Source organism: Apodemus sylvaticus, chromosome 19, assembly GCF_947179515.1.
Source record: "Apodemus sylvaticus chromosome 19, mApoSyl1.1, whole genome shotgun sequence".
Lineage (NCBI taxonomy): Eukaryota > Metazoa > Chordata > Mammalia > Rodentia > Muridae > Apodemus > Apodemus sylvaticus.
Window position 1 is genome coordinate 58,650,670 of NC_067490.1, and position 72,089 is coordinate 58,722,758.

Sequence of the window (72,089 nt, forward strand, 5' to 3'; positions counted from 1 at the left end):
AGAACTTGAAATAAAGCAAAAGAAATAAGACATACCTCCAAATTTGATACAAACACAAAAGATAGATGACTAATCTTGTCTAATATATAATATTTATAACCTAATAATTTCAGGGTGTTGTGATAGAGTTATCGGCCAATGGGAGCTGGAAAAAGCCTGAGTTTCAATGAGATGTCTTATACCACAATTTTTGTATCCATTCCTTAGTTGAGGGACACCTGGGCTCTTTCCAGCTTCTGGCTACTACAAATAGGGCTGCTATGAACATAGTGGAGCATGTGTTTTTATTGCATGCTGGGGAATCCTCTGGGTATATGCCCAGGAGTGGTACACCATGGGGATGGGCGGTGGCACTTCCACTTTCTAGAAAAGAAGGGGTGGATGGATTAGGAAAAGGGTAGTTGGAGCATGGGCCTGGAAAGAGAGTAGGGAGGGGGACTGCAATCAGGATGTAGAATGAATATATTAATTATAAAGGGGAAAAAACACAATGGCATCTTTGAGTTTGTATGTCTCATGTTTTGTCAGGGCATTTTTCTTAACCTTACAGGTCCTTTGCATATGTATTATGGCTTTTGGTTTTGATTTCTTTATGGAATGCCATGGTTCTGTTCTTAAGCATGTGTATGTCTGCATTTATTTGTGTTTCATGTGAGTTTTCTTTGTATTTTATCTGATTTACTGTGTGTGTGTGTGTGTGTGTGTGTGTGCGCGCGCGCGTGCGTGTCGCGCATGTGTTTGTGTCCTTTCCAAGTTTTTTGGTTTTATTTCATACTATATTTTATTATTGTTATTTAGATGTCTGTTGTTTTCTTCTAATGAGAGACAGATTGTGGAAATGGATTGGAAGCAAAATAAGGAACTTACAGGCTTTGGGAAAGGGGAAATCATAATATATTTGTCTTAGTCCATTTTTCTTTTATATATAGGCTACTAATCTTTATGTGTTAGTTTTGTTCCCTGCTTCTTTGCTGAAAATGTTTATCAGCTGTAAGAGTTCCCTGGTGATACTTTTAGGGTCACTTGTATATGCAATCATAATCATCTGAAAATAAAGAAATGCTGGGAAGTGGAGGGACATGCCTATAATCCTAGCATTAGGGAGGCAGAGGGTGGTAGATTTTTGAGTTTGGGGCCAGTCTGGTCTACAGAGTGAGTTCCAGGACAGCCAGGGCTATACAGAGAGACACTGTCTCAAAAATAAAAATAAATAAATAAATATAAAAGAGAGAAAGAAAGAAAAAAGAAACTTTGACTTCTTCCATCCCTATTTTCTCCCCTCTGTCTCCTATAGTTGTTTTACTGTTCTTGCTAAGACTGCCAATAGTATATCGAAAACCTCTGGAGAGAATGGTCAATTTTGTCTTTTAGTGAAACGTATTTGAGTTTCTCTCCATTTAAGTTGATCTGTACTGTGGGTATCCTGCAAATTGCAAGGGAAGAATCATGGGATATTTTTAATCCCTCAAATATCAAAACAAAGGACAATGAACTAAAAAATGACTTCTATGTGAAACATAAGTGACTTTAAATTTAAAGTCTCTTATTTGATATTGGCCATTTTTCCTCCACATCTTAAACCATAAGAAATCACCATCTGTCTTTGCAATTGTCTTTGCTTGTGGCAAGTGCTAATAACTATTTGATGGCTACCCCTGAAGTTAGTAGTATAAGCTGCAATGAATTAAAAACAGAATTCAAATAGAAACTATTTGACCTCTAAAATACTCTTTAAAATCTAATACAGTATGTAAATTGAGAGTGGGATGTATTTCCCTTACACCAGTGTTTTTGTTATTGATTTCAATAATACCTGCATTGCAAATTAAGAACTATAGAACTATCATTTTTACACTTGATTCTAAAATGACCAATAACCTCTTGCAGTAACAACAGTATTTTTCACTAAGAGAGAATAGCTGTTTCCAGTGGAAATGAACATACATTTTAATTCCTAGTATATTTCTTATGAATGCCTATTTCTTTTGCCACAATGGTATTTTTTTTCAGGCTTCCTGTTGCTTTATGAAAACAAGTATGGACTCCAGGCCTTTGACAATGTAATTTCTTTTTTTAAAATTAATATTTTTATTTTCTATATTCTTTGTTTACATTCCAAATGATTTCCCCTTTCCCGGATCCCCCCTCCCCATATGTCCCATAAACCTTCTTCTCTCCATCCATTCTCCAATCACCTCCCTCCTTTTTTTCTCTGTCCTTATATTCCCCTCCAATGCTAGATCAATCCTTTACAGGAACAGGACCCTCTCCATACTTCTTCATGGGAGTCATTTGTTATGCGATTTGTGCCTTGGGTATTCAGGGCTTCTGGGATAATTAATATCCACTTATCAGAGATTGCATTCCATGTGTATTCTTTTGTGATTGGGTTACCTGACCTAGAATGATATTTTCCAGACCAAACCATTTGCCTAAAAATTTTGTGAATTCATTGTTTCTAATTGCTGAGTAGTATTACATTATGTAAATATACCACATTTTCTGTATCCATTCCTCCTTTGAGGGGCATCTGGGTTCTTTCCAGCTTCTGCCTGTTATAAATAAGGCTGCTATGAACATAATGGAGCATGTTTCTTTATTGAATGCCAGGGAATCCTTCGGGTATATGCCCAGGAGATGTATAGCAGGGTCCTCCGGAAGTGTCATGTCCAGTTTTCTGAGGAACCACCAGACTGATATCCAAAGTGGTTGCACCATCTTACAGCCCCACCAGCAGTGGAGGAGTGTTCCTCTTTCTCCACATCCTCGCCAATACCTGCTGTCTCCTGAGTTTTTGACCTTAGCCATTCTGACTGGTGTAAGGTGAAATCTCAGGGTTGTTTTGATTTGCATTTCCCTAATGACTAATGATGTTGAGCACTTCTTAAGGTGTCTCTTGGCATTCCGAATTCCTTCAGGTGAAAATTCTTTGTTTAGATCTGTACCCCAATTTTAATAGGGTTATTTGGTTCCCCGCAGTCTAACTTCTTTAGTTCTTTGTATATATTGGATATTAGCCCTCTATCAGATGTAGGGTTGGTGACTATCCTTTCCCAATTTGATGGTTGCCATTTTGTCCTTTTAACAGTGTCCTTTGCCTTACAGAAACTTTGTAATTTTATGAGGTCCCATTTGTCAATTCTTGATCTTAGAACATAAGCTAATGGTGATCTGTTCAGGAACTTTTCCACTGTGCCCATGTCCTCAAGGGTCTTCCACAGTTTCTCTTCTATTAGTTTCAGTGTGTCTGGTTTTACATTGAGGTCCTTGATCCACTTGGAGTGAAGTTTAGTACATGGAGATAAGAATGGATCAATTTTGTGGAATAGTTTGAAGAGTATTGGTGTTAGGTCTTCTTTGAAGGTCTGATAGAATTCTGCACGGAAACCATCTGGTCCTGTGCGTTTTTTGGTTGGAAGACTTTCTATGACCCCTTCTATTTCTTTAGGGGTTATGGGACTCTTTAGATGATCTATTTGGTCCTGATTTAATTTTGGTATTTGGTATCTGTCTAGGAAATTGTCCATTTCCTCCAGATTCTCCAGTTGTGTTGAGTATAGGCTTTTGTAGTAGGATCTGATGATTTTTTTGATTTCCTCAGTTTCTGTTGTAATATCTCCCTTTTCATTTCTAATTTTGTTAATTTGGATACTTTCTCTGTGCCCTTTGATCAGTCTGGCTAAGGGTTTATCTATCTTGTTGATTTTCTCAAAGAACCAGCTCCTGGTTTTGTTGATTCTTTGTATGGTTCTCTTTATTTCCACTTGATTGATTTCAGCCCTGAGTTTGATGATTTCCTGTCTTCTATTCCTCCTGGGTGAAATAGCTTCTTTTTGTTCCAGGGCTTTCAGGTGTGTCATTAAGCTGCTAGTATATGCTCTCTCCATTTTCTTTTTGGAGGCACTCAGGGCTATGAGTTTTCCTCTTAGCACTGCTTTCATTGTGTCCCATAGATTTGGGTATGTTGTGCCTTCATTTTCATTAAATTCTAAAAAGTCTCTGATTTCTTTCTTTATTTCTTCATTGGCCAAGGTGTCATTGAGTAGAGTATTGTTCAGCCTCCATGTGTATGTGGGATTTCTGTTGTTTTTGTTGCTATTGAAAACCACTCTTACACCATAGTGATCTGATAGGAGGCATGGGATTAGTTCGATCTTCTTGTATTTGTTGAGGTCTGTCTTGTGACCAATTATATGGTCGATTTTGGAGAAGGTACCATGAGGTGCTGAGAAAAAGGTATATTCTTTTGCTTTAGGGTGAAATGTTCTATAAATATAAGTCAAATCCAATTGGTCCAAAGCTTCAATTAGTTTTACTGTGTTCCTGTTTAGTTTCTGTTTTCCTGATTGGTCCTTTGAGGAGAGTGGTGTGTTGAAGTCCCCCACAATTATTTTGTTAGGTGCAATGTGTGCTTTGAGCTTTAGTAAAGTTTCTTTTATGAATGAGAGTGCCCTTGCATTTGGAGCATAGATGTTCAGAATTGAAAGTTCTTCTTGTTGTATTTTTCCTTTGACCAGCAAGAAGTGTCCCTCATTGTCTCTTTTGATGACTTTCGGTTGAAAGTCAATTTTATCTGATATTAGAATGGCTACTCTGGCTCGTTTCCCGAGACCATTGGCTTGTAAAATTGTCTTCCAGCCTTTTACTCTAAGGTAGTCTTTGTCTTTGACATTTAGGTGTGTTTCCTGAATGCAGCAAAATGCAACCCTGAGATTTCACCTTACACCAGTCAGAATGGCTAAGATTAAAAATTCAGGAGACAGCAGGTGTTGGAGAGGATGTGGAGAAAGATGAACACTCCTCCACTGCTGATGGGGTTGCAAATTGGTACAACCACTCTGAAAATCAGTCTGGCGGTTCCTCCGAAAACTGGGTACCTCAGTTCCAGAAGATCCTGCTATACCACTCCTGCGCATATACCCAAAAGATTCCCCAGCATGTAATAAGGATACATGTTTCACTATGTTCATAGCAGCCCTATTTATAATTGCCAGAAGTTTGAAAGAACCCAGGTATCCCTCAACAGAAGAGTGGATGCAAAAAATGTGGTATATATACACAATGGAGTACTATTCAGCCATTAGAAACAATGAATTCATGAAATTCTTAGGCAAATGGATGGAGCTGGAGAACATCATACTAAGTGAGGTAACCCAGACTCAAAAGATGAATCATGGCATGCACTCACTAATAAGTGGATATTAACCTAGAAAACTGGAATACCCAAAACATAATCCACACATCAAATGAGGTACAAGAAGAACGGAGGAGTGGCCCCTTGTTCTGGAAAGACTCAGTGAAGCAGTATAGAACAAAATCCGAACAGGGAAGTGGGAAGGGTTGGGTGGGAAAACAGGGGGAGGGAAGGGGACTGATGGGACTTTTGGGGAGTGAGGGTCCAGAAAAGGGGAAATCATTTGAAATGTAAATAAATTTATCAATAAATTAAAAAAAAAAGAAGCAGGGGGAGGGAAAATGGGATAGGGGGGTTATGGAGGGGAAACCAGGAAAAGGGATAACATTTGAAATGTAAATAAATAAAATATCCAATAAAAAAGAAGAAAAAAATAAGAATTCAAAAAAAAAAAAAAAAGAATGGATCAATTCGCATTCTAATGCATGCTGACCTCCAATTGAACCAGCACCATTTGTTGAAAAGGCTATCTTTTTTTCACTGGATGTTTTTGGCTCCTTTGTCAAAGATCAAGTGACCATAGGTATGTGGATTCATTTCTAGATCTTCAATTCTATTCCATTGGTCCACTTGTCTGTCACTGTGCCAATACCATGCAGTTTTTAACACTATTGCTCTGTAGTATTGCTTGAAGTCAGGGATACTGATTCCCCCAGAATTTCTTTTGTTGTTGAGAATAGTTTTAGCTATCCTGTTTTTTTTTTGTTTTTTGTTTTTTTTTTTTTTTTGTTATTCCAGATGAATTTGAGAATTGCTTCTTCTAACTCTGTGAAGAACTGAGTTGGGATTTTGATGGGGATTGCATTGAATCTGTAGATCGCTTTTGGCAAGATGGCCATTTTAACTATATTAATCCTGCCGATCCACGAGCATGGCAGATTTTCCCATTTTCTGAGGTCTTCTTCGATTTCCTTCTTCAGAGACCTGAAGTTCTTGTCGTATAGATCTTTCACTTGTTTGGTTAGAGTCACACCAAGATACTTTATATTGTTTGTGGCTATTTTGAAGGGTGTCGTTTCCCTAACTTCTTTCTCAGCCTGCTTATCCTTTGAGTATAGGAAGGCATCTGATTTGCTTGAGTTGATTTTATAACCAGCCACTTTGCTGAAGTTGTTTATCAGCTGTATGAGTTCTCTGGTGGAGGTTTGTGGGTCACTTATGTAGACTATCATGTCATCTGCAAATAGTGATAATTTGACTTCTTCCTTTCCAATTTGTATCCCCTTGATCTCCTTATGTTGTCTAATTGCTCTAGCTAGAACCTCAAGTACTATATTGAAAAGATGGAGAGGACAGCCTTGTCTAGTCCCTGATTTTAGTGGGATTGCTTCAAGTTTCTTTCCATTTACTTTGATGTTGGCTAGCCACAATGGTATTTAATCCTAGGTTCAAACACTTCTCATCCATACTCTATCACTGCATGCTTTTTGATGACTCAGAGAAAATCAATGGATTTCAACTGTGGCAATGGAACAGTGCTTTTTCTTTCTTTTTTCTTTCTTTCTTTCTTTCTTTCTTTCTTTTTTCTTTCTTTCTTTCTTTCTTTCTTTCTTTCTTTTTTAATTTGATAAATTCTATATTTACATTTCAAATGATTTCCCCTTTCCTGGATCCCCCTCCTGGAATGTCCCATAAGCCCTCTCTCTTTTCCCTGTTCCCCAGTCCACTCCTTCCCACTTCCCAGTCCTGGTATTGCCCTACACTGCAGCACTATGCCTTTCCAGGACAAGGGACCACTCCTTCCTTCTTCTTGGGCATCATTTGATATGTGAATTGTGTGTTGGTTATTTCAAGCTTCTAGGCTAATATCTGCTTATCAGTGAGTGCATACCATGAGTGTTCTTTTGTGACTGTGTTACCTCACTTAGGGTAATATTCTCCAGTTCCATCTATTTGTCTAAGAATTTCATGAATTCATTGTTTTTAATTGCTGAATAGTACTCCATTGTGTATATATACCACATTTTCTGTGAGGGTCATTTGCATTCTTTCCAGCTTCTGTCTATTATAAATAGGGCTGCTATGAACATAGTGGATCATGTATCCTTATTAGATGGTGGGGAAATCCTCTGGGTATATGCCCAGGATTGGTATAGCAGGGTCCTCTGGAAGTATCATTCCCAGTTTTCTGAGGAACCACCAGACTGATTTCCAGAGTGGATGGACCAGCTTGCAACTCCACCAGCAGTGGAGGCGTGTTCCTCTTTCTATACATCCTCTCCAGCACCTGAGTTTTTGATCTTAGCCATTCTGACTGGTGTGAGGTGAAATCTCAGGGTTGTTTTGATTTGTATTTCCCTGATAACTAAGGATGTTGAACATTTCTTTAGGTGCTTCTCCATCGTTGGATATTCCTCAGGTGAAAATTCTTTGTTTAGCTCTGTACCCCATTTTTAATGGAGTTTTTGGCTTTCTGAAGTCTACCTTCTTGAGGTCTGTATATATCTTGGATATAAGCCCTCTGTCAGATGTAGGGTTGGTAAAGATCTTTTCCCATTTTGTTGGTTGCCATTTTGTCCTTTTGACAATGTCCTTTGCCTTACAGAAACTTAGTAATTTTATGAGGTCCCATTTGTCAATTCTTGATCTTAGGGCATAAGCTATTGGTGTTTCGAACAGTGCTTTTTCATGGAGCAAACACAACCACATTCCTTGAGAGAACCAGTGATGGACTGCATGTACATGCACCTGTAGCTACTGCTTTATAAGTGGATAGTGGATTTCGGCGGCGGCGACAGCAGCAGTGGCAGCAGTGGCTGCTCCAGCTGAAGGGCCATCAGCAGTGGAACCAAGGCGTCACAGGGACCAGTTAGGCCCTGCACCCACGACCACTGACCTTCGCTGACCAGCCGGGCAGCAAGCAGCTGCAGTTGTGCGGCGCCTTTCCTGCACGGAGGCCACTTCAGAACTCGGCCTCCCACCAGTCAGGAGAGATGCATCCATCTTGGTTCCGTACTCCAGGGATCGGACAGACTGAGGTACACAAACATAATCCGAGGCCAACACCGTGGTGGTCTGAGCCCAACGGGCGTTGGCCTGCACCCAGGCCCTGGGCGGGTCGGGGGGCCATCGGGGTGCCAACCCAGGCAGGAGGTATTTTTGCCCAGGCCTGCGAGCGCGCCGCCGCCATTTTGCCTGCAGGACGACAGAGAGCTCAGGTGGGCAGACCTGTAACAGGCATAGCCTAAGGCTAACAAAGCGGGGGTCCAGGCCCCAAAAGGCACAGGACTGACCCCAAGAACTGGGCGGCTTGGTGGGCCATCTGTGAGTCAACCCGCCCAGGTGATTGTTAGCAAAGCAGACTCTCCCAGCACTTTCAGGGAGCGCGGGCGCGCACGCCCGCCATCCTAGTCACCTGGCAGACCCAATTAACAGTCATAGCCCTAGGGGAACTTTGCTCGGACCTCGGCCTCCCAGGCTTTTGCCTGGACTCAGGGACTGGGCGGCCAGGCTAACCTTGTGTGCGACAGCCCGGTTGGCGGATCGGCTGCCCAGCGGAGTGAGCGGAACACAGGGGAGGTCACAGTAGCATACACCGTCGGCACTCCCTGGGAGTGCACACTGGCTCCATCTGCTCCACAGACACAATCTGGGGCAAGGCCTCAGGCAGAAGCCCTTAGCTCTACTCTCTCCGCTTCCGGATCCAGATCAGTCTGGGCGGCAGCATTACATCTCCAAGTCCTGCAAGTGGCTAGCTGGGCTTCCGGGCGGCCAGCTGGGAGAAGTCAGTGTGCTCCAGTGAATCCAGTGGGCCCCAGCGGGAGCCTTCGGGTGCCTGCTTTGGGATCAGAACAGCGTGGGCAGCAGCACACTGTCTACAAGCAGTGCAGGAGGTAAGCTGTGCACCAGAGGCCAACTGGGAAGGGGCAGCTTGCACTGGTGAGTCCAGCACTGACAAGATAAGCTAACACCAGTGAGAACTAGATGGCAAAAGGCAAACGCAGGAACGTCACTAACAGAAATCAAGGCAATATGGCAACATCTGAACCCAATTCTCCTCTACCAACATGTCCTGGATACCCCAGCACACCAGTAAAACAAGATTTGGATTTAAAATCACTGGTCATGATGCTGGTACAGGAACACATGAAGGTCATACATAAAGAAATTCAGGAGAAAATGGATCAAAAGTTAGAAGCCCTTGCAAGGGAAACACAAAAATCATTGAAAGAAATCCAGGAGAATACAAAAGCCAACAAGGAGGAAATGCAAAAAACACTTAAAGAAATACAGGAGAACTTTGGTCAACAGGCTGAGGTCATGAAAGACAAAACACAAAAATCTCTTAAAGAAATACAGGAGAACTTTGGTCAACAGGCTGAGGTCATGAAAGACGAAACACAAAAATCTCTTAAAGAATTACAGGAAAACACAAACATGCAAGTGAAGGAGCTAAGCAAAATCATCCAGGATCTAAAATCAGAAGTAGAAACAACTAAGAAAACTCAAAGGGAGACAACTTTGGAGATAGAAAGCCTTGGGAAGAAATCAGGGGACAGAGATGCAAATATCAACAACAGAATACAAGAGATAGAAGAAAGAATCTCAGATGCTGAAGATTCCATAGAAACCATGGACTCAACAGTTAAAGAAAATGCAAAATGCAAAAAGCTTGTAACCCAAAATATCCAGGAAATCCAGGACACAATGAGAAGACCAAACCTAAGGATTATAGGCATAGATGAGAGTGAAGATTTACAACTTAAAGGGCCAGCAAACATCTTCAATAAAATTATGGAAGAAAACTTCCCTAACCTAAAGAGAGAGATGCCCATGAATATACAAGAAGCCTACAGAACTCCAAACAGACTGGACCAGAGCAGAAATACTTCCCGTCACATAATAATCAAAACACCAAATGTTCTAAACAAAGAAAGAATACTAAAGGCAGTAAGAGAAAAAGGCCAAGTAACATATAAAGGAAGACCTATCAGAATCACAGCAGACTTTTCACCTGAGACTATGAAGGCTAGAAGGTCCTGGGCAGATCTCATGCAGACTCTAAGAGAACACAAATGCCAACCAAAACTACTATATCCAGCAAAACTCTCAATCACCATAGATGGAGAAACTAAGATATTTCATGACAAAACCAAGTTTACCCAATATCTATCCACAAACCCGGCCCTAAAAAGGATAATAGGAGGACAACACCAATACAAGGAGGGAAACTTCACCCTGGAAAAAGCAAGATAGTAACCTTTCATCAAACCCAAAAGAAGTTAAGCATTCAAATTTAAAAAATAACGTCAAAAATGATAGGAAGTAACAATCACTATTCCTTAATATCTCTTAACATCAATGGACTTAATGCCCCAATAAAAAAGCACAGACTAACTGAATGGATACGTAAACAGGACCCTACATTTTGCTGCTTACAGGAAACACACCTCAGGGTCAAAGACAAACACTACCTTAGAAAAAAGGCTGGAAGACAATTTTACAAGCAAATGGTCTCAGGAAACAAGCTGGAGTAGCCATTTTAATATCAGATAAAAATGACTTTCAACCCAAAGTCATCAAAAGAGACCCTGAGGGACACTTCTTGCTGGTCAATGGAAAAATACAAAAAGAAGAACTGTCAATCCTGAACATCTATGCCCCAAATGCAAGGGCACCCTCTTTCGTAAAAGAAACTTTATTAAAACTAAAAGCACACATTGCACCTAACACAATAATTGTGGGTGACTTCAACACTGCACTTTCCTCAATGGACCGATCAGGAAAACAGAAACTAAACAGGGACACAATGAAACTAATTGAAGCTTTGGACCAATTAGATTTAACAGATATATATAGAACATTCTATCCTAAAACAAAAGAATATACCTTTTACTCAGCACCTCATGGTACCTTCTCCAAAATCGACCATATAATTGGTCACAAGACAGACCTCAACAAATATAAGAAGATCTAACTAATCCCATGCCTCCTATCTGATCACTATGGAGTAAAAGTGGTCTTCAATAGCAACAGAAACAACAGAAAGCCCACATACACGTGGAAACTGAACAATACTCTACTCAATGATACCTTGGTCAAGGAAGAAATAAAGAAAGAAATTAAAGACTTTTTAGAACACAATGAAAATGAAAATACAACATACCCAAATCTATGGGACACAATGAAAGCAGTGCTAAAAGGAAAACTCATAGCCCTGAGTGCCTCCAAAAAGAAAATGGAGAGAGCATACATTACCAGCTTAATGACACACCTGAAAGCCCTAGAACAAAAAGAAGCTATTTCGCCCAGGAGGAGTAGAAGGCAGGAAATCATCAAACTCAGGGCCGAAATCAATCAAGTAGAAACAAAGAGAACCATACAAAAAATCAACAATACCAGGAGCTGGTTCTTTGAGAAAATCAACAAGATAGATAAACCCTTAGCCAGAATGACCAAAGGGCACAGAGAAAGTATCCAAATTAACAAACTTAGAAATGAAAAGGGAGATATAACAACGGAAACTGAGGAAATCCAAAAAATCATCAGATCCTACTACAAGAGCCTATACTCAACACAACTGGAGAATCTGGAGGAAATGGACAATTTCCTTGACAGATACCAAATACCAAAATTAAATCAGGACCAACTAGACCATCTAAACAGTCCCATAATGCCTAAAGAAATAGAAGGAGTCATAGAAAGTCTTCCAACCAAAAAAAGCACAGGACCAGATGGCTTCAGTGCAGAATTCTACCAGACCTTCAAAGAAGAGTTAACACCAATACTCTTCAAACTATTCCACAAAATAGAAACAGAAGGAACACTACCCAATTCCTTCTACGAAGCCACAATTACGCTGATACCAAAGCCACACAAAGATCCAACAAAGAAAGAACTTCAGACCAATTTCCCTTATGAACATCGTTGCAAAAATACTCAATAAAATTCTTGCCAACCGAATCCAAGAACACATCAAAACGATCATCCACCGTGATCAAGTAGGCTTTATCCCGGGAATGCAGGGTTGGTTTAATATACGGAAATCCATCAATGCAATCCACTACATAAACAAACTCAAAGAAAAAAACCACATGATCATTTCATTGGATGCTGAAAAAGCATTTGACAAAATCCAGCATCCTTTCATGCTTAAAGTCTTGGAAAGAACGGGAATTCAAGGCCCTTACCTAAACATAGTAAAAGCAATATACAGCAAACCGGTAGCCAGCATCAAAGTAAATGGAGAGAAACTTGAAGCAATCCCACTGAAATCAGGGACCAGACAAGGCTGCCCCCTTTCTCCTTATCTTTTCAATATTGTACTTGAGGTACTAGCTCGGGCAATTCGACAACATAAGGAGGTCAAAGGGATACAAATTGGAAAGGAAGAAGTCAAACTATCATTATTTGCAGACGACATGATCGTCTACCTAAGTGACCCAAAGAACTCCACTAGAGAGCTCCTACAGCTGATAAACAACTTCAGCAAAGTGGCAGGTTATAAAATCAACTCAAGCAAATCAGTGGCCTTCCTATACTCAAAGGATAAGCAGGCTGAGAAAGAAATTAGGGAAATGACCCCCTTCACAATAGCCACAAACAGTATAAAGTATCTTGGGGTGACTCTTACCAAACATGTGAAAGATCTGTATGACAAGAACTTCAAGACTCTGAAGAAGGAAATGGAAGAAGACCTCAAAAAATGGGAAAACCTCCCATGCTCATGGATCGGTAGAATCAATATAGTTAAAATGGCCATTTTGCCTAAAGCACTATACAGATTCAATGCAATACCCATCAAAATCCCAACTCAATTCTTCACAGAGTTAGAAAGAGCAATTATCAAATTCATCTGGAACAACAAAAAACCCAGGATAGCTAAAACTATTCTCAGCATCAAAAGAAAATCTGGGGGAATCAGTATCCCTGACCTCAAGCAATACTACAGAGCAATAGTGTTAAAAACTGCATGGTATATTGGTACAGTGACAGGCAGGAGGATCAATGGAACAGGATTGAAGATCCAGAAATGAACCCACACACCTATGGCCACTTGATCCTCGACAAAGAGGCTGAAAACATCCAATGGAAAAAAGATAGCCTTTTCAACAAATGGTGCTGGTTCAACTGGAGGTCAGCATGCAGAAGAATGCGAATTGATCCATCCTTGTCTCCTTGTACTAAGCTCAAATCCAAATGGATCAAGGACCTCCACATAAAGCCAGACACTCTGAAGCTAATAGAAAAGAAATTGGGGAAGACCCTTGAGGACATCGGTACAGGGAGAAAGTTTCTGAACAGAACACCAATAGCGTATGCTCTAAGAGCAAGAATTGACAAATGTGACCTCATAAAATTACAAAGTTTCTGTAAGGCAAAGGACACCATCAAGAGGACAAATCGGCAACCAACAAATTGGGAAAAGATCTTCACCAATCCTACATCAGATAGAGGGCTAATATCCAATATATATAAAGAACTCAAGAAGTTAGACTCCAGAAAACCAAACAACCCTATTAAAAAATGGGGTACAGAGTTAAACAAAGAATTCTCACATGAAGAACTTCGGATGGCGGAGAAACATCTTAAAAAATGCTCAACTTCATTAGTCATTAGGGAAATGCAAATCAAAACAACCCTATGATTTCATCTTACACCAGTCAGAATGGCTAAGATTAAAAATTCAGGAGACAGCAGGTGTTGGAGAGGGTGTGGAGAAAGAGGAACACTCCTCCACTGCTGGTGGGGTTGCAAATTGGTACAACCACTCTGGAAATCAGTCTGGCGGTTCCTCCGAAAACTGGGCACCTCACTTCCAGAAGATCCTGCTATACCACTCCTGGGCATATACCCAGAAGACTCCCCACCATGTAATAAGGATACATGTTCTACTATGTTCATAGCAGCCCTATTTGTAATTGCCAGATGCTGGAAAGAACCCAGGTATCCCTCAACAGAAGAGTGGATGCAAAAAATGTGGTATATCTACACAATGGAGTACTATTCAGCCATTAGAAACAATGAATTCATGAAATTCTTAGGCAAATGGATGGAGCTAGAGAATTTCATACTCAGTGAGGTAACCCACACTCAAAAGCCGAATCATGGTATGCACTCACTAATAAGTGGATATTAACCTAGAAAACTGGAATACCCAAAACATAATCCACACATCAAATGAGGTACAAGAAGAAAGGAGGAGTGGCCCCTGGTTCTGGAAAGACTCAGTGAAACAGTATTCAGCAAAACCAGAACGGGGAAGTGGGAAGGGGTGGGTGGGAGGACAGGGGAAGAGAAGGGGGTTTGCGGGACTTTCGGGGAGTGGGGGGGCTAGAAAAGGGGAAATCATTTGAAATGTAAATAAATTATATCGAATAAAAAAAAAGTTAAAAAAAAATAAGTGGATAGTGTGAGATCTATGGAGATGAGAAAAATGTGCTCTCACTTACATATATCAACAAGTAGAGTATAGGACAAACTATTCCACAAAAGAGAAACAGAAGGAACGCTACCCAATTCATTCTATGAAGGCACAGCTACACTGAGCATTCTCCCTTGGAGATGGAATGTTTTCTGTCTAATCAGGAACTTGTCACAATTTCCTTTCATAGATGACTTCATAAGAGTTTTTGTTTTTCTAATTCTATCATGTTTAATGTTCTAAATAGATTTTACTAAACCAATCTTTTTTTTGTTTTTGGTTTTTTGAGACAAGGTTTCTCTGTGTAGCCCTGGCTGTCCTGGAACATACTCTGTACACCAGGCTGGCATTGAACTCAGAAATCTGCCTGCCTCTGCCTCCCAAGTGCTGGGATTAAAGGTGTGCGCCACCACTGACCGTCTAAATAGATTTTAAAAACTGGTTGAGTGCATATTACTTTTAGCGTCACAAGATATCATGTATATTTAAGAGGCAATTATCTATTATAAATTATACTGATGACTTCAAAAATGTCAATACTGAGTTGTATATTTTCAAATAAATTTTATTAGTTTAATTAATTATAAAAATAAAAACAAGTGAAGTATAGATAGATAGTTGATATATCTAGATAGATAATAGATAGATAGATGATAGAGTATATAGTGTACTTATTGAAGTAAATATTGATAAAATAATGCCTGCTGTACCATTCTCCAACTCCTACCACAACTTCTGTTACCAAAATAATTAAGGGAAAATATAACTACAATGAATGGATTTCTCCTCAAGGGGTTCTCTGACAAGCATGAGCTGCAGGTCTTGTATGCTTTGTTCTTTTTGGTGACATACCTATTCGGCTCAGCAGAGAACTTTATCAATATCACCATCACAACACTGGACCCACAGCTCCAGTCTGCAATGTATTACTTTCTGAAGCATCTTTCCATTCTGGACCTCTCATCCCTCTCTGTCACAGTTCCCCAGTATGTTGACAGTTCAATGGCAGGAAGTGGCTACATTTCATATGGACAATGGATGCTGCAGATTTTTTTCCTCACAGGTTTTACTTGGGGTTAGGTGGCCATTCTCACAGTGATGTCATATGATCGTTATGTGACTGTTTGCCTTCCACTCCACTATGGGGTCATTATGTGTTCCATAAAGTGTAGATGGGCTGTGACAGGAGTATGGCTAAACACTGGCATTCCAGGAACTCTGTAGATAGCAACCATATTCTCTATCAGATTCTGTAGGGCCAAAATAATTCACCAATTATTCTGTGATGTCCCCCAGTTGCTCAAGATTTCCTGCTCTAATGATCAACTTGTAGCAATGGGAGTGGTCAATTTCCTGTCTGTAATGGCCTTTGTCTGCTTTATTGGGATAGTCATCTCCTATGTTCACATATTCTCCACAGTTCTCAGGAACCCCACAGTTCTCAGCCCTCTGCCAAAAGCAGGTCTAAGGTCTTCTGTACTTGCATGCCCATCTTTTTGTTATCTTATTATTTCTTCCTACAGGCTCCTGTGCATATCTAAACCCAACCTAAGACTCTCCTACTGCTTTAGAGTCCTTATTCTCTATCTTTTACACAGTACTACCTCAACCTCTTAACCCTGTTAATGACAGTCTGAGAAATGAGACACTAAATAAGTAAGTTACTATTGAGTACAAAATTCACTGTTAGAATCATTTTGCCCTGTTGCTACTGACTTGTTGGATTATACACAAGAATTGGATTCCTTTAAACTTTAATGTTAATGAAGGACAATATTTGGTTTTTTTTTTTTTTGTAGACAAACTACATTATATAACAATCATCCGTAAGGAAGTACAATGTCTTATTTCTTTGCATTTTAAGATAAAACTGTTATTCCTTCAAATTAATAAAAATATTAAAAGCTTTGTAATAGATATTCACTACTTAATAATATATATACACAAAAAACACACAGAAACACATACTGACAATCACAGTATATTTCATAATACTGTTGCAGAGAAAATATTACATAATAAAAAGAATGAAAGTAGTACTATTAGCTCCACTTTCACTCACTGACTCATAGTTTTTTTTTTTTTTTTGTTTGGAGGGCAGGAAAGGGAATAACATATGAAAGTAAACAAAGAAAATGTCCAAGAAAAAGAAAAAAAAGGGTATTTGGGTAGCTCAAATTTGTCTGTATGCTCTGTTTTGTTATTCTTTCTTAGTTTCTTGGTTTGGACACAAATTTTGATCAATAGGGAATGGAGAATTGATATGAACAGAACTGGGCTTATATGTTTTTTGATGAATTAAAGAAACCGACTTGTATCTTTCCCCAGACATGTTCAAAATGAAAGGCTGCAAAATTAAGTAAAGTAAGAAAAGATGCAAGAAAGAAATGGGCTCTTCACTAGAGATTTATAATTTTTTTATACCACATATTATTAATTGGCCCTGAATCTTAACAGATAAGTTATTATAAGGATAATTATCCACATTATTTTAGCTTAACTAAACAGTTTCTATCTATTAATCTTACAGAAAGTTTATTTTATAATATATGATTGATCTGACATTTTTATTATGCATTTAAATTAGCTAGAAGGCTTTTAGTTATCATTTTTGATCTCTAGATTTTAAGCTTATGCTAGAATATTTCATTTTAGTGTCTACATTATTAGTTATTCAATTATTTCATTTTTTTCAGATGAGATTGGTTACATAGATTAGTCTAGCCTTAAATGCACAATGTAGGCTATGCCCAATTCCTCCCAAAGAGCCTCTAGAATGTTGAGAATACAAGCAAGCATCAACATGCCCCACTAACCTAGGATATTTTAAATGACTAATTTTCAGACCACAGACTAGAACTTCCCAGGGGGTAATGTTCTGAATTTATTTTAACTGTGTTAGAGTCAACACACTTAAACTAATAAAAAATAACTTAATACCAGCCTAAAATGTGATTGATTTTAGAAGATATGAGATTTTCCTATGATTAGAAAGTAAAATTTTGGGGGTAGTTCCACATGCCTATGTGTGTAGTCCTGTGAATATAATTTTTTTCTTTTTTTTTTTATTCAATATATTTTTATAGTTTTAGCTATCCTGGGTTTTTTGTTATTCCAGATGAATTTGATAATTGCTCTTTCTAACTCTGTGAAGAATTGAGTTGGGATTTTGATGGGTATTGCATTGAATCTGTATATTGCTTTTGGCAAAATGGCCATTTTAACTATATTGATTCTACCAATCCATGAGCCCATTTTTTGAGGTCTTCTTCCATTTCCTTCTTCAGAGTCTTGAAGTTCTTGTCATACAGATCTTTCACATGTTTGGTAAGTCACCCCAAGATACTTTATACTGTTTGTGGCTATTGTGAAGGGGGTCATTTCCCTAATTTCTTTCTCAGCCTGCTTATCCTTTGAGTATAGGAAGGCCACTGATTTGCTTGAGTTTATTTTATAACCTGCCACTTTGTTGAAGTTGTTTATCAGCTGTAGGAGTTCTCTAGTGGAATTTTTTGGGTCACTTAGGTAGACTATCATGTCATCTGCAAATAATGATAGTTTGACTTCTTCCTTTTCAATTTGTATCCCTTTGACCTCCTTATGTTGTCGAATTGCCCGAGCTAGTACCTCAAGTACAATATTGAAAAGATAAGGAGAAAGGGGGCAGCCCTGTCTAGTCCCTGATTTTAGTGGGATTGCTTCAAGTTTCTCTCCATTTAGTTTGATGCTGGCTACCGGTTTGCTGTATATTGCTTTTACTATGTTTATGTATGGGCCTTGAATTCCTGTTCTTTCCACGACTTTAAGCATGAAGGGATGCTGAATTTTGTCAAATGCTTTTTCAGCACCCAATGAAATGACCATGTGATTTTTATCTTTGAGTTTGTTTATGTAGTGGATTGCATTGATGGATTTCCGTATATTGAACCAACCCTGCATTCCCAGGATAAAGCCTACTTGATCATGGTGGATGATCGTTTTGATGTGTTCTTGGATTCGGTTGGCAAGAATTTTATTGAGTATTTATGCACCGATGTTCATAAGGGAAATTGGTCTGAAGTTCTCTTTCTTTGTTGGATCTCTGTGTGGTTTTGGTATCAGCAGAATTGTGGCTTCGTAGAAGGAATTGGGTAGTTTTCCTTCTGTTTCTATTTTGTGGAATAGTTTGAAGAGTATTGGTGTTAACTCTTCTTTGAAGGTCTGATAGAATTCTGCACTGAAACCATCTGATCCTGTGCTTTTTTTGGTTGGAAGACTTTCTATGACTCCTTCTATTTCTTTAGGCATTATGGGACTATTTAGATGATCTATTTGGTTCTGATTTAATTTTGGTATTTCGTATCTATCAAGGATATTGTCCATTTCCTCCAGATTCTCCAGTTGTGTTGAGTATAGGCTCTTGTAGTAGGATCTGATGATTTTTTAGGTTTTCCCTGTTTCCGTTGTTATATCTCCCTTTTCATTTCTAAGTTTGTTAATTTGGATACTTTCTCTGTGCCCTTTGGTCAGTCTGGCTAAGGGTTTATCTATATTGTAGATTTTCTCAAAGAACCTGCTCCTGGTTTTCCAGGGCTTTCAGGTGTGTCATTAAGCTGGTAATGTATGCTCTCTCCATTTTCTTTTTGGAGGCACTCAGGGCTATGAGTTTTCCTCTTAGCACTGCTTTCATTGTGTCCCATAGGTTTGGGTATATTGTGTCTTCATTTTCATTGTGCTATAAAAAGTCTTAAATTTCTTTCTTTATTTCTTTCTTGACCAAGGTATCATTGAGTAGAATATTGTTCAGTTTCCACGAGTATGAGGGTTTTCTGTTGTTTTTGTTGCTATTGAAGACCACCTTTACTTCATAGTGATCTGATAGGAGGCATGGGATTAGTTCGATCTTCTTATATTTGTTGAGGTCTGTCTTGTGACCAATTATATGGTCGATTTTGGAGAAGGTACCATGAGGTGCTGAGAAAAAGGCATATTCTTTTGCTTTAGTATAGAATGTTCTATATATATCTGTTAAATCTAATTGGTCCAAAGCTTCAATTAGTTTCATTGTATCCCTGTTTAGTTTCTGTTTTCCTGATCGGTCCATTGAGGAAAGTGCAGTGTTGAAGTCCCCCACAAATATTGTGTTAGGTGCAATGTGTGCTTTGAGCTTTAATAAAGTTTCTTTTATGAAAGAGGCTGCCCTTGCATTTGGAGCATAGATGTTCAGGATTGAGAGTTCTTCTTGTTGTATTTTTCCTTTGACCAGCAAGAAGTGTCCCTCAGAGTCTCTTTTGATGACTTTGGGTTGAAAGTCAATTTTATCTGATATTAAAATGACTACTCCAGCTTGTTTCCTGAGACCATTTGCTTGTAAAATTGTCTTCCAACCTTTTACTCTAAGGTAGTGTTTGTCTTTGACCTTTAGGTGTGTTTCCTGTAAGCAGAAAAATGTTGGGTCCTGTTTACGTATCCAGTCAGTTAGTCTATGTCTTTTTATTGGGGCATTGAGTCCATTGATGTTAAGAGATATTAAGGAATAGTGATTGTTACTTCCTGTCATTTTTGACGTTATTTTTTAAATTTGATTGGTTAACTTCTTTTGGGTTTGATGAAAGGTTACTATCTTGCATTTTCCAGGGTGAAGTTTCCCTCCTTGTATTGGTGTTTTCCTCCTATTATCCTTTGTAGGGCTGGGTTTGTGCATAGATATTGAGTAAACTTGGTTTTGTCATGGAATATCTTAGTTTCTCCATCTACGGTGATTGAGAGTTTTGCTGGATATAGTAGTTTTGGTTGGCATTTGTGTTCTCTTAGAGTCTACATGGGATCAGCCCAGGATCTTCTAGCCTTCATAGTCTCAGGTGAAAAGTCTGCTGTGATTCTGATAGGTCTTCCTTTATATGTTACTTGGCCTTTTTCTCTTACTGCCTTTAATATTCTTTCTTTTTTTAGTTCATTTGGTGTTTTGATTATTATGTGACGGGAAGTATTTCTGTTCTGGCCCAGTCTGTTTGGAGTTCTGTAGGCTTCTTGTATATTCATGGGCATCTCTCTCTTTAGGTTAGGGAAGTTTTCTTCCATAATTTTATTGAAGATATTTGCTGGCCCTTTAAGTTGTAAATCTTCACTCTCATCTATGCCTATAATCCTTAGGTTTGGTCTTCTCATTGTGTCCTGGATTTCCTGGATATTTTGGGTTACAAGCTTTTTGCATTTTGCCTTTTCTTTAACTGTTGAGTCCATGGTTTCTATGGTATCTTCAGCATCTGAGATTCTTTCTTCTATCTCTTGTATTCTATTGTTGATATTTGCATCTATGTCCCCTGATTTCTTCCCAAGGCTTTCTATCTCCAAAGTTGTCTCCCTTTGAGTTTTCTTAGTTTCTACTTCTGTTTTTAGATCCTGGATGGTTTTGCTTAGCTCCTTCACTTGCTTGTTTGTGCTTTCCTGTAATTCTTTAAGAGATTTTTGTGTTTCCTCTTTCATGAACTCAGCCTTTTGACCAGAGTTCTCCTGTATTTCTTTCAGTGTTTTTTGTGTTTCCTCATTATTGGGTTTTGTATTCTCCTGGATTTCTTTCAATGATTTTTGTGTTTCCCTTGCAAGGGCTTCTAACTTTTGATCCATTTTCTCCTGATTTTCTTTAAGTATGTCCTTCATGTGTTCCTGTACCAGCATCATGACCAGTGATTTTAAATCCAAATCTTGTTTTACTGGTGTGATGGGGTATCCAGGACATGCTGGTAAAGGAGAATTGGGTTCAGATGTTGCCATGTTGTCTTGATTTCTGTTAGTGAAGTTCCTGCATTTGCCTTTTGCCATCTAGTTCTCACTGGTGTTAGTTGGTCTTGTCAATGTTGGACTTACCAGTGCAAGTTGCCCCTGCCCAGGTGGCCTCTGGTGCACAGCTTACCTCCTGCACTGCCTGGAGACAGGGTGCTGTTGCCCAGGCTGTTCAGATCCTGAACCAGACACCTGAAGGCTCCAGCTGGGGCCTGCTGGATTCACCGGAGCACACCGACTCCTCCCCGCTGGCCATCCGGAAGCCCCTCTTGCCTCTTGTAGGACCTGGAGATGTGGTGTTGCTGCCCAGGCTGATCTGGATCCGGAAGCGGAGAGGTCTGAGGGCTACCGCCAGAGGCCTCTGGACTGGACCCTAAGCTCTGTGTCACAGGAGCAAGCTGTGCTGTGAGCTCCCAGACTGCCTCTGGGTGCACACCAGGTCTCCTGCACTTCCTGGAGAGAGTGCTGTGGCCCAGGCTGTTCAGATCCCGAAGCAGGCACCTGAAGGCTCCTGCTGGGGCCAGCTGGATTCACTGGAGCACACCAACTTCTCCCCGCTGGCCGCCCGGAAGCCCCTCTTGCCTCTTGCAGGCAACCGACTCATAATTTTTAAATCAGCCATTTATTTTTAAATTTTTATTTTAAATTCATTTTTAACTATCAAGGTACATATTGATATAAATGTATATGATTTAACTAGGTAAACATGCATGATCTCACAGTTATACTTTTCCTAAAGTACAGGTTTCTATTCATATTAACATTTATCTGTATATAATCACTGTATTTTGCCTATATAAATATCTTCAGTATTATTACAAGTAATAATAAAAATTCAATTTTTGTCTTTATAACTTTAAAGAATAAGTCTATTGAAACAACGTGTGCCAGGAACCTCACAGCCTGTAGTGTGTTGAAAGGAGGTACAGAGGCAGACTCAAGTGTAGCTTTAAAGACCGATGGTCTCCAGATGTTCTAGCACACTAACTATACTAAATGTTTGTTGATAGCTTAAAAAAAAAAAACCCTAAAAACTTTCTAGCTCTCTCTGAGGGTTAAATGCTACTGGTTTAGGTGATTAACACCTGTTGCCTAACAATGGGGGATTAAGTAATGAATTAATTGTTAGAGCCTTTTCCCCTGTATCCAAATGCCTCTTGCTTGTCAGGCTAGGGGGGAAGTTTAGAGCAGTAAACTACTACTGAACCAGGAGAAAAGAACCATTCTTGCAGAATAAAAGAAATTTTTTTACACAAGCAAATATGGATTAAATGCACACATATTCATATACAGATTCATGCATACAAATTTCTTAAATCTGCGTTCTGGGTCCAGCTTACATGCATTCTCATAATTACATACTTACACACACACTTACATATGTATTTGGAGCAAAAGACCAAGCATCGATGCAGAAAGAACTCACCCATTCTGGAGAAAAATAATCTCCAATTCTTAATTGACTGGAGAAAGCAAAAGCTTCTACTCTTTTAATGCTAAGTGAATTAAACCCAAATGAGTAAGAAGAAAACTTTCTTCTCTTTAATATGAGTAAAGCTGCATTGCTATTAAGAAAGGACCTGTTCTGTCCCATGGTAAGAAGAAGCCTGCCTGTTCCTTCTGCTCTCTCTGCACCTGCTTTTTTCCTCTTTGCCTTTGCATTCTGTATGTTGCCTTCTTGGTTTTTAAAGCTGCCTTATAATTTCTAAGTTTATGGTTTTTGTGTTGCTCATTTCTTGCTTTGAGGATAACTTGTTCTCTTCCTAACTTTTTCCTACTTGAAGCTTTACTTTTGTGTGAAGTCAGAGAACACGAACATGCACAAGCACTGCCTTGTATCAACACGTGGGCATGGCCTTAACATGACAGTCGGAGCTCAAGAGAATTGGTGTGTACAGTACTTTTTCTGGATATTGAGTAATGATTTGGTCCTTTTTGTGTGATTACATAAATGTCACAAGCCTTAAGTTGTACACTTTTGCGAGAGATGAAATTTTATACAATCTCACTTCATCCTGGCCAGAATATTAATCATTAAACTGAATTTCAGTAATATGTAAAGGACCTTTACTTCAGTCATCTGGAGTCTTATTACACCCATTGTAACATTCCTGCTATACTTGTTTCAAGTACTCTTTATTTTATTTTTTTAAATAAAAATCATTTTATTTCTATGACAACTTAAGAAAATGATTATTACATAAAAGCTAACTGGTAAATGTAATTATTACATTAAAGTCCAGTATTAGAAAATATAGAGGGTCTATACACAATTGAAGAAATATATAGAAAACAGTGTTAAAATATGAGAATTTTATGGAAAATAATAAGGATAAATTGGTAAACATAGAAACTATATCTATACTAATTGACCAAGTACATAGAAAAATTTTCTGATAAAGTTGAAGATTTTTAATGAAGATAATTTTAATAAAAAGAAGAAATATATATAGAAAAGTTTGGAAATCTAAGATTTCATGGAAAATAATACAGATAAAATGGTAGACAGAAAACATTTCTAAACTAATTGAAGAGGTAAGTAGAAATATTTTCGGATAAATTTGAAGATTTACACGGAAAATATTTCTGATAAAATTGAATAAATACATAGAAAAAAGTGTTGAAATTGAAATATTCAATGGAAATTACTACAGATAAAAAGGTAGACATGGAAAACATTTCTAAACTAAATGACAAACCATGTTGAAAATTTTTCTGATCAAATTGAAGAAATTCATGAAAAATATCTGAGACAATTAAAGAAATAAAGGAAAAGAGTGTTATAATTGAAGAATTTGTTGGAAAATAATAATATTAAAAAATAGATAGTTTATCAGCACATAAAAAATTTCCTCATACATTTGAAGATTTTGATTAATATATTTATGAAAAAATTGAAGAAATATATATAAAATGTGTTAAAAATGAAGATTCTCATGAAAAACATTAGAGATTAAATGGTAGACAGAAAAAAATTTCTAAACTAATTAAAGAGTTAAGTAGAAACATTTTTTGATAAAATTGAAGTTTTTCATGGAAAATATTACAGATAAAATTGAAGAAATAGCTATTAAAAATGTGTGCAAATTGAACATTTTTATGGAAAAAATTAATGGTAAAATGGTGGACATAGAAAAATATCTAAACTTATTAAAGAGGTAGGTAGAAACATTTTCTGATAAAATTGTATATATACATGAAAAATATTTCTGAAAATATCGAAAAAATATATAGAAACATTGAAGATTTTCATGGAAAATTATAGATAAAATGGTAAGAAATGAGAACATTTCTAAACTAATTGAAGAGGAAAGTAGAAGCATTTTGTGAAAAAACTGAAAAGTTAATGTAAAATATTTCTGAAAATATTGAAGAAATATAAAGAAGTGCTAAAATTGAAGGTTTTCATATATTATAGCTAAAAACATGGTAATAGAGGACATTTCTCAGCAAATCGAAGATAGATGTATAAATATTTGGTGAAAAAAAACTAAAGAATTGCATGGAAAATATTTCTTTTTTATTAGATATATTCTAATAATATTTCAAATTATTGATATTTCAAATTATTTCCGCTTTCCTGGTCCCCCCCCAACTTGCCCCTGGAATTCCCATAAGCCATCCCCCCTCCTGTTCCCCAATCAACCCCTTCCTTATTCCCTGTGCTGGTTCCCCTACACTGCTCCATGGAGTCTTTCCAGGACCAGGGACTTCTTTGATGTTCAACAAGGCCATCCTCTGCAGCCTATGCATCTGGAGCCATGGGTAACACCATGTGTACTATCTGGTTGATGTCTTTGTCCCTGGGAGCTCTGGGAGTACTGGGTGGCTCATATCATTGTTCCTCCTATGGCACTGCAAAACCCTTAAGCTCCTTGGATCCTTTCTCTAGCTCCTCCATTGGAGACCCTGTGCTCAGTTTAAAGGCTGGCTGAGAGTGTCCCCTTCTATATTTGTCATATGCTAGCAGAGCCTCCCAGGTGACAGCTATATCTGCTTCCAGTCAGCATCTACTTGTGGGCATAATAGTGTCTGGGTTTTATAATTGTATATGGGATGGATCCCTAGGTGGGGTAATCTCTGGATGGTCTTTCCCTCAGTCTTTGCTCCAAATTTTGTCTCTGTATCTCCTTCTGTGGGTATTTTGTTCCCCCTTCTAAGAAGGACCAGAGTATCCATACTTTGCTCTTCCTTCTTCTTGGGCATCATTTGATATGTGAATTTTGTCTTGGGTATTTCAAGCTTCTGGGCTTGAAAGTGAGTGCATACCATGTCTGTTCTTTTGTGATTGGGTTACCTCACTTAGGATGATCTTTTCCAGTTCCACCCATTTGCCTAAGAATTTCATGAATTCATTGTTTTTAATAGCTGAGTAGTATTCCATCATGTAAATATACCACATTTTCTGTATCCATCCCTCCATTGAGGGACATTTGGTTTCTATCCAGCTTCTGGCTATTATAAATAGGGCTTCTATGAACATAATGGAGCATGTGTCCTTATTACATGCTGGGGAATCCTCTGGGTATATGCCCAGGAGTGGTATAACAGGGTCCTCCAGTAGTATCATGCCCAGTTTTCTGAGGAACTGCCAGACTGATTTCCAGAGTGACTGTACAAGCCTGAAATCCCACCAGCAGTTGAGGAGTGTTCTTCTTTCTCCACATCTTTGCCAGCACCTGCTCTCTCCTGAGTTTTTGATCTTAGCCATTCTTACTGGTGTGGGGTGAAATCTCAGTGTTATTTTGATTCACATTTCCCTGACAACTAGGGATGTTGAACATTTCTTTAGGTGCTTCTCAGCCATTCGATATTCCTCAGGTTAAATTTCTTTGTTTAGCTCTGTACCCCATTTTTAATAGGGTTATTTAGCTCTCTGGAATCAAACTTCTTGAGTTCCTTTTTTTTAAATATAATCTTCATTACATTTCAAATGCTAAAACCTTTCCCTGCTACCCCCTCCCTGAAAATCCCCTACCCTTCCCCCAACCCCCCTGCCTCCAAGAATATGCCCCTCCACCCGACCCTTTCCCACTTCTCCCCCCTCCCCCGCTCGATTTCCCTTTGTTGGGGCATCTATTGAGCCTTCACCTGAACAAGGACCACTCCTCCAACTGATGCCTGACAAGGCATTCCTCTGCCACATTTTTGGCTGGTGAAAATTCTTTGTTTAGCTCTGTACCCCATTTTTAATAGGGTTATTTGGCTCTCTGGAATCTAACTTCTTGAGTTCTTTGTATATATTGCATATTAGACCTCTGTCGGTTGTAGGGTTGGTAAAGATCTTTTCCCAATTTTTTGGTTGCTGTTTTGTACTCTTGACAGTGTACTTTGCCTTGCAGAAACTTTGTAATTTTATGAGGTCCCATGTGTCAATTCTTGATCTTAGAGCATAAACTATTGGTGTTCTGTTCAGGAAATTTTCCCCTGTGCCCATGTGTTCAACACTCTTCCCCTGTTACTTTTCTATTAGTTTCACTGTGTCTGGTTTTATATGGAGGTCCTTGAGCAACTTGGACTTGAGCTTAGTACAAGGAGATAAGAATGGATCAATTTGCATTCTTCTGCATGCTGACCTGCAATTGAATCAGCACCATTTGTTGAAAAGGTTGTATTTTTTTCTACTGGATGGTTTTAGCTCCTTTGTCAAAGATGAAGTGACAATAGGTGTGTGGGTTCATTTCTGGGTCTTCAATTCTATTCCATTGATCTACCTGCTTGTCACTGTACCAATACCATGCAATTTTTAACACTATTGCTCTATAGTATTATTTGAGTCCCCAGATAGTGATTCCCCAGAAGTTTTTACTGTTGAAAATAGTTTTAGTTATCCTGGGTTTTTTGTTATTCCAGATGAATTTGAGATTTGCGTTTTCTAACTCTATGAAGAATTGAGTTGGATTTTGATGAGGATTGCATTGAATCGGATTGCTTTTCCCAATATGTCCATTTTTACTATATTAATCCTGCCAATCCATGAGCATGGGAGATCTTTCCATCTTCTGAGGTCTTCTTCAGTTTCTTTCTTCATAGTATTGAAGTTCTTGTCAGATAGATCTTTCACTTGTTTGGTTAGAGTCACACTAAGATACTTTATATTGTTTGTGACTATTGTGAAGGGTGCCATTTCCCTAATTTCTTTTTTCAGTCTGTTTATCTTTTGAGTATAGGAAGGCTACTGATTTGTTTGAGTTAATTTTATATCCGGCCACTTTGCTGAAGTTGTTTATCAGTTGTAGGAGTCCTCTGGTGGTGTTCTTTGGGTCACTTAAGTATACTATCATATCATCTGCAAATCGTGATCATTTGACTTCTTCCTTTCCAATTTGTATCCTTTGACCTCCCTTTGTTGTCTAATTGCTCTAGCTAAAACTTCAAGTACTATATTGAATAAATATGCAGAGAAAGAGTGGGCAGCCTTGTCTAGTCCCTGATTTTTGTGGGATTGCTTCATGTTTCTCTCCATTTAGTTTGATGTTGGTTACTGAATTTTGTCAAATGCCTTTTCAGCATCTAATGAAATGACCTTGTGGGTTTTTTTGAGTTTATTTATATAGTGGATTACATTGATGGATTTCCATATATTGAATCATCCCTGCATCCCTGGGATGAAGCTTACTTGATCATGGTAGATGATCATTTTGATATTTTCTTGGATTCAGTTGGCAAGAATTTTATTGAGTATTTTTGCATCGATATTCATAAGGGAAATTGGTCTGAAGTTCTCTTTCTTTGTTTGATCTTCATGTGGTTTTGGTATCAGCATAACTGACTTTATAGAACAAGTTGAGTAGTGATCCTTCTGTTTCTATTTTGTGGAATAGTTTGAAGAGTATTGGTGTTAGGTCTTCTTTGAAGGTCTGACAGAATTCTGCACTAAAACCATCTGGTCCTGTGCTTTTCAGTTTATGAGACTTTCAATGACTGCTGCTATTTCTTTAGGGGTTATGGGACTCTTTAGATGGTCTATCTGATCCTGATTTAACTTTGGTATTTGATATCTGTCTAGGAAATTCTCCCTTTCCTGCAGATTTTCCAGTTTTGTTGAGTATAGGCTGCTGTAGCAGGATCCCATGATTTTTTAATTTTCTCAGTTTCTGTTGTCATATCTCATTTTTCCTGATTAACAAAATCCTGATTTGTTAATTTGGATACTTTCTCAATGCCCTCTGGTTAGTCTGGCTAAGGGTTTATCTATTTTGTTGATTTTCTCAAAGAACCAGCTCTTGGTTTTGTGGACAGTTTTTTTTTTTTATTCCATATATTCGTATTTCCATGTTAAATGATTTTCCTTCTCCTGGATCCCCGAAAGCCCCATAAGCCCTTTTCCCTCCCCCTATTCCCCAATCAACCCCTTCCTGCTTCCCTGTCCTGGTATTGCCCTACACTGCTGCATTGAGCCTTTTCAGGACCTGGGACCTCTCCTTCCTTCTTCTTGGGCATCATTTGATATGTATATATTTTTTTTAAGTATTCTGAACTTCTGGATTAATATCCGCTTATCAGTAAGTGCATTCCATGTGTGTTCTTTTGTGATTGGGTCATCTCACTCAGTATGACATTCTCCACTTGCCTAAGAATTTCATGAATTCATTTTTTTTAATAGCTGTGTAGTATTCCATAGTGTAAATATACCACATTTTCTGTATCCATTACTCCATTGAGGGACATCTGGGTCTTTTCCATCTTCTTGCTATTATAAATAGAGCTGCTTTGAACATAGTAGAGCATGTATCCCTTATTACATGCTGGAGAATCCTCTGGGTATATGCCCAGGAATGGTATATCTGGGTCCTCTGGTAGTATCATGCCCAGTTTTCTTTTCTTTTTTTCTTTTTTTTATTCGATATATTTTTATTTACATCAAATGATTTCCCCTTTTCTGGCCTCCCACTCCCTGAAAGTCCCATAAGCCACCTTCCCTCCACCTGTTCTCCCACCCACCCCTTCCCACTTCCCTGTTCTGGTTTTGCCCTATACTCATGCCCAGTTTTCTGAGGAACTGCCAGACTGATTTCCAGAGTGTTGTTGTTTCTCCCTTTTTTGTTTCTGATTTTGTTAATTTAGATACTGTCTCTTCATCCTCTGGTTAGTCTGGCTAAAGGTTTATCTATCTTGTTGATTTTCTCAAAGAACCAGCTCCTAGTTTTGTTAATTCTTTGTATAGTTCTTTTTGTTTCTACTTGATTGAGTTCAGCCCTGAGTTTGATGATTTCCTGCCTTCTACTCCTCTTGAATGTATTAATTTCTGTTCTAAAGCTTTCAGGTATGCTGTTAAGATGCTAGTGTATGCTCTTTTCAGCTTTTTTTTTGGGGGGGGGGAGGCATTCAGAGTTATGAGTTTTCCTCTTAGCACTGCTTTCATTGTGTTCCATGAATTTGGATATGTTGTGACTTCATTTTAATTAAATTCTAAAAAGGTTTTGATTTCTTTCCTTATTTATTCCTTGACCAAGGTATCATTGAATAGAGCATTGTTCAGCTGCCAATGTGTATGTGGGCTTTCTGTTGTTTTTGTTGCTATTTAAGGCCACCCTTACTCCATAGTGATCAGATAGGAGGCATTGAATTAGTGGATCTTCTTATATCTGTTGAGGTCTGTTTTATGACCAATTATATGGGTGATTTTGGAGAAGTTCAGGTGCTGAGAAAAAGGTATATTCTTTTGATTTAGGATGAAGTGGTCTATAGATATCTATTAAATCCATTTGGTCCAAAACTTCTGTTAGTTTCACTGTGTCTCTGTTTGTGTTTCCCTGATCTGTCCATTGAGGAGAATGGGGTGTTGAAGTCACCCACAATTATTGTGTGGGATGCAAAGTATGCTTTAAGCTTTAGTAAGGTTTCCTTTACGAATGAGGGTGCCCTTGTATTTGGAGCATACATGTTCAGAATTGAGAGTTCTTCCTGATAGGTTTTTCCTTTGATGAGTATAGATGACCTTCTGTGTCTTTTTTGATGACTTTTGATTGAAAGTCTATTTTATTGGATATTAGAATGGCTACTCCAGCTTGTTTCCTGGGAGTCTTTGCTTGGAAATCTGTTTTCCAGCCTGTTACTCTGAGGTAGTGTTTGTCTTTGAAACTGAGATGCATTTCCTGTATGCAGCAAATTGTTGGGTCTTGTTTACAAATCCAGTCTCTTAGTCTATGTCTTTTTTATTGGGGAATGAGTCCATTGATCTTAAGAAATACTAAGGAATAGTGATTGTTGCTTCCTGCTATTTTTTATTTAATTTTTACATTTGTGTGGTTATCTTCTTTTGGGTTTGTTGAAAGATTAGTATCTTGCTTTTTCTAGTGTGTAGTTTCCCTCCTTTTGTTGGTGTTTTCCATTCAGTATCCTTTGAAAGGCTGGATTTGTGGAAAGATACTGTGTAAATTTGTTTTTGTCATGAAATACCTTGGTTTCTCCATCTATGGTTATTGAGAGATTTGCTGGATATAGCAGTCTGGGTTGGCATTTGTGTTCCTTTAGTATCTGTATGACATCTGCCCAGGTTCTTATGGCTTTCATAGTCTCTGGTGAGAAGTCCAGTGTAATTCTGGACGTTTGTATGTTACTTAACCTTTTTCCCTTACTGCTTTTAATATTCTTTCTTTGTTTAGTGCATTTGGTGTTTTAATTATTATATGATGGGAGGAATTTCTTTTCTGGTCAAATCTATTTGGAGTTCTATAGGCTTCTTGTATGTTCATGGGCATCTCTTTCTCTAGGTTAGGGAAGTTTTCTTCTATAATTTTGTTGAAGATATTTACTGGCCCTTTAAGTTGGAAATCTTCACTCTCTCCTATACCTATAATCCTAAGGTTTGGTTGTCTCACTTTGTCCTTGATTTCCAGGATGTTTTTGGTCAGGAGCTTTTTGCATTTTTCATTTTCTTTGACTGTTGTATCAATGCTTTCTATGGTATCTTCTGCATCTGAGGTTCTCTCTTCTATCTCTTGTATTCTCTTTTTGATGCTTGGATCAATGACTCCTGACTTCTTTCCTAGGTTTTCTATATCCAGCGTTGTTTCCCTTTTTGATTTCATTATTGTTTCTACCTCCATCTTTAGATCCTGGATGGCTTTGTTCAATTCCTTCACCTGTTTTGTTGTGTTTTCCCTTAATTCTTCAAGGTCTTTTCCCTGTTTACTTGTGTTCTCCTGTATTTCTTTAAGGGGGTTGATTCTTGAAGCCCTCCATGAAGCCCTCCATCAACATCTTGAGCTGTTATTTTCAATCCAAATCTTGCATTCCTGGTTTGTTGGGGTATCCAAGACTTGCTATTGTGGGAGAATTGGGTTTGGATGGTGCCATATTGCCTTGATTTCTTAGCAACATTCCTACATTTGCTTTTTTGCCTTCTGGTTATCTCTAGTGTTATTTGGTCCTGCTGTCACTGGCTGATGCTTGCACCTCCTCTGTGACTGCAAGCCTATCTCAGCAACCCTGGGTGACCTGCTTTCCCCTGGAAAAGATTGCAGGTGGAGTCCTGGCAGGGTATGTCCCAAGTGATCCTCTTCTCTGGTGATCCCTGCCTCCCAGTCTGCCCCTCTACACAGTCACAGGGGCAAAGATTGCAGAGCCTCACCTTCAAACTCTGGACTCCTTTCAAGTGCCTCCCAAGTACTCCTCCACTCTGGTGATCCACCAGACTGATTTCCATAGTGTTATTATTTCTCCCTTTTCGTTTCTGATTTTGTAAGGTTGGATACTGTCTCTGTGCCCTCTGGTTAGTCTGGCTAAGGATTTATCTATCTTGTTGATTTTCTCAAAGGAAAAGCTCCTCGTTATGTAGATTCTTTGTATAGTTCTTTCTGTTTCTACTTGTTTGATTTCAGCTCTGAGTTTGATGGTTTCCTGCCTTCTAATCCTCTTGGGCTTATTAGTTTCTTTCTTTTCTAAAGCTTTAAGGTGTGCTGTTAAACTGCTAGTGCTGCCCAGCTCCTGGGTGCAGGTGGGGCCCTAGCCTACCGAGCCACAAGTCATCTTACATTTGGGTGTTCTCTGTGTCCCTGGCTGTAACAGCCTGCTCAGTCTCAGGAGTGAAGATGGTGGTCTCACTTCTAATGACTGGACTCTCTGCAGAGCAGATGTCCCCTAGCAGGATAGGTGCACAGAAGGCTGTTGCAGTGATGCCCAGCTCCTGGGTGCAGGTGGGGCCATGGCAGACCGAGTCCCGAGTGATCTTACACTAGGGTGTTCTCTGCATTCCTGGCTGTCAGTCTATGTCTTTTTATTGGGGATTTGAGTCCATTGATGTTGAGAGATATTAAGGCATAATGATTGTTGCTTCCTTTTATTTTTGATGTTATTTTTTCTGTTTGTGTGGTTACCTTCTTTTGGGTTTGTTGGGAGAAGATTTCTTTCTTGCTTTTTCTAGGGTGTAGTTTCCCTTCTTGTGTTGGCATTTTCCATCTATTACTCTTTTTAGGGCTGGATTTGTGGAAAGATATTGTGTAAATTTGTTATTATCGTGGAATATCTTGACTTCTCCATTTATTTTGATTGAGAGTTTTTCTGGGTATAGTAGTCTGGGCTGGCATTTGTGTTCTCTTAAGATATATATGAGATCTGCCCAGGATCTTCTAGCTTTCGTCTCTGGTAAGAAATCTGGTGTAATTCTGTGTAGGTCTGGCTTTATACATTACTTGAACTTTTTACCCTTACTGCTTTTAATATTCTTTCTTTGTTTAGTGCATTTGGTGTTTTGATTATTATGTTCCAGGAGGACTTTCTGTTCTGCTCCAGTCTGTTTGTAGTTCTACAGGCTTCTTGTATGGGCATCTCTTTCATTAGGTTAGGGAAATTTTCTTCTATGATTTTGTTGAAGATATTTCCTGTCCCATTAAATTGGAAATCTTCACTCTCTTCTATACCTGTAATCCTTAGGTTTGGTCTTCTCAATGTGTCCTGGATTTCATGGATGTTTTGGGTTAGGAGCTTTTTGCATTTTGCATTTTCTTTGATTGTTGAATCAATGTTTTCTATGGTACCTTCATTACCTGAGATTCTTTCTTCTATCTCTTGTATTCTGTTTCTGATGCTTGCATGTATGACTCCCGATTTCTTTTCAAGGTTTTCTATCTCCAGATTTGTCTCCTTTGTGATGTCTTAATTGTTTCTACTTCCATTTTTATATCCTGGATGGTTTTGTTCAGTTCCTTCACGTGTATGTTTGTGGTTTCCTGTATGTCTTTAGGGAATATTTGTGTTTCCTTTTTAAGGGCTTCTACTTGTTCACCCATGTTCTCCTGTATTTTTTAAAGGGATTTTTGTGTTTCCCTTTAAGGGCTTTTACTGTTGACACATGTTCTCCTGTATTTCTTTAAGTGAGTTATTTATGTCTTTCTTAAAGTCCTCTGTCAGCATTATGAAATGAGATTTTTAAATTCAACTCTTGCTTTTCTGGTTTGTTGGGAGTATCCGGGTCTTGTTGTAGTGGGAGAACTGGATTGTGATGTTGCCATGTAGCCTTGGTTTCTGTTGGTAGGGTTTTTGCACGTGCCTTTCACTATCTGGTTATCTCTGTTTTGAGTCAGTCTTGCTGTCTCTGGCTGGAGGTTGTCTCTCCTGTTGGCCTATAAGCCTGTGTCCATGCTCATGGAAGACCAACTCTCTTCTTACAGGGTCAGAACACAGAAGGTTGTGGATGCCCTTCAAGCTGACTGCTGCACAATGGAAATGAGATTGGAAAATTGGAAATGGTGGTCTGGAAGGACAGTGAAGATCACATAATTGGTTCACGTGTCCTTATAGAAATCTCAATATAAACAGCTGTAGAGATATAGCTTGGTAGCACAGCTGGACTTATTCTTTAGCAATTGAAAAAACAGTAATTGAAAAAGCAATATCATGATCTATTTTGTCCCTTAATTCCATTGTTTTCAGGAAAGTATTTGGGTATCATCCATCTACAACTAACTGATGCTTCAAATTAGGCAAAGCTCTACACAATGCAATCCATCCATTGCGTAGAAAGGTTTTGGAAAACCCTGTAATTGCATTTCTACTGATAATTTTCAAGAAATCATGAAATTTGATTTGTCGCCAAACAAAGTAATGCTTTGGGTTCTATAGAAAGGAATAATTAATTTTTAAGGAGTGAACCAATTTTTCTATAGCAGCACCTGTGCATTGGCTCAGCACTCATCTGTATCTGATGATTCCTTAACACATACTCAAAACTTCACATAGGAGAAATATTTCTGTATATAGATTTCTACCATTGTTCTTACTTATAAATTATAAATCCTTTGATATTAACTGTTAAAATAAACAATGATGAACAAATGTATAAATTCCTATGTTATTTTTCTATTGTAATTAATATATTATTTTTGGCCTGTCAGAAATGCACCATTTTGCTACACAGTAGCCCTCTACTCTGGAATTTATACTAGCTTCTGTGCTTCCTGCAATGGCTAAATCAGAAACACTCAGTATGGTGCCCAGGGTTCTGATCTCTGATCAGATCTCTGGGAGATTCACAGGTCTAATAAAGACTAAAAACATTGATATAGAACAACCAAACCTCAAGCTCACAAAATCCTTAACTAGCTGTGTGGAAATTGTAGTGACTCCATGTCACAGGTGACATGGGGTCAAAGTAAATGAAGTAACTTTGTCTAAGTTCAAATTTCCAATTCATAAGACAGTACACTTCTAAGTCATTCCCTTCTCTGCAAGAAGACAGCTTACCATAATTGTTCTGTAGGGACATATTATGATTTAAAAGTCTGCAAACATGCACAAGAAATACGAGAAATTGTTGATCAGGTTGGAGAGCCACATACACAAATCATCCTGGAGAGAGTTTCTGGAACTTGAATGAGGAAAGATAAGTATTTAATGGAAATTCTAATACAACCTTACGTTGGAAAAGCAAGGCTAACATTATAACAAGGATGCAAGGGAAACTTACTGAAAATAAACCAATTTAAAAATTCATATAAACATAATAAGAGACCATGTGAGAAGACTACTGAATGAGAAAAGTTAACATGTTATATTCACATGTTACACATCTGTAGACAGTTAAAGCACTTATTTAACAGCTCTCAGATATCAACATTACAGGCACCCCAAATAGCCATATTCAATGTGATTATTACCCTGTCCCTGTGTGGTTTTTTGGTATGTATAAGTAATTATAACTAGATGTCAATATTGTTACTTAAGCTACGAACACTTAAATTTTTTCTATTTAAATGCATAACTGCAAAAGGATGAAACTATTGGTGTGGATCAATGGGCACCTATTTTAGGAAGGACTCAAACATGGCTCTTATCTCATTACCATGAATGATCAATATTACTCAGATTTCTCAACTCACAGTTTACTGGTTGGATTTGTCAGATTAAAATATTGATATTAAATGAACAAGTTTGATATATCAGATAGAATTGTTAATTTAAATGAACCAATATAAAATTTATTATGAACAATAATTATAGGTATGTTTATCATTTTACCAACCTCAATGAAAAATACGATCAAAGCAAAGAATTTGAAAGGATGAAAACTGTGAGAAACATAAGGAGATCTTTGATATGCTCTGATTTCTATTCTGTATATGAAGTATTGAAGAAATCAAGCAGTTTGAAGATATTCTAGAATGATTCAAGTTATCATTGAGGTACACAGGACAGGAGACAAGAGGCTTTCAAATATAAAAGCTGAACAAGATGGTACAACTTCATCTAGTTTATTTAACAGTGTTTTATTTTCCCATAGGTGGTGGATCTTTCTGTGGAGCACACACTGGTTTGAATTCAGCCTCATGCTGCCACAGGTCTATAGACTTAGTTTCTGATATCATGGTTGCTTGTAAGATCACTTTAATTACAATCAAATTGCAACATCCTGTCAGGTGTTTGGATGTAGGTTCATTCTTTGAGAAAGAGGTGTGAGTATGCTGGACTGAGTTTTTCTTGTCACAAGAGATGCCATTAAATAAAAAATGTCTCAAGTTTGAAATTGGTGACCTCAAATTTTATTCTGCAATTGCTTCTGTAAGTACACAAATTTTAAATAAACTTGAAACAATGTAATGAAATTTCACTTTATTCTGTTGCCTAGAACTCACTAATGAAACAAAAAATAAAACCATGCAGAAAGTTGACAATTCGTTTTATGCTCATCATCCCCCAAACACCAACATGCCACTTGCAAGGGGAGAATGATGAGTTATTTTCAATCCCTCAAATATCAAAAGGACGAGTTCTATTGGGAATCACAAATGACATTAAATTTGCAGTCTCTTATTGAATATTGTCCATTTTCCTCGCATCTTAAACCATCTCAAGAAATCACCATCTGTCTTTGCAATTATCTCAGCTTTTGGTAAGAGCTAATAACTCTTTGGTAGCTACATCTGAAGGTTAGTGATAGCAGTTAAATTCAGATGGAAGCTGCTTGTCTCCAAAACACTCAATAAATGAAATAGGATGTCTAAACTGAGAGTGTCATGTGAGCATTCCCTTTACATAAACATTTCTCTTTTTGATTTCAATAATTCCTGAATAGTATTCAAAAGAATTTTTACACTTGATTCAACAATAATCAATATCCTCTTTCTATAATGACAGTATTGTCTTCTAAGAGAGAATAGCCTTTTCCAGTGGACAAGCAAACCATATTTTAATTCCTGGTATATTTTCTAAAAATAACTATTTCAACTATTGCTAACGTGGTACCCTGCCTGAGCTATACATAACAAATCTTATCTATATTCAAAAACTCAATCCCCAGTCCATCCAATACTGACTCACTATTGAAGATTTAAAGAAAAGCAATGGGTTTCAATTGTGGTATTGGAACAGTGCTTATACATGGGCCAAACAAAAGCACATTCCTTGAGAGGACCTGTGATGGACCACATGTACACCTGTAGCTACTGCTTTATGAGTGGATAGTGTGAAATCTGTGGAGATGAGAAAAATGTGCTCTCACTTAAATTTTCAACAAGTATAGATTGATGATAGAGATAGGTAAATAGAAAAAATATATAACTATAGATAGTAGATGATAGAAGATAGATAGATAGTATGTAGAGGCTAATTATTGAAATAAATATTGATGAACACATAAATGTTGCCTAAAAATCTTTCTGCTAAATTTAACAATGTTTTATTTTCCAGCTGCCATGACAATTTTTGTTTTCACAATGATTATGAAAAATATAACTACAGTGAGTGGATTTCTCCTCATGGGTTTCTCTGACAACTATGAGCTTCAGATCTTGCATTCTTTCTCTTCTTGGTGACATACCTATTTGGCTCAGCAGGGAACTTCATCATTATCACCATCACAATACTGGACCCACAGCTCCAGTCTCCAATGTATTACTTTCTGAAGCACATTTCCATTCTGGACCTCTCATCACTTTCCATTACAGTTCCCCAGTATGTTGACAGTTCCCTGGCAGGAAGTGGCTACATTTCATATGGACAGTGTATGATTCAGGTTTTTTTTTTTTTCTTCACAGCTTTGGCCTGGAGTGAGACAGCCATTCTCACAGTGATGTCTTATGACCGCTATGTGGCCATCTGCCTCCCACTGCACTATGAAGTCATCATGAGTCCCAGAAAGTGTACTTGGGCTGTGGCAGTTGTGTGGCTAAGTGGAAGCATGTCTGGAACGTTATACACAACAGGTATACTCTCAATCAGATTTTGTGGTGAGAAAATAATTCACCAATTCTTTTGTGATGTTCCCCAGTTGCTCAAGCTCTCCTGTTCTAATAATTACCTTGTAATAATGGGAGTGGTCAATTTCCTGTCTGCAATTGCCTTTGTCTGCTTTATTGGGATTGTCATCTCCTATGTCCACATATTCTCCACAGTTCTCTGCCCTCTGCTGAAAGCAGATCTAAGGTCTTCTCTACTTGCCTTCCCCATCTCTTTGTTATCTCATTTTGTCTTTCTTCAGGAACCTTTGCATATCTCAACCCAGCCTCAGACTCTCCCACTGCTTTAGAGTTTTTATTCTCTATCTTTTACACAGTACTGCCTCCAACTCTCAACCCTGTTATTTACAGTCTGAGAAATAAGATCCTAAAGAGTGTTGCAAGGATGTTTCTGTTTAGTACAAAATTCGCTGGTTGGAATCATTTGACCCATTGTTTATGATTGTTTAATTATATATGTGAATGATTTTATTCATTGGGTTTTGTTTAAACTCTAATGAAGTATAATGTTTTGTTTTGCTTTCCTGTACATAAACTATGTTATAAAATCATTTACTTATGGAAGTATATTGTCTTATTTCTCTTCATTTTAGTATTAAAAGTGTTGTTCCTTCAAATTAATAAAAAATTTAATAGCCTTGTAACATAGATTCACTAGCTTTTAGTACCTAACACATACACATGAAGACATACTGACAATCTCATTATATTTCTAACAGTTTTGCAGAGGCAAAATTACAAATATTTAAACACAACTGTAAGCATAATAGCCCTAGGTCCACCACCAAGTTATAAATTTAAGTCAATAATTTATTTTTAAATTTTTAGTTTAAAATTATTTTTCTCAAGCAATATACATTTGGTTTAAACGTATATGATATCAGTAGATAAATTTGCATAGTCTTACAGTTAATATTTTCCTAAACTATAGATTTCAATTTATATTAAAATTTGTCTGTATGTATTCCCTCATTTTTCTTATATAAAATATCTACAATACTTAATTATTAAGTTATTGATACATGCATTTGTAATTATCAAGCTTTCTATAATTGCAAAGAATAGGTTTATTGGATCAAAGTATACAAAAATATCCAACTCTCTTAAATGATTTAACTATATGGCTTTCTACAAATAAACCACTTATGGTCAATTAAAAATGTAGGTCTAAAGCACTTCTAATAATCTCTTGATTTTACTTGTTTATGAAGAACTATGGATACAGTCAGAAACTCAGAGGTGTATGAAATCCTGCCAGATGTCTGAAACATGGTGATAAACAGTAGTGGAATCTGATGAGATGTGTATTTCAGTAATAATACTAATCCTTTGCAAAATTTCTTCAAATGTGTGTTATCTCAACAGATCAAACACAATGATACTTGTTAGTATTCATATTATTAAAATTGTATATATTTCTTTTCTTTTTGCAAGAAGCTTCATAAAAATGATAATCCCTCATTTTAAATTAGTAAAACAATTCTTCAGTCTCTATTTCTGTTATCCAGGCCATTTTTTTCTATCTACATTTTGTGTACACTATATTTAGTCTTAGATTTTGACACCTCTAAGAACAAAAGTTGGTCAGTCTAGATTTTCAAGATACAATCACAAATGACTGATCATCAGGCCTTTTACCTCTTCAGACATTGGCCTGTTCTATCCATCTACAGAGGCATGTAAATTACATGTAATTCTTTTTGAGTTGCATATTTTCTGAAATACTTGTGCTAACCTGTTATTTTAGTAGTTGACTAAATTACAACATAAGCAAATCAATTCCATTTCCTAACTTTATGTTTTAGATTTATTTATATGAGCATTCATTTATAAATTTTGGGTGACAGCAAAGTGGCTTATTATTACCAAATGACTTGGTTAAGTAGATAATATTTGGTTTATAAGTATTTTCTTGTCTTCTGTCCTAGATATGTTGAATGTCTCCATTTTAGTAATAAAGTTATTTTCTTTGAGATTATTGATCTTTCAAATATATACAACAACTCTGTGAATGTTGTGTTCTTTGGTATTAAATGCTTTGCCTTTTTTTTAACAAGTATCAAAAGCTTTGTTGTAGACCCCAAACAAAAAACATTTGCAATTCTTTTTAAAATAACACATTTCTCAATGCTTGTTATGTATTTGCATTTGTGTGGTTCATTTACATATAATTTACTTTCTATTAATAGTAACTCTGCAATGAACAAGCAATTATCTGTGAATTCCATAAACTTTAGACATTTCTACCCCTTTCTTCCAAGTTGCAAAACACTTTCTCTTCTGGTTTTCCTACATCTAGAATATAGATTGAAGACCTAGGTTATTACATTGGGTGCTCCAGCTGGAGGCACCAGCTTAGAGAAAAACTGAAAGAAGAAGCTAAGCAGGAGTCATTTCTACCAAAGTTGGAGGGTTAGGTGTTCAGTTTTAGAAAACAGTCCCAGAGTTCAGAATCCAATCTGCAAATCAGTAAATCAGTAGTATGGCAATCATTATCTGAGTCCAGTTGTCTGCCCTGTGGTCTGTGCTGGGCCATTTGTAACCCCTGCCTTATCTGTTCTAAACTTGGTTACCTCTTTCCAAAGAGATCCCGTTATATACCCAGTATGCTTTTAAAATCCTATTTAATTAAATGAGAAAAAGAAAAATAGGATATGTAGAAGTTAAATAATCAGGCCATCAGCATTTTAAATCTCATATCATTTTTGCTTTCCAAAGAAAGCTCATATTAAATAATAACTTGATTGTACTTATGAATAACTTTTGTATTTATATGAATAAATGCCTTGAACAACATGAAAAAAGCAAAGAAAAATAAGAGGTATCTCCACATTTGATACAAACACAGAAGATTGATGACTAATGTTGTCTAATATATAGTATTTATATCCTAATAATCCCAGGGTTTGTTGATAGTTATCAGCGAAAGGGATCTGGAAAAAGCCTGAGTTTCAATGGGATGTTTTACATTCATTTTTCCACATGCTACATTACAGCTTCTCAGACTCATACTTAGAAAAAGAAGTGAAATGTTTCTTCAATTTATTTTAAATAAATTTATTTCCCTTAGTTCCCTCTGTATCCTGCCTTGCTTCTTCATTGAAACATATTTGTCATGTCACTTACACAATCTTAAAATATTACTATTTTGATTATCCACTTCTTGTGTAAAGTGAGATGAAAGCACTACATTTTCTCCAGACTGGAATGTTCTCATACACAGACGCTAGTCTGAGTATAAACAAGTGAGGCAGAAGGCAACCCTGCCTCTCACCTGGTTTCACTTTTTCTCACTTTTTAAAAATTATTTATTTAAAATTTGATATTAAAATATTATCTCATTTTTTCTATATTTCCTTTCCTCCATTCAAATCAGTCCATGTACCCTACATTGGACCAAAAATGAAGAAGCAGACATTACATGAATCAGCAATTCATATGTGGTTATTTTTGTTGTTCATTGTTTTTTGAGGCTACCTTATTATCTTCTTAATTTTTTTCCTACTTAAAGATTGGTTAGGTTCGAGTGAAGGTTTTCCTTCAGAGAACATGAACATGTACAAACACTGCCTTGGACCAACACATATAGTGATATAGATAAAATCTCAGTACTGCTAAGGGGATGCAGCAATAAATTTATTCCTTGGCACATTTTGCAATATTTGTAGACCAGTGCCTTGCTCAACATCTTCAAAGAAGCTTCTGCATGCAGTATATGCAGAGAGGAGGGAGGGAGACTGCGATTAGGGTAGAAAGTGAGTATATTAATTATAAAGTAGAAAAAAACCCACAATGGCATCTTTGACGTTGTATGTCTCATATTTTTTCAGGGCATTTTTCTTACCATTATAGGCCCTTTGCATATGTATTGTGTCTTCTGGTTTTGATTTCTTTATGGAATCCCTGGGTGCTGTTCTTGAACATGTGTATGCCTGCATTTGTGTTTCACATGATTTTTCTTTGACTGTATTTCTTCTGCTTTACCGTGTGTGTGTGTGTGTGTGTGTGTGTGTGTGTGTTCTGTTCCAATTTTTTTGGTTTTATTTTATATTATAGTTTATTATAGTTTTTTACATATCTGGCGTTCTGTTCTAATGAGAGAGAGATTTTGGAACTGGATTGGAAGGGAAGTAAAATGGAACATGGAGGCATTGGAAAATGGAAATCATAATCATAATATATTTTTCTTAGTCAATTTTTTTATATAGGCTACTAATCATTATGTGTTAGTTTTGTACCCTGCTACTTTGCTGAAAATGTTTATCATCTGTAACATTTCCCTGGTGATACTTTTAGGGTGACTTGTATATGCAATCATATCATCTGAAAATAAAGAAATGCTGGGCAGTGGTGGCACATCCCTTTAATCCCAGCACTTGGGAGGGAGAGGCAGGTGGATTTCTAAGTTTGAGGTCAGCCTGGTCTACAGAGTGAGTTCCAGGACAGCCAGGGCTAATACAGAGATACCCTGTCTCAAAAAAAAAAAAAAAAAAAAAAAACCCAAAAAAACAAAAAAAAACAAAAAAAAAAAACAAAACAAAAACAAAAAAACAAAAAAACAACAAAAAACCAAAAACAAAAACAAACAACAACAACAAATCAAAAATAAAGAAACTTTGACTTTTTCCCTTCCTGTGTTCTCCGCGTGGTCTTCTATAGTTGTCTTACTGTTCTTGCTAAGACTGCCAATACTATATTTAAAACATCTGGATAGTTGTCAGTTTTGTCTTTTTAGTGAAATTTCTTTGAGTTTCTCTCCATTTAAGTTGATTGTGATTGTGGGTGTCCTGTAAATTGCCTTTATTATGTTTTAACTATATTCCATTTCTCAGGACCTAGGGTGGCTGGGCTCTGGCGAAAACATGTTATACAGGTTGTTTGATCATGGTTTCATTCTGGCCTCTAAGCAACTAGATTTGGGGTAATTGTGATTCTAGGTGTTTATATCTTGTCTTGTCTTTGTAGGATGAGTTTTCTATTCCTTAGATTCTGTTACCTTCACTGGATTTTAGGAGCATGCGCCTGTGGATTGTGTGATACAGAGTCTTTCTTTGTCCCAGGTGGGGACACTGGATTTTCAGAGAGAATATTTTTCTACTTGTTAACAACTGACAAAGTGAATGGGGATAGGTTGGGAGAGTGGGGGAGAGAAAATCTGTAGATGGGAAGGAGGAAGTCTGTGTCTGTTTAGTCCACAAGGAAGTAGAGAATATAGAGAGGCCTCTGCATGCTTTCTGCTACACAATGGGAAAGAGATGGGAGAATTGAAAATGGATGCCTGGAATAACAGTGAAAATTACCTACCTGGTTCTCTTATCAGTGTAGAAACCTTAATATGAAGAATAGCTGTAGAGATATAACTTAGTAGCACAGCTGAGTAGCACAAGTAATTGAGAAATCAGTATCATCCATTTTGTCCCTCAATTCCATTGTTTTCAGGAAATGACTTCAGTATCACCCATCTACAACTAACTGATGCTTCAAATTAGGCAAAGTTCTACACAATGCAACACATCAAATGTTCAGAGAGCTTTTGGCAAAATCCTGTAATTACAACACTTTGAAAATAACTGATAAAATTAACTATGCTTAACAATATCTATATTCTTACATTTTCTACTGTAATTTAGACATTCATTTTCCTGTCAGAAATGTACAATTTTGTTACACAGTAGCTGTCTACCCAAGGTAGTTGCTCCTGTAAGATATTGCCTACAATGGCTGAATCAGAGACACTCAGTGTGGTGCCCAGAGTTCTGCACTCTAATCAGCTCTCTGGAGATTTACAGGTCTACTAAGGACTGCAAACCACTGAGCTGGGACAACTAAACCCCACGATCACAAAACTATTCAAGAGCTGTGTGGAAACATTGGGGACTCCATGTCCCGGGTGATATGTGTTCAGAATAAATGAAGTAACTTTGTCTAAGTCCAAATTTTCCTTTCAAAAGAGAGTACACCTCCAAATCCCCCCTCTCTGTAAGATGACAGCTCTCTGCAATTATTTTTCTAGGAACATTATATGATTTAAAAGCCTGCAATCATGGACAAGAAATATGAGAAATTGTTGGTCATCTTGGAGAACCACAAATATTACAAGTCATCCTGGAGAGAGTTTCCTGAACTCGGATGAGGAATGGTAAGTATTTTATGGAAATTCTAACAAAAACTTAAAACCTTAGCTTAGAAAATCAAGATTATCATTATAAAAGTAAGCAAGGGCACTTTACTGAAAATAAATCTATTTTAAAAATTCATATAAACATAATAAGAGATCATGTAAGAAGAATACTGAATAAGAAAAGCAAACATGCTATATTCTTGCATATGTGACACTTCTGTAAACATTAAAGCACTTCTTCATCAGCTCTCAGATATCAACATTAGAGAGATGTAGCCATGGTCAAGGTTATTATTACCCTGTCCCTGTGTGTTTTTTAATATGAACAAATTATTGTAAGTTGATGTCAATATAGTTACTTAAACTAAGAACTCTTAACTTTTTTTCTATCAAAATGCTTTACTGCAAGCTGATGAAACTATATGTGTAGATGAAGGGACAACTATTTTAGGAAGGACACAAACATGTCTCATTTACATGAATGATCAATATTACTTAGCTTTCTTAAGTCTCAGTGTACTGGTTTAATTTGTCAAATTAAAATATTAACATAAAGCATTAACATTACATGACCTAATTTGATTTATCAGATTAAAAAATTAATTTAAGTGAACCAATACAAAATAAATTATGAACAATAATTGTAAATGTGTTTATCATTTGACCAACCTCAAAGAAAAATACTATCAAAGCAAAGGATTTTGAAAGTTGAAAACTATGAGAAACATAAGGGAGATCTTTGATTTGTACTGGTTTCTACTCTGTATATGAGGCACTGAAGCAATAAAACGGTACGAGGATATTCTAGAAAGATTCAAGTTATGACTGAGGTACACAAAACAGGAGATGAGATGTTCAAATGCAAAAGTTGTGTCATATGAATCAATAGTTATCTGATTTATTTAATAGTGTTTTATTTTTCTATAGATGGAGGGTCTTTCTGTAGAGCCCACACTTGTTTGAATTCAACATGATCCTGCCACAGGTCCTGGGACTCATTTTTCTCATATCATGGTTGGTTCTAAGACCACTTTAATTACAATCAGATTCCAATGTCCTATCAAGTCATTGGATATATGTTTAGAATTATGTGGTATCAAATTTATTCTTGCAAAAGAAGGATGAGGGAGGTGGGGTGAGTTTGTTTTGTTACAAGAGGCATGCTACTTAATGTAAAAATGCCTCAACATTGAAAAGGATGACCTCAAATTTTATTCCACAATTGCATTTGTAAGCATGCAATTTTTAGGTAGATACAAAATGTGTCTGGTTACATTTCATGGAACATAAAACTTCAAAAGACAAACAGGGCATTTTTTTTCATTGCATAAAGCTCACTAATGGGAAAAAACATGCAGGAAGCTAACACTCCATTAAATTATCATCAACCATCAAACACCAACATCCATCTTGCAATGGAAGAATCACAGGTTATTTTCAATCCCTCAAATGTCAAAACAAAGGACAATGAACTAAAACATGACTTCTATCTGAAATATAAATGACTTTAAATTTTCAGTCTCTAATTGTATATTGGCCATTTTCCCTCTAGAGTTTAAACCATAAGCAATCACCACCTGTCTCTGCAATTGTCTTTGCTTGTGGGAAGTGCTAATAACAGTTTCATGGCTACCCCTAAGGTTAGTAGTATAAGCAGCAATGAAATGAAAATAGAATTCAAACAGAAACTATTTGACCTCTAAAATATTCTTGAAAATGAAATATGGCATATAAATTGAGAGTGGGATTTGAGTATTGCCCTTGCACCAGTGTTTTTGTCCTTGATTTCAATAATACCTGCATTGTACTTTAAGAGCAATAGAACTATCATTTTTATACTTGATTCTACAATGACCAATAATCACTTGCAGTAACAACAGTATTGATCACCAAGACAGAGTAGCTGTTTCTAGGGGAAATACAAACATTTTAATTTTGGTTATATTTCTTATAAATGCCTATTTTCCTTTATCACAATGGTATTTAATCCTAGGTTCAAAAACTACTCATCCATAGTCCATCACTATGTGTTTATTGATGATTTAAAGAAAAGCAATTGGTTTCAACTGTGGCAATAGAACAGTGCTTTTTCATGGAGCAAACACAACCACATTCCTTGAGAGAATCAGTGATGGACCACATGTACATGTACCTGTAACTACTGCTTTATGAGTGGATAGTGTGAGATCTATGGAGATGAGAAAAATGTGATCTCACATTTATCAAGTACAGTATACTTCAGACTATTCCACAAAACATAAACAAAAGGAACACTATCCAATTTATTCTATAAAGCCACAGTTACCTGGAGTGTCCTCCCTTTGAGATGGAATGGTTTCTGTCTAATCAGGAACTTTTCACAATTTCCTTTCATAGAGGACTTCATAAGGGTTTTTTTTTTTTTTTTTACTTCTATCTTGTTTAATGTTCCAAGCAGATTTAAAAAAAACTGGTTGAGTGCGTATTACTTTTAGCTTCAGAAGATATCATTTAAGAAGCATTTATCTATTATTAATTATTTTGATGACTTCAAAATGTCAATACTGAGTGGTATATTTTAAAATAAATTTTATTAGTTTAACAAAAATAAAAACAAGTAGAGTATAGAGAGATGATACAGCTTGATAGACAATAGATACATAGATAATAAATAGAGCATATAGAGTAATTATTGAAATTAATAATTATAAATAATGCCTAAGGGTCTTTCTATGGCATTTAATAAATTATTCTATCATCCAGCTCCTACCACAACTTCTGTAACCAAAATAATTATGGAAAATATAACGACAATGAATGGATTTCTCCTCAAGGGTTTCTCTGACAACCATGAGCTGCAGATCTTACAGGCTATGCTCTTCTTGGTGACATACATCTTCGGCTCAGCAGGGAACTTTATCATTATTACCATCACAACACTGGACCCACAGCTCCAGTCTCCAATGTATTACTTTCTGAAACACCTTTCCATTTTGGACTTTTCATCCCTTTCTGTCACAGTTCCCCAGTATGTTGAGAGTTCACTGGCAGGAAGTGGATACATTTCACATGCACAGTGCATGCTGCAGGTTTTTTTCTTCATAGGTTTTGCCTGGAGTGAGACCTCCATTCTCACAGTGATGTCTTATGACCGCTATGTGGCCATCTGCCTCCCACTGCACTATGAGGTCATTATGAGTCCCAGAAAGTGCGCTTGGGCTGTGGCAGCTGTATGGGTAAGTGGAAGCATCTGTGGAACATTATACACAATAGGTATACTATCTATCAGATTCTGTGGTAATAGAATAATTCACCAGTTCTTCTGTGATGTCCCCCAGTTGCTCAAACTCTCCTGCTCTAATGATTACCTTGTAATAATGGGAGTGATTAATTTTGTGGCTGTAATGGCCTTTGTCTGCTTTATTGGGATTGTCATCTCCTATGTCCACATATTCTCCACAGTTCTCAGGATGCCCTCTGCTGAAAGCAGGTCTAAGGTCTTCTCTACTTGCCTGCCCCACCTATTTGTTGTCTCATTGTTTCTTTCTACAGGAACCTTTGCATATCTCAACTCAGCCTCAGACTCTCCAACTGCTTTAGAGTTTTTATTCTCTATCTTTTACACAGTACTGCCTCCAACTCTCAACCCTGTTATTTATAGTCTGAGAAATGAGACCATAAAGAGTGTTGCAAGGAAGTTACTGTTTAGTACAAAATTTGCTGGTTGGAATGATTTGGCCTGTTATTTATGATTATTTAATTATACATGTGAATGATTTTATTCATTGGGTTTTCTTCAAACTCTCACGAATAATAATATTTTGTTTTGTTTTTCTGTGCATAAACTAAGTTTTAAAATCATGTACTTATGGAAGTACATTGTCTTCTTTCTTTGCATGTTAGTATTAACAGTGCTGTTCATTCAAATTAATAAAAAATTAATAGCCTTGTAATATAGATTCACTAGTTTTTAGTCCCTAACAGATACACATGCAGACAAACTGACAATCTCAGTATATTTCTAAGACGTTTGCAGAGGGAAAATTACAAAGAGTTAAACACAACCATAATCCTAATAGCCCTAGGCCTATCACCAAGTTATAAATTTAAGTCAATAATATATTTTTAAATTTATTTTAAAATTATTTTTGTCTAGTAATATACATTTGGTTTAAATGTATATGGTATCAGCAGATAAATTTGTAGTCTTGCAGTTAAAATTTTCCTAAACTATAGATTTTAATTTATATTAAAATTTGTCTGTATATATCCCCTTATTTTTCCTATAAAATATCTTCAACACTTAATTATTGTTAAGTCATTGTAATATGCATTTGTAATTACCCAGCTTTGTTTGTATAATTCTAAAGATTAAGTTTATTGAATCAAAGTATACAAAATATTCAACTCACTTAACTGATGTGACCAATAGGGTTTGTACAAATAAGTGTCAATTATTTATGTGCCAATTAAAAATGTAAGTCCTAAGCACTTCTAAAACTCTCAGGATTTTACTTGTTCATGAAGAACTATGGATACAGTTGGATGAAACCCTGCCAGATGTCTGTAATATAGTAATAAACAGCACTGGGATATGTTGAGATTTGTATTTCAGTAAAAATCCTAATCCACCTTTGCAAAATTTCTTCAAATATGTGTTAGCTCAACAGATCAAACACAATGGTACTACTTGTTAGTGTTCATATTATTAAAATCTTGCATATTCCTTTTCTTTTTGTAAGAAACTTCATAAGAATGATAATCCCTCATTTTAAAGTGGTAAAACAGCTCTTCAGTCTCTATTTCTGTTATTCAGGCCATTTTTTCTATCCAAAGTCTGTATATAGTATTTTTAGACATAGATTTTGATGCCTGTAAGAACGAAAGTTGGTCAGGCTAGATTTTCAAGATACAACCAAAAATAACAGATCATCAGGCTCTTTACCTCCTCAGACATTGACCTGTTCTATCCATCTGCAGAGGCATGTAAATTATATTTGATTCTTTTTGAGTTGCATATTTTCTGAAACACTTGTGCTAGCCTGTTATTTTAGTAGTTGACTGAATTTGAACATAAGCAAACCAATTCCATTTCCTAACCTTATATTTTAGATTTATTTACATGAGCATTCATTTATAAATTTTGTTGTCTTCTGTCCTAGAAATGTTGGATATCTTCATTTTAGTAATAAAGTTATTTTCTTTGAGATTATTGATCTTTCAAATATATAAAACGATTTTGGGAATGTTGTGTTCTTTAACATTAAATAGTTTGCTTTATTTTTAACAAGCAGCAAAAGCTTTGTTGTAGACCCCCAAACAAAAAGCATTGACAATTCTTTTTAAAAAGAATACATTTTTCAATCTTTGTTATGTAATTGCATTTGTATGGTTCATTTACATATAATCCACTTTCTATTAACAGTAACTCTGTGATGAACAACCAATGACCTGTGAATTCCATAAACATTAGACATTACTACCACTCTCTTCCAAGGGACAAAACACTTCCTCTTCTGATTTTCCTATATCTAGAATGTAGATACAAGACCTAGGTTATTGCATTGGGTGCTCCAGCTGGAGACACCAGCTTAGAGAAAAACAGAAAGAAAAAGCTAAGCAGGAGCCATTTCTACCAAAGTTGGTGGGTTAGGTGCTCAGCTTTAGAAAGCAGTGTTCCGAGTTCAGAATCCAATCTATGAATCAGGACATCAGTAGTATGACAATCATTATCTGTGTCCATTTGTCAGCCCTATGGTCTGTGCTGGGCCATTTGTAACCCTGGCCTTATATGTTCCAAACTTGGTTACCTCTTTCTAAAGAGATCCTGTAACATACTTAGTATGCTTTTAAAATCCTATTTAATTGAGAAAAAGAAAAAATAGGGTGTGTTGAAGTTAAATAATCAGGTCATCAGCATTTTAAATCCCATATCATTTTTGCTTTCCAAAGAAACCTTAAATCTACTAATAGCCCCAATGTCCTCATCAATAACTTTTCTAATTATATGAGTAAATGCCTTGAACAACTTGAAAAAAAGTAAAGAAAAAAAAGAGGTATCTCCAAATGTGATAAAAACACAAAAGAGAGATGACCAATGTTGTCTAGTATATAGTATTTATATCCTAATAATCTCAGGGTTTGGTGATAGAGTTATAGGACAAAGGGAGCTGGAAAAAGCTTGAGTTTCAATGGCATGTCTATCATTTATTTTTCCAAATGTTACATTACAGCTTCTCAGACTCATACTTAGAAAATGAAGTGAAATGTTTCTTCAGTTTATTTTAAATAAGTTTATTTCCCTTAGTTCCCTCTGTATCCTATCTCTCTTCTTTATTAAAGCATATTTATTACATCACTTACACAAACTTAAAATATTACTGTTTTGAACACCCACTTGTTGTGCAAAAGTGAAATGAAAGCATTACATTTTCTTCAGGCTGGAATGTTCTCATACACAGATGCTAGTCTGTGAATAAACAAGTGAGGCAGAAGGCAACCCTGCCTCTTACCTGGTTTCACTTTTTCCTCACTTTATTTTTTAATTATTTATTTAAAATTTGATATTAAATATAATTTCACCTTTTCTACATTTCCTTTCCTCCATCCACATTAGCTCATGTACCCTACACTGGACCAAATATCAAGAAGCTGAAATTACAGGAATAAACAATTCATATGTGGCTTTTTTTGGTTGGTCATTATTTTTTAAGGATACCTTAAAGGATACTTAACTTTTTTCTTACATAAAGATTTGTTAGGTTGAGTGAAGGTTTCCTTGCAGAGATCATGAACATTCACAAACACTGCCTTGGACCAACACATATAGTGATATAGATAAAAACTCAGTATTTTTAAGGAGTTATAGCAATAATTTTATCCCTTGGAGCATTTTGCCGTATTTGTAGACTGGTGCCTTGTTCAACATCTTCAGAGAAGCTTCCTCATGCAGTATAAGGGAACAAAGAGATTCACAACTGAACAGTGTACAGAGAATGAAAACCTTAGGAGCACTCAATTCTTTTCAAACCTTTTTTTTTTTTTTTTTTTTTTTTGATACAGGGTTTCTCTGTGTAGCCCTGGCTATCTTCGAACTCACTCTGTAGACCAGGCTGGCCTCGGATTCAGAAATCCTCCTGCCTCTGCCTCCCAGGTGTTGGGATTAAAGGTGTGTGCCACCACCGGCTTCACTCCTAAATGGAGCATCTCTATCAATTTTTTTTTCTGTCAAAGCTCAAAGAATCCTGCAAAAGTGGAGGCCAAAAGAAGGTAAGAGTTAGAGGGGATGAAAGAGTGTAAGAGCCAGAGGGGATGGAGGCGACTAAGGAAATGAGGCCTTCTAAACACAGGAGTACTAAAGCACTTGTGAACTCCCAGAGACTGTGGTAGGATGCACAGGGCCTGCACAGGTGCACCAGATGGGGTCCCAGTAATGAGAAGAGAAGTGAACACAGTTCTCATCCCTAACCCAGAAATAAAAATTCAAATCTAAGCTGTTCCTCAGAAAACTTGGCATAACACTTATGGAGGACCCTGCCATACCACTCCTGGCCATATACCCAGAGGATTCCCCAGCATGCAATTAGGACACATGCTCCACTATGTTCATAGCAGCCCTATTTATAATAGCCAGAAGCTGAAAAGAACCCAGATGTCCCTCAATGGAGGAATGGATACAGAAAATGTGGTATATTTACACAATACTACTTAGCAATTAAAACAATGAATTCATCAAGTTCTTAGGCATATGGTTGGATCTGGAAAATATTATCCTAAGTGAGCTAACCAAGTCACAAAAGAACACTCATGGAATTCAGTCACTGATAACTGGATTTTAACTCAGAAACTCTGAATACCCAAGACACAATTCACATATCAAATGACTCCCAAGAAGAAGGAAGGAGAGGTCTGAAAAGACTTGTGCCAGCATTGTAGGGGAGCACCAGGACAGAGAAGTAGGAGGGGGTTGATAGGAGAATGGGAGGAGGGAAGAGGGCTTAGGGAACTTATGGGGAGGGGGGAATGTGGAAAGGGAAAATCATTTGGAATGTAAACATAGAATATAGAAAATAAAAAAAGAAACTCCAAAACTTAAAAAATAAATAAATAAATAAACTTTATTTTCCCCAGCAGAATCTCACTGGGGAAAAAACAAAATCAACAACAACAAAAAGAAACAAAAATATCTAACAAACAAATCCAGTGACACTATTAATGATAATCAGATATGCTTGCAGTTAGGAACCTAACATAGCTGTCATATAAGAATCTTCATCCAGCAGCTGATGGAAACTGATGTAGAGACCCACAGCCAAACGTTTGGCAGGGCTCAGGGAGTCTTGTGGAAGAGAAGGATTGAGGGAACCAGTGGCGTCAAGGACACATCAAGAAGACCTACAAAGCCTGGGGCCATGGAAGCTCAAAGAGTCTGTATCACCAACCAAAGAGCATCCATGGAATGAACCTAGCCACCCACCCCCACATTTGTAGCTTGATCTTCCTTGTGGTCTCATAACAACTGGACCAGGAGCTATTTCTGACTCAGACTCTGTTGGCTGTCTTTGAATTCCATTCCCCTAGCTGGGCTGCCTTGTCTGGCATAACAGGAAAGGATGAACTTAGTCCTGAGTCAACCTGGTATGCTAAAGTGGGTACCATGGGGTGGACAGTGGCATTTCCCCTTTTTATGAAGATATGGGGAGGATGGATTAGGGAAAGGGGAGTTGGAGCATGGGCCTGGAAAGAGAGAAGAGAGTGAGACTGAGATCAGGATGTAAAGTGAATATATTAATTATAAAGGAGAAAAAAAAACACAATGGCATCTTTGAGGTTGTATGCTTCATGTTTTTCCAGGACATTTTTCTTAACCTTACAGATCCTTTGCATATATGTATTTTGACTTCTGGTTTTGATTTCTTTATGGAATCCTTGGGTATGGTGAGCAAACATGTGTATGACTGCATTTACTTGTGTTTCACAGGATTTTTCTTTGGCTGTATTTCTTCTGCTTTTATTTTATATTATATTTTATTTTTGTTTTTCTTTATTTGTATTTTTTATTAGATGTATTCTTTATTTACATTTCAAATGATTTCCCCTTTTCTGGATCTCCCCTCCACAAAAATCCCCTAAGTCCTCTTCCCTGCCCCTGTTCCTCAATAAACTCCTTCCCACTTCCCTGTCCTAGCATTCCCCTACACTGCTACAATGAGCCGTTATAAGACCAGGGACCTCTCCTTCCTTCTTCTTTGGCATCATTTGATATGTGAATTGTGTCTTGGGTATTTCAAGCTTCTGGGCTAATATAGGTTTATCAGTGAGTGCATATCATGTGTGTTCTTTTGTGATTGGATCACCTCACTCAGGATGACATTCTCTAGTTCCACACACTTGTCTAAGAATTTCATTAATTCATTGTTTTTAATAGCTGAGTAGTATTCCATAGTGTAAATATACCACATTTCTGTATCCATTCCTCTGTTGAGGGACATCTGGGTTCTTTCCAGCTCCTGGCTATTATAAGTAGTGCTGCTGTGAACATAGTGGAGCATGTTTCCTTATTGCATGTTTGGGAATCCTCTGGGTATATGCCCAGGAGTGGTATAGCAGGGTGTTCCAGATGTGCCATGCCCAGTTTTCTGAAGAACCGCCAGACTGATTTCCAGAGTGGTTGTACCAGCTTGCAATTCCACCAGCAGTGGAGGAGTGTTCCTCTTTCTCCACATCCTCGCCAACACCTGCTGTCTCCTGAGTTTTTAATCTTATCAATTCTGACTGGTGTGAGGTAAAATCTCAGGGTTGTTTTGATTTGCATTTCCCTAATGACTAATGATGTTGACTATTTCTTTAGGTGCTTCTCAGTCATTCGATACTCTTCAGGTGAAAATTCTTTGTTTAGCTCTGTACCCCATTTTTAATACAGTTATTTGGAGCTCTGGAGTCTACCTTCTTGAGTTCTTTGTATATATTGGATATTACCCTCTGTTGGATGTAGGATTGGTAAAGATCGTTTCCCAATCTGTTGGTTGTCGTTTTGTCCTATCGACAGTGTCCGTTGCCTTACAGAAACTTTGTACTTTTATGAGGTCTCATTTGTCAATTCTTGACCTTAGAGCATAAGCTATTTGTGTTCATGAAAATTTCCTCTATGCCCATGTCCTCAAGGCTCTTCCCCAATTTCTTTTCTATTAGTTTTAGTGTGTTGAGTTTTATTTGGAGGTCCTTGATCCACTTGGACTGGAGCTTAATACAAGGAGATAAGAATAGATTGATTTGCATTCTTCTGCAAGCTGACCTCCAGTTGAGACAGCATCATTTGTGGAAAATGCTATCTTTTTTCCCACTGGATGGCTGCAGCTCCTTTGTTAAAGGTCAAGTTACCATATGTGTATGGGTTTCTTTCTGGGTCTTCAATTCTATTCCATTTATCTACCTGCCTGTCACTGTACCAATACCATGCAGTTTTTAACACTATTGCTCCATAGTACTGCTTGAGGTCAGATATACTGTTTCCCCCAGAAGTTCTTTCACTGTTGAGAATAGTTTTAGCTATCCTGGGGTTTTTGTTATTCCAGATGAATTTGAGAATTGCTCTTTCTAACTCTATTAAGAATTGAGGTAAGATTTTGATGGGGAATGCATTGACTGCATATTGCTATTGGTAAAATGACCATTTTTTCCTATATTAATCCTGTTAATCCATGAGCATGAAAGATTTTTTCATCTTCTGAGGTCTTCTTCAATTTCTTTCTTCAAAGACTTGAAGTTCCTGTCATAGAGCTCTTAAACTTGTTTGGTTAGAGTCTCACTAAGATACTTTATATTGTTTGCAGCTATTGGGAAAGGTGTCATTTCCCTAATTTCTTTCTTAGCCTGATTTTTTAAAAATTCGATATATTCTTTATTTACATTTCAACTGTATAGGAAGGCTACTGATTTGCTTGAGTTAACTTTATATCTGGCCACTTTGCTGAAATCGTTTATCAGCTGCAGGAGTTCTCTGGTGGAGTTTCTTTGGGTTGTTTAAGTATGCTATCATATCATCTGCAAATAGTGATAATTTGACTTCTTCCTTTCCAATTTGTATCCCTTTGACCTCCTTTTGTTGTCTAATTGCTTCAGCGAGAACTTCAAGTATGATTTTGAATGAATATGAAGAGCGGGCAGTCGTGTCTAGTCCCTGATTTTAGTGGGATTGCTTCAAGTTTCTCTCCATTTATTTTGATGTTGGCTACTGGTTTAGTGTATATTGCTTTTTACTCTGTTTAGGTATGGACCTTGAATTCCTATTCTTTTCAAGACCTTTAACATGAAAGGATGCTGAATTTTGTCAAATGCTTTTTTCAGCATCTAATGAAATAACTGTGTTTTTTTTTCCTTTGAGTTTGTTTATGTAGTGGATTACATTGATGGATTTCTGTATATTGAACTGTACCTGAATCCCTGGGATAAGGCTTAGTTGATCATGGTGATCTAGTGTGTAGTTTCCCTCCTTTTGTTGTTTTCTATTCATTATCCTTTGAAGGTCTGTGGAAAGGTACTGTATAATTTTGTTTTTTTTCATGAAATATCTTGCTTTCTCCATCTATGGTGATTGAGAGATTTGCTGGATATAGCAGTCTGGGTTGAAATTTGTGTTCCCTTAGGGTCTGTATGACATCTGCCCAGGATCTTCTGGGTTTCACAGTCTCTGGTGAGAAGTCCAGTGCAATTCTGATCTATCTATCTTTATAAGTTACTTGACCTTTTTCCATTATTGCTTTTAATATTCTTTCTTTGTTTAGTATATTTGGTGTTTTAATTATTATGTGACAGAAGGAATTTCTTTTCTGGTCAAATGTATTTGGAATTCTGTAGGCTTCTTGAATATGCATGGGCATCTTTTTCATTAGGTAAGGGAAGTTTTCTCCTATAATTTTGTTGAAGACATTTACTGGCCCTTTAAGTTGGAAATCTCCACTCTCTTCTATACCTATAATGCTTAGGTTTGGTCTTCTCATTTTGTCCTGGATTTCCTGTATGTTTTCAGTCAAGAACTTTTTGCATTTTTCATTTTCTTTGACTGTTGTATCAATGCTTTCTATTGCATCCTCTGCATCTGAGATTCTCTCTTCTATCTCTTGTATTTTGTTGTTGATGCTTGGGTCCATGACTCCTGACTTCTTTCCTAGGTTTTCTCTGTCCAGCATTATTTCCCTTTGTGATTTCATTATTGTTTCTACCTCCATCTTTAGATCCTGGATGGCTTTATTCAATTCCTTCACCTGTTTTTCTGTGTTTTCCCTTAGTTCTTCAAGGGCTTTTCCCTGTTTACTTGTATTCTCCTGTATTTCTTTAAGGGAGTTATTTATGTCCTTCTTGAAGCCTTCTATCAGCATCATGAGCTGTGATTTTAAATCCAAATCTTGCTTTTCTGGTGTGTTGGAGTATATAGGACTTGCTGTTGTGGGTGAATTGGGTTCAGGTGATGCCATGTTGCCTTGATTTCTGTTAGTAACATTCCTACTTTTGCCTTTTGCCATCTGTATTTCTCCGGTGTTAGTTAGTCCTACTGTCTCTGGCTGGTGCTTGTCCCTCTTGTGTGCCTACAAGCCTGTCTCAGCACCATTGGGTGACTGGCTCTGCCCTGGAACAGAATGCTGTGGTGCTGCCCAGCTCCTGGGTACAGGCGGGGCCCTGGTAGACCGAGTCCCAAGTGATCTTATACTCAGGTGTTCCCTGGGTTCCTGGCTATAACAGCCTGCTCAGTAGCAGGAGTGAAGATGCTGGCCTTACCTCTAAGAGTAGGACTCCTTGCAGAACAGATGTCCCCTGGCAGGATAGGTGCACATATGTTTGTGATGCTGCCCAGCTCCTGGGTGCAGATGGAGCCTTGCCAGATCGTGTCCCAAGTGATCTTATACTTGGGTGTTCTCTGCTGTCCTGGCTGTACCTATCTGCTCAGTAACTGGAAATATTTCTGGTAATATTGAATTAAAATATAGAAAAAGTGTTAAATTTGAAATTTTTCATGGAAAATATTACAGATAAAATGGTAGACATAGAAAAATTACTAGAATAATTGAAGAAGGAAGTGTAAATATTTTCTGATAATTTGTAGATTTTCATGAAAAATATATCTGATAAAATTGAAGGAATATATAGAAAAAAAGCATAAGAATTGAATATTTTCATGGAAAACCATAGCTAAAACTGTAGAAATAGAGAACATTTCTAAGCTAATTGATGAAGGAAGTGTAAATATTTTATGAAAGAATTACATGTAAAATATTTCTGATAAAATTGAAGAAATATATAGAAAAAGGTGTTAAAATAAAAAATTAGACAGAAAAAAAATACAGATAAAATTGTAGACATAGAAAAATTTGTATTGATGAGTTTGAAGTGTCTTCCATGTCTTTTTTTTTTTTTTTTTTTTTTTTGATGATTTTTGGTTGAAAGTCAATTTTACCTGATATTAGAATGGCTACTCCAGCTTGTTTCCTGGGACCATTTGCTTGGAAAATTGTTTTCCAGCCTTTTATTTGGAGGTAGTGTTTGTCTTTGACACTGAGCTGTGTTTCCTGTACGCATCAAAATGCTGGATTCTATTTACTTATTCAGTCTCTTAGTCTATGTCTTTTTATTAGGGAATTGAGTCCATTGATGTTAAGAGATATTAAGGAATAGTGATTGTTGCTTCCTGTTACTTTTGAATAAATTTTTATGTTAGTGTGGTTACCGTCTTTGGGTTTGTTGGAAGATTACTTTCTTGCATTTTCTAGACTGTAGTTTCCCTCCTTGTGTTACCATTTCCATCTATTATCCTTTGTAGGTCTGGATTTGTGGAAAGATATTCTGTAAATTTGTTTTATTATGGAATATCTTGGCTTTACCATTTATGGTGACTGAGAGTTTTTCTGGGTATAGTAGCCTGGGATGGCATTTGTGTTCTCATAGGGTCTGTATGAGATCTTCTAGCTTTCATGATCTCTGTTTAGAAGTCTGGTACAATTCTGATAGGTGTGCCTTTATAAGTTACTTGACCTATACCTATAATCCTTCGGTTTGGTCATCTCATTTTGTCCTTGATTTCCAGGATGTTTTTGAATAGGAACTTTTTGCATTTTTCATTTTCTTTGACTGTTGTATCAATGCTTTCTATGGTATCTTCTGCATCTGAGTGTGGCTGCCCGCAGCCACATGTGAACTGGAGACCTGGAAGAGAATTCTGGGGATAAATGGGGAGGCGATGAAAGAGAAATGAGTCAGGATGACATTTGTAGATCAAGACTGATTTTAGGGCGGCGGCAGTGCAGCAGTGGCTGGTCCAGCTGAAGGGCCACCAGCAGTGGAACCAAGGCGACAAAGGGTCCAGGTAGCCCCTGCGCCCACGACCACTGATCTTCGCTGACCAGCTGGGCTGCAAGCAGCTGCGCTTTCGTGGTGCCTTTCGCTGAACGGAAGCCACTTCAGAACTTGGCCTCCCGCCAGTCAGGAGAGGCTCACCCCCATCTTGGTTTCGGAGTCCAGAGAGATCGGACAGAGTGAGATCAGCCTGGGCGGCGGCACCACATCTCCAGGTCCTGCAAGAAGCTAGAGGGGCTTCTGGGCGGCCAGCTTGGAGAAGTCGGTGTGCTCCAATGAATCCAGCGGGCCCCAGTGGGAGCCTTCGGGTGCCTGCTTCGGGATCTGAACAGCCTGGGCAGCAGCACCCTGTCTACAGGCAGTGCAGGAGGTAAGCTGTGCACCAGAGGCCAACTGGGAAGGGACAGCTTGCACTGGTGAGTCCAGCACTGACAGGACAAACTAACACCAGTGAGAATTAGATGGCAAAAGGCAAACGCAGGAATGTCACTAACAAAAATCAAGGCAATATGGCAACATCTGAACCCAATTTTCCTCTACCAACATGTCCTGGATACCGCATCACACCAGTAAAACAAGATTTGGATTTAAAATCACTGGTCATGATGCTGGTACAGGAACACATGAAGGACACACTTAAAGAAATTCAGGAGAAAATGGATCAAAAGTTAGAAGCCCTTGCAAGGGAAACACAAAAATCATTGAAAGAAATCCAGGAGAATAAAAAAGCCAACAAGGAGGAAATGCAAAAAACACTTAAAGAAATACAGGAGAACTTTGATCAACAGGCTGAGGTCATGAGAGACGAAACACAAAAATCTCTTAAAGAAATACAGGAGAACTTTGGTCAACAGGCTGAGCTCATGAAGGAGGAAACACAAAAATCTCTTAAAGAATTACAGGAAAACACAAACATGCAAGTGAAGGAGCTAAGCAAAACCATCCAGGATCTAAAATCAGAAGTAGAAACAACTAAGAAAACTCAAAGGGAGACAACTTTGGAGATAGAAAGCCTTGGGAAGAAATCAGGGGACAGAGATACAAATATCAACAACAGAATACAAGAGATAGAAGAAAGAATCTCAGATGCTGAAGATTCCATAGAAACCATGGACTCAACAGTTAAAGAAAATGCAAAATGCAAAAAGCTTGTAACCCAAAATATCCAGGAAATCCAGGACACAATGAGAAGACCAAACCTAAGGATTATAGGCATAGATGAGAGTGAAGATTTACAACTTAAAGGGCCAGCAAATATCTTCAATAAAATTATGGAAGAAAACTTCCCTAACCTAAAGAGAGAGATGGCCATGAATATACAAGAAGCCTACAGAACTCCAAACAGACTGGACCAGAACAGAAATACTTCCTGTCACATAATAATCAAAACACCAAATGTTCTAAACAAAGAAAGAATATTAAAGGCAGTAAGAGAAAAAGGCCAAGTAACATATAAAGGAAGACCTATCAGAATCCCAGCAGACTTTTCACCTGAGACTATGAAGGCTAGAAGGTCCTGAGCAGATCTCATGCAGACTCTAAGAGAACACAAATGCCAACCAAAACTACTATATCCAGCAAAACTCTCAATCACCGTAGATGGAGAAACTAAGATATTTCATGACATAACCAAGTTTACCCAGTATCTATCCACAAACCCAGCCCTACAAAGGATAATAGGAGGAAAACACCAATACAAGGAGGGAAACTTCACCCTGGAAAAAGCAAGATAGTAACCTTTCATCAAACCCAAAAGAAGTTAAGCAATCAAATTTAAAAAATAATGTCAAAAATGATAGGAAGTAACAATCACTATTCCTTAATATCTCTTAACATCAATGGACTTAATGCCCCAATAAAAAGACACAGACTAACTGACTGGATACGCAAACAGGACCCTACATTTTGCTGCTTACAGGAAACACACCTCAGGGTCAAAGACAAACACTACCTTAGAGTAAAAGGCTGGAAGACAATTTTACAAGCAAATGGTCTCAGGAAACAAACTGGAGTAGCCATTTTAATATCAGAAAAAATTGACTTTCAACCCAAAGACATCAAAAGAGACTCTGAGGGACACTTCTTGCTGGTCAAAAGAAAAATACAACAAGAAGAACTCTCAGTCCTGAACATCTATGCTCCAAATGCAAGGGCACCCTCTTTCGTAAAAGAAACTTTATTAAAACTCAAAGCACCATTGCACCTAACACAATAATTGTGGGTGACTTCAACACTGCACTTTCCTCAATGGACCGATCAGGAAAACAGAAACTAAACAGGGACACGATGAAACTAATTGAAGCTTTGGACCAATTAGATTTAACAGATATATATAGAACATTCTACGGAAAACAAAAGAATATACCTTTTTCTCAGCACCTCATGGTACCTTCTCCAAAATCGACCATATAAATGGTCACAAGACAGACCTCAACAAATATAAGAAGATTGAACTAATCCCATGCCTCCTATCAGATCACTATGGAGTAAAAGTGGTCTTCAATAGCAACAAAAACAACAGAAAACCCACATACACGTGGAAACGGAACAATATTCTACTCAATGATACCTTGGTCAAGGAAGAAATAAAGAAAGAAATTAAAGACTTTTTAGAACATAATGAAAATGAAAACACAACATACCCAAATCTATGGGACACCATGAAAGCAGTGCTAAGAGGAAAACTCATAGCCCCGATTGCCTCCAAAAAGAAAATGGAGAGAGCATACATTACCAGCTTAATGACACACCTGAAAGCCCTGGAACAAAAAGAAGCTATTTCCCCAGGAGGAGTAGAAGGCAGGAAATCATCAAACTCAGGGCTGAAATCAATCAAGTAGAAACAAAGAGAACCATACAAAAAATCAACAAAACCAGGAGCTGGTTCTTTGAGAAAATCAACAAGATAGGTAAACCCTTAGCCAGACTGACCAAAGGGCACAGAGAAAGTATCCAAATTAACAAACTTAGAAATGAAAAGGGAGATATAACAACGGAAACTGAGGAAATCCAAAAAATCATCAGATCCTACTACAAGAGGCTGTACTCAACACAACTGGAGAATATGGAGGAAATGGACAATTTCCTTGACAGATACCAAATACCAAAATTAAATCAGGACCAACTAGACCATCTAAACAGACCCATAATGCCTAAAGAAATAGAAAGAGTCATAGAAAGTCTTCCAACTAAAAAAAGCACAGGACCAGATGATTTCAGTGCAGAATTCTATCAGACCTTCAAAGAAGAGTTAACACCAATGCTCTTCAAACTATTCCACAAAATAGAAACAGAAGGAACATTACCCAATTCCTTCTATGAAGCCACAATTACGCTGATACCAAAGCCACACAAAGATCCAACAAAGAAAGAGAACTCCAGACCAATTTCCCTTATGAACATCGATGCAAAAATACTCAATAAAATTCTTGCCAACCGAATCTAAGAACACATCAAAACGATCATCCACCATGATCAAGTAGGCTTTATCCCGGGAATGCAGTGTTGGTTCAATATACGGAAATCCATCAATGCAATCCACTACATAAACAAACTCAAAGAACAAAACCACATGGTCATTTCATTGGATGCTGAAAAAGCATTTGACAAAATTCAGCATCCTTTCGTGCTTAAAGTCTTGGAGAGAACAGGAATTCAAGGTCCATACCTAAACATAGTAAAAGCAATATACAGCAAACCGGTAGCCAGCATCAAACTAAATGGAGAGAAACTTGAAGCAATCCCACTGAAATCAGGGACCGGACAAGGCTGCCCCCTTTCTCCTTACCTTTTCAATATTGTACTTGAGGTACTAGCTCGGACAATTCGACAACATAAGGAGGTCAAAGGGATACAAATTGGAAAGGAAGAAGTCAAACTATCATTATTTGCAGACGACATGATAGTCTACCTAAGTGACCCAAAAAACTCCACCAGAGAGCTCCTACAGCTGATAAACAACTTCAGCAAAGTGGCAGGTTATAAAATCAACTCAAGCAAATCAGTGGCCTTCCTATACTCAAAGGATAAGCAGGCTGAGAAAGAAATTAGGGAAATGACCCCCTTCACAATAACCACAAACAGTATAAAGTATCTTGGGGTGACTCTTACCAAACATGTGAAAGATCTGTATGACAAGAACTTCAAGACTCTGAAGAAGGAAATGGAAGAAGACCTCAAAAAATGGGAAAACCTTCCATGCTCATGGATCAAAGAATTCTCACCTGAAGAACTTCGGATGGCAGAGAAGCATCTTTAAAAATGCTCAACTTCATTAGTCATTAGGGAAATGCAAATCAAAACAACCCTGAGATTTCATCTTACACCAGTCAGAATGGCTAAGATTAAAAATTCAGGAGATCGTTTTGATGTGTTCTTGGATTCGGTTGGCAAGAATTTTGTTGAGTATTTTTGCATCGATGTTCATAAGGGAAATTGGTCTGAAGTTCTCTTTCTTTGTTGGATCTTTGTGTGGCTTTGGTATCAGCGTAATTGTGGCTTCGTAGAAGGAATTGGGTAGTGTTCCTTCTGTTTCTATTTTGTGGAATAGTTTGAAGAGTATTGGTGTTAACTCTTCTTTGAAGGTCTGGTAGAATTCTGCACTGAAACCATCTGGTCCTGTGCTTTTTTTGGTTGGAAGACTTTCTATGACTCCTTCTATTTCTTTAGGCTTTATGGGACTGTTTAGATGGTCTAGTTGGTCCTGATTTAATTTTGGTATTTGGTATCTGTCAAGGAAATTGTCCATTTCCTCCAGATTCTCCAGTTGTGTTGAGTACAGGCTCTTGTAGTAGGATCTGATGATTTTTTGGATTTCCTCAGTTTCCGTTGTTATGTCTCCCTTTTCATTTCTAAGTTTGTTAATTTGGATACTTTCTCTGTGCCCTTTGGTCAGTCTGGCTAAGGGTTTATCTATCTTGTTGATTTTCTCAAAGAACCAGCTCCTAGTTTTGTTGATTTTTTGTATGGTTCTCTTTGTTTCTACTTGATTGATTTCGGCCCTGAGTTTGATGATTTCCTGCCTTCTACTCCTCCTGGGTGAAATAGCTTCTTTTTGTTCTAGGGCTTTCAGGTGTGTCATTAAGTTGGTAATGTATGCTCTCTCCATTTTCTTTTTGGAGGCACTCAGGGCTATGAGTTTTCCTCTTAGCACTGCTTTCATTGTGTCCCATAGATTTGGGTATGTTGTGTTTTCATTTTCATTGTGTTCTAAAAAGTCTTTAATTTCTTTCTTTATTTCTTCCTTGACCAAGGTGTCATTGAGTAGAGTATTGTTCAATTTCCACGTGTATGTGGGTTTTCTGTTGTTTCTGTTGCTATTGAAGACCACTTTTATTCCATAGTGATCAGATAGGAGGCATGGGATTAGTTCTATCTTTTTATATTTGTTGAGGTCTGTCTTGTGACCAATTATATGGTCGATTTTGGAGAAGGTACCATGAGGTGCTGAAAAAAAGGTATATTCTTTTGTTTTAGGATAGAATGTTCTATATATATCAGTTAAGTCTAATTGGTCCAAAGCTTCAATTAGTTTCATTGTGTCCTTGTTTAGTTTCTGTTTCTGGTTCAACTGGAGGTCAGCATGCAGAAGAATGCGAATTGATCCATCCTTGTCTCCTTGTACTAAGCTCAAATCCAAATGGATCAAGGACCTCCACATAAAGCCAGACACTCTGAAGCTAATAGAAAAGAAACTGGGGAAGACCCTTGAGGACATCGGTACAGGGAGAAAGTTTCTGAACAGAACACCAATAGCGTATGCTCTAAGAGCAAGAATTGACAAATGGGACCTCATAAGGTTACAGAGTTTCTGTAAGGCAAAGGACACCATCAAGAGGACAGATCGGCAACCAACAAATTGGGAAAAGATCTTCACCAATCCTACATCAGATAGAGGGCTAATATCCAATATATATAAAGAACTCAAGAAGTTAGACTCCAGAAAACCGAACAACCCTATTAAAAAATGGGGTACAGAGTTAAACAAAGAATTCTCACCTGAAGAACTTCGGATGGCGGAGAAGCATCTTAAAAAATGCTCAACTTCATTAGTCATTAGGGAAATGCAAATCAAAACAACCCTAAGATTTCATCTTACACCAGTCAGAATGGCTAAGATTAAAAATTCAGGAGACAGCAGGTGTTGGAGAGGGTGCGGAGAAAGAGGAACACTCCTCCACTGCTGGTGGGGTTGCAAATTGGTACAACCACTCTGGAAAGCAGTCTGGCGGTTCCTCCGAAAACTGGGCACCTCACTTCCAGAAGATCCTGCTATACCACTCCTGGGCATATACCCAGAGGATTCCCCACCATGTAATAAGGATACATGCTCTACTATGTTCATAGCAGCCCTATTTATAATTGCCAGATGCTGGAAAGAACCCAGGTATCCCTCAACAGAAGAGTGGATACAAAAAATGTGGTATATCTACACAATGGAGTACTATTCAGCCATTAGAAACAATGAATTCATGAAATTCTTAGGCAAATGGATGGAGCTAGAGAACATCATACTAAGTGAGGTAACCCAGACTCAAAAGGTGAATCATGGTATGCACTCACTAATAAGTGGTTATTAACCTAGAAAACTGGAATACCCAAAACATAATCCACACATCAAATGAGATACAAGAAGAAAGCAGGAGTGGTCCCGGGTTCTGGAAAGACTCAGTGAAACAGTATTTGGCAAAACCAGAACGGGGAACTGGGAAGGGGTGGGAGGGAGGACAGGGGAAGAGAAGGGGGCTTACGGGACTTTCGGGGAGGGGGGGGGGGCTAGAAAAGGGGAAATCATTTGAAATGTAAATAAATTATATCGAATAAAAAAAAAAGAAAGGAAAAAAAAAATTCAGGAGACAGCAGGTGTTGGAGAGGGTATGGAGAAAGAGGAACACTCCTCCACTGCTGGTGGGGTTGCAAATTGGTACAACCACTCTGGAAATCAGTCTGGCGGTTCCTCCGAAAACTGGGCACCTCACTTCCAGAAGATCCTGCTATACCACTCCTGGGCATATATCCAGAGGATTCCCCACCATGTAATAAGGATACATGCTCTACTATGTTCATAGCAGCCCTATTTATAATTGCCAGATGCTGGAAAGAACCCAGGTATCCCTCAACAGAAGAGTGGATGCAAAAAATGTGGTATATCTACACAATGGAGTACTATTCAGCCATTAGAAACAATGAATTCATGAAATTCTTAGGCAAATGGATGGGGCTAGAGAACATCATACTAAGTGAGGTAACCCAAACTCAAAAGGTGAATCATGGTATGCACTCACTAATAAGTGGTTATTAACCTAGAAAACTGGAATACCCAAAACATAATCCACACATCAAATGAGGTACAAGAAGAAAGGAGGAGTGGCCCCTGGTTCTGGAAAGACTCAGTGAAGCAGTATTCGGCAAAACCAGACCGCGGATGTGGGAAGGGGTGGGTGGGAGGACAGGGGAAGAGAAGGGGGCTTACGAGACTTTCAGGGAGTGGGGTGCTAGAAAGGGGGAAATCTTTTGAAATGTAAATAAATTATATCGAATAAAAAAAATTAAAAAAATAAGAAAAAAAAGACTGATTTTAACTACTATTTAGTCAATATAGAGCCTTTAAAGTAAAAACCCTGCCCCCAACTCCCCCACCCCCGACTTCAAGGAGATGGCCGAGAACTTGTTGGCTCCTCTTCTCAATGGGTCGCTTGCTGGGATTAAAGGACTTCATGTCTCACAGGTCTCTCTGCATGTCTCCAGGTGAGACTGCCCTGAGGCAGCCTTGGTTTCCAGGTGAAAACAGCTATATTGTTCTCAGAGGAACAAAGGCCAGAGATAACACAAGCGAAGGCTGGGGGCTGGCAGCCAAGAATGTCGCAGCTGATGGGATGGGCTGAGAAGTCTAGCTCAATGCTGTGGGGGAAGGGACAATTCCCCCTTAATTATTTATTTTTTTAAAAAACTCAGTGGATAGATATATTCATCAAGAGATGACGGGTTTAATCAGTGAGGAAAAGGAGTGGTCTCGGCCCCCTTAAACATTAATTGACATCTTTTTCAGGGGAGGGGAAATAGACTGCCTTAATGATTTAAGGACAGTCTTTTAATGTCAACCCCTATGCAGCCAGATGTGCTTTCCAGGGAAACTCAGAAGCAGGACATTTCCTTTTCCCTTGCAGTGCCTTGCCTCGCACCTCAAACTGATGCCCATGTTTGTTATATTAACAAACATGCATAGATCCGAATTCTATGCATCCTCATTTTTGAGGGTCTATTGGTAAAGTAAATGCCCTGTGAATATGAGCTGGCTGGCTTTCATAGCCGCCCATCCTCGAGTCCTGGCAACCATTGTTGTAGCAGCCCATCTTTGAGTGTTGTATCTGAGAGATACCTGTGTGAAACACAAAAAGAGATTAAGAGAAAAAAAAAAAAAAACCTGCTTGGGCAGTATCCAGAAGGCCCAAGGTGTTCAATTTGATTGTAAATTTGTGACTCAGGCAAGAGGCCTGACTTGCAAATTAACTGCAAGAGCACAAAGGAACCTTTCTTCCCAAGTAAGTGAGAAGCGGCTTAGGGAATGCCTTTGTGAATTAATTATACTTACCAGCAGCTTTAGGGTGTGTTTACCTGTCTTACCAACCTTTCTGGCAGCCACCGAGCTCCATCTTCTTTTTGAGAAAAGATGCAAACCGACCCTCTGCCCTAGATTAAAACCGGATCTGGGCCATTCCATGTATTAGAGGGTCGCGCCATTTAACAATGGCATAGGAATTGGAATTGATAGGGTGCCAGTGCCTGTCTGCTGTAGATTGACCATTAGAATCAGTCTGCAGGAAATTTAAAATGAACAAAACAAAAGCAAGGTGTGCTTTGGGTGACCTGGGGGCGGGGGGTATAGATTCCCCTTCTTTGTTTTAAAAAGCCAGTCTTTAAGGGTGCGATGAGCATGCTTGACAATTCCTTGATCCATTGGGTTATAAGGAATTCCAGTTTTATGTTTAATACCAAATTTTTTACAAAATGAGATAAAGTTCTTATCAGAATAGGCTGGTCCATTGTCTGTCTTAATGACCTTGGCTAATCCCATGGTATTAAAGGCTTGTAAACAATGATCGATTACATTTTTAGAGGCTTCTCCCGAATGTAGAGAAGCAAAAAGAAGTCCTGAACAAGTATCAGTGCAAACATGTATACATTTTAATTTTCCAAATTCTGCATAGTGAGTTACATCCATTTGCCAAATTTGATTAGGTATAAGGCCTCGTGGATTAACCCCTAAGTGAGGGACTGGTGCTAATGTAAGGCAATTAGGGCATTGTTTTACAATCACTCTTGCTTGCTCCTTTGTGATCTTATGACGGAGTCTTAATGTATGGCTAGAAAGATGAAATTTATCATGATCACATCTAGCCATTTCCACAGGTTCTAAAACTAAAGCCTCTCCTATTAGAGCTCTGTCAATGCACTGATTGCCTTCAGCTAAAGCTTCAGGAAGACTGGAGTGAGCTCTTATATGGCCAATGTGAAAGGGATTTTTCCTAGCAAGAATGATACTTTGCAATTGTGAAAACAAGGATCCTGCTGGCGTATTAAAATTAAATGTGCCACAGGTCTCTAATTGTGGTACAGAAAATGCAACGTAAGCACTGTCAGTAAAGAGATTAAAAGTACTACTTATAGATTGAAAGAAACAATACCGCTGTCAGTTCTGATAACTGAGCAGAAAGCCCAGGGGTCTCTATAACCACCTGTTGATTATTAATAAGATATCTAGCTGTTCCTTTGAAAGAGCCATCTGTGAAAATTAAAAGGGTGTTATGCAATGGCTGTAAAGATGTCATTTTAGGAAATACAACCTCATGCATATTTAAAAACTTTATCAATTTGTCTTGAGGATAATGGTTATCTATAGTCCCTTCAAAGCCTATTTGAGCAAGCAACCAATCTGTGCTATGTTGTTTTAACCAAGCATTTTGATCTACGTTATAAGGCTGAATAATAATATCTGGTTATTTGCCAAAATAAGTTAGCACCTGCTTTCTTCCAAGCACAATTACTTGGGCTACTGCCTCATAATATGGCAAGATATTATGCCTTGAAGACACCCTCAAATAAATCCATATAAGAGGAGCCTTTTGCCATAATAAACCTGTAGGCGAATGAGTCGTATTAAAAATTAGCAGATGTAAAGAATAATCTATATAGATAGCAAATTGATTTTCAATAGCTTTCTCCACTAGCTGTAAAGCCAAAAGTCCTTCTGGAGTTAATAATCTTGGGGATGTAGGGTCAGCATTCCCCTTTAGAATATCAAATAAAGGTCGTAATTCTCTTGTAGTAAGCTTTAAATATGGCCAAAGCCAGTTAATGTCACCCAATAACTTTTGAAAATCATTTAAAGTTTTTAAATTGTCCCTGCAAAGCTGCGGCCATTGTTAGACCCTGATTATATGAGGGGCCAATTTCAGAACAGAGACGAATATAACCAGCCAAGTCTGTCTTCCCCCTGTGAGGTCTGATGGCCTCAAGGCAGGCTACATTAGCATTCTCATAAGCTAACTGAGTGACCAACGGATTTTCTGCCTGAGAATTTCCAAAAATTGTATTAGTTGTTTTCAATAATCTGTCTACAGAATCCTGAAAAAGCTCATCAGGAGCTTGTTTGACACCTGTTAAGTTTCCACTAAGATCTCCCTTCGATGGTAAAAGATTCCAAGCATGGTGGGCAGCCATCACAATCTGCGCATACACTGCGATAGGTAATCCAATCTGACTAGTATTCCCTTCATATATGCCTTCTCCCAGTAACATATCAGCATTCCATTCTGGATGGCCTGCCTGAGTATTTACAGTGGCAATTCTTTTACTAGCCTCATGCCACTCAGAACTCCAAAGCAAAAAATCTCCTCCTGACAAAGTAGCCTTATACAAAGTTCTCCAATCCTGTGGAGTTAAATTCGACTCTATCACAGTCTCAAATAAAGCTTGTGTAAAAGGAGCTGTATGGCCATACTGAGCTACAGCTGCCTTTAATTCTTTTATCACTTTGAATTCCAGTGTCTGATATTGTCTAATCCTATTCTCCTGTTCTTCTATCTCAAGGACAGGACAAGCTAACAGTTCTGACATATCTTGCCCTTCTCCATGAGCCTGACTTACAGCTCTTTCTAGTGGCTATTGGTGTGTCTCAAGATCATTGTTCTCTCTAGTATTTGATACCCTTTTTAGCTCCTGTAATTCATTAGTCATTTTCTGTAACTTAATCTCAAACTCCAACTTTTGTAACTACATATCTCTCTGGATCTCATCTCCTGCCACCAAAGTCATATGCGGAGCAGAGGGCACAGTAGGGGCCCATTCTTCCCCATGAGATTCAGCTGTTCTCTTTTTGGGATGAGCTACCTTTTCTATAATTAGCTCATCAGCACTATCTCTGCGTTTTTGTAAGTTAGAGTGGGGAGGGTCCTTTTTTGCAGAGGTCCTCTCCGGCAGGCTTTCTTCTTGAGATTCCTCAAGTTCTTCTTGCATAATATCTAATTCTTCTAGGGCTCCTTCATCCATAATATCCTTTATAAGTGTCCAGAGGCAGAGGGTAATATTATCTGCCTTGGTTGCCTTTAGCGAATTACCAATTCTTTCCCAGGTTCTCTCTAATGTTCATTTTTCTTGGAACCATGGACAGCAAGAATATATCTGATCTAAGAAATCTTCTAACCTTTCTTCTTCAAACCCTATCCCTTTCACCTGAAGCAGCTCCTGAATGCTGTGGGCACAAATCTGGCGCGAATTTTCCTGCCCCATCTTCCACTATCTATCCCAAGCAGATACCGTGCCGGGCCAACACTATTCTGCTTGCTTAGTCATATCCTTCCGCACCCACAACAATAGTTTCAAAGGATCAAATTTTACACTAGTGCTAGCATTTAACTCCTATAGTTGTTTACCGTGCAAGATACCATCTTCTTTCCATTTTTCTGCGAAGCTTCGCCAGATAGGGTCACCTCAGGAAATTCTCCTGTATCAGATCCGTCCGTGTTCAAGGTGCCAATATGTGGCCGCATGTGAACTGGAGACCTGGAAGAGAATTCTGGGGATAAAGGGGGAGACAACGAAAGAGAAATGAGTCAGGACGACATTTGTCGATCAAGACTGATTTTTACTACTATTTAGTCAATATATAGCCTTTAAAGTAAAAACCCTGCCCCCCCCCCGACTTCTAGAGATGGCCTAGAACTTGTTGGCTCCTCTTCTCATCAGGTCGCCTGCTGGGATTAAAGGACTTCATGTCTCACAGGTCTCTGCATGTCTCCAGGTGAGACAGCCCTGAGGCAGCCTTGGTTTCCAGGTGAAAACAGCCACATTGTTCTCAGAGGAACAAAGGCCAGAGATAGCACAAGCAGAAGGCTGGGGGGTGGCAGCCAAGAATGTCACAGCTGATGGGATGGGCTGAGAAGTCTAGCTCAATGCTAAGGGGGAAGGGACTTCTGAGATTCTCTCTTCTATCTCTTGTATTCTGCTTTTGATGCTTGATCGATAACACCTGACTTCTTTCCTAGGTTTTCTATGTCCAGAGTTGTTTCCCTTTTTGATTTCATTATTTTGTCTACCTCCATCTTTAGATCCTGGATGGCTTTGTTCAATTCCTTCACCTGTTTTCTTGTGTTTTCCCTTAGTTCTTCAAGGGCTTTTCCCTGTTTACTTGTGTTCTCCTGTATTTCTTTAAGGGAGTTGATTCTTGAAGCCCTCCATGAAGCCCTCCATCAACATCTTGAGCTGTTATTTTAAATCCAAATCTTGCATTCCTGGTGTGTTGGAGTATCCAGGACTTGCTCTTGTGGGAGAATGGGTTTGGATGGTGCCATATTGCCTTGATTTCTTAGCAACATTCCTACATTTGCTTTTTCACCTTCTGGTTATCTCTAGTGTTATTTGGTCCTGCTGTCACTGGCTGGTGCTTGCCCCTCCTCTGTGCCTGCAAGCCTATCTCAGCAACGCTGGGTGACCTGCTTTCCCCTGGCACAGATTGCAGGTGGAGTCCTGGGGGGGTATGTCCCAAGTTATCCTCTTCTCTGGTGATCCCTGTCTCCCAGTCTGCCCCTCTACACAATCACAGGAGCAAAGATGGCAGAGCCCCACCTCCAAACTCTGGATTCCTTTCAACTGCCTCCCAAGTGCTCCTCCACTCTGGTGATCCACCAGACTGATTTCCATAGTGTTATTATTTCTCCCTTTTTGTTTCTGATTTTGTAAGGTTGGATACTGTCTCTGTGCCCTCTGGTTAGTCTGGCTAAGGGTTTATCTATCTTGTTGATTTTCTCAAAGGAACAGCTCCTGGTTTTGTTGACTCTTTGTATAGTTCTTTCTGTTTATATTGGTTTGATTTCAGCCCTGAGTTTGATGTTTTCCTGCCTTCTAATCCTCTTGGGCTTATTAGTTTCTTTCTTTTCTAAAGCTTTAAGGTGTGCTGTTAAGCTGCTACTGCTGCCCAGCTCCTGGGTGCAGGTGGGGCCCTAGCCTACCGAGCCACAAGTCACCTTACATTTGGGTGTTCTCTGAATTCCTGGCTGTCAGTCTATGTCTTTTTATTGGGGATTTGAGTCCATTGATGTTAAGAGATATCTAGGCATAATGATTGTTGCTTCCTGTTATTTTTGATGTTAT

The 72,089-nt window shown here is 37.9% G+C and overlaps 2 protein-coding genes across 2 annotated transcripts; both read left to right on the forward strand.

Annotated features, from left to right (window-relative positions):
- Positions 1-15,329: 15,329 nt before the first annotated feature.
- LOC127669289 (olfactory receptor 14J1-like) lies at positions 15,330-38,286 on the forward strand. Its single transcript, XM_052163126.1, has 2 exons — positions 15,330-15,633; positions 37,796-38,286. Exons 1-2 carry the CDS (start codon positions 15,330-15,332, stop codon positions 38,284-38,286), a joined length of 795 nt encoding a protein of 264 aa, XP_052019086.1.
- Positions 38,287-46,891: 8,605 nt separating this feature from the next.
- LOC127669290 (olfactory receptor 14J1-like) lies at positions 46,892-47,848 on the forward strand. Its single transcript, XM_052163128.1, has one exon. The coding sequence runs from the start codon at positions 46,892-46,894 to the stop codon at positions 47,846-47,848; it is 957 nt and encodes a 318-aa protein (XP_052019088.1).
- Positions 47,849-72,089: the final 24,241 nt, after the last annotated feature.

Bases quoted from the DNA above. Each gene is read 5' to 3' on its own strand.
- LOC127669290 (XM_052163128.1), top strand. From the start codon at position 46,892: ATGGAAAATATAACGACAATGAATGGATTTCTCCTCAAGGGTTTCTCT.
- LOC127669289 (XM_052163126.1), top strand. From the start codon at position 15,330: ATGAATGGATTTCTCCTCAAGGGGTTCTCTGACAAGCATGAGCTGCAG. The intron at 15,634-37,795 runs GTTAGGTGGCCA...TTTTCTTCACAG, and splicing joins CCTCACAGGTTTTACTTGGG to CTTTGGCCTGGAGTGAGACA.